Source organism: Salarias fasciatus, chromosome 1 (genome assembly GCF_902148845.1).
Source record: "Salarias fasciatus chromosome 1, fSalaFa1.1, whole genome shotgun sequence".
Classification (NCBI taxonomy): domain Eukaryota; kingdom Metazoa; phylum Chordata; class Actinopteri; order Blenniiformes; family Blenniidae; genus Salarias; species Salarias fasciatus.
This window is the reverse complement of record NC_043745.1, coordinates 22,665,862-22,737,950: the sequence shown is the minus strand read 5'-3', so window position 1 is coordinate 22,737,950 and position 72,089 is coordinate 22,665,862. Positions and strand designations below refer to the sequence as shown.

Sequence of the window (72,089 nt, the reverse complement as noted above, 5' to 3'; positions counted from 1 at the left end):
GCTGTGTGTGTCAAGAGGCAGGAAGGCTGCCATTCACACAGCATGTAATACAGTACTTCCCCTGGTCGGACAATCATGTTGCCCTAAATTCAAAGGACAAAGACACTTAGGGTGGCTTGTGCCTCTTCTTGTATTTCTATCTTTGTGAGAACCAGCGCTGCTTTCAGACCTTGACAGTCTGGAGAATCTGAGAAAGTGGAAATGTTTTGTCTGATTTTTACATTGAGAGGGTTTTCTGAGGACTGGGCCTTGTTATGCTGTGTTGCATCAATAACTGATCAAATTTCGGAGACAAATACAATTGTTTTTATTTCTGTGATGTTCAACGATAGCAGCTTTGAACCGACTCAATGTCGCAGTATGACAGTGCATCAGGTTCAGGTCTGATATCAACCAAGTTATTAGTCGGTATAATCAGCGTCAACAAATTCATTTGCAGTATTTAATTTGTGGACCATTTTCCTAATTTTCAATTAAAAAGGAACACTTGGAGATTTGGAGGCCTTTCCATAGTTTCCACCTTTACCTGTGGATGCATGGACTTCCTCTGGGTGCTCCAGTTTCCCTCCACACTTCAAAAACATGCATTTGAGGCTAATTGGTGACTCCAGAATTGCACTGGTGCCTGCGTTGTGTCTATTGTTGTGTTTGTGGGTGGCCACTGGACCACCTGGCTCTTCTAGCTCAGTTTTTCGCACGTCTGCTTGGTGCTTGCATACCTGCTTGCTCACCTGGCCGGGCTGCTGGGAACTGATGGATTCAACTGTGGAGAGATGAGCCATTCATCTCCATGATACCCATGGAGTCTATGGTCTCACTCTTATTCTTTTTTGGACAACTTTCTGTCAGTGGGCCCCAGACTTCTGGTGATTATTCTCATTTATTCATGTTCAGTGCCCCACGCCTCCTTCCTCTTGTCCGTAAGTGAACTGTGTGCCTGGAAGTCTCCTTTCACACCCTTGTGTTTGTTTGCTCCTCTACCCAACACTGCTCTGCCTTCCATCCTTCTGTCTTTGCACTATAGAGAGTTTTCATGTGGCTTCACACATCCGGGCTTCTGCCGACCTCCGCTGTTTTTTTGCACCCCCTACCTGGCCACCTCACCTGCCCTGGTCTTTGTGGGCAGACATCCACCCAGGAGAAGGAACCCGGCTGGTCCTGACAGTAGCATATTGACAAAGCCATGCAAATAAGCGCGCACGGCCGGTACAGTGAAACTGCAAATGGCTCATTTAGTCGGTTATGGCTCCTTTGATCACTTTACCGTTACTCGGACTGCTGTGGTAATCCTAGAGTTAAAACATCCAAACAAGCGCTGACCCGCCGGCCCCTGCTCTATTGTGACTGCCATGAATGGCACAGGTGTGCACCATTGTAGTAACTTAACCAGTGTTTAAAATGGCAGTTTTACAAAATCATTGACTCAGAACAACCTGATTGTAGTTTGTTTGACCCTCAAAATGTCTACCAGAGAGGTCATGACATCAGTGAAGACTATCTATTCCTCATACTTTTGAATTTAAAAAAGAAACCAAACATGAATTGAGGAAGATTAGAACACGTCAAGGACAGAAAAGAAATAAAAAAGATAGTGGTAGTGAAAGTGAACTGCAAGGAGCCAGCCTCAAGCTTGGAGTTGCTGTAAAATCTGTTGTAACAGAAATAAGCAGAGGAAAGAGATAGATAATGATTGATTGGTGCTGTCTGCAATTAATCGATATCTTGACATTGTCATTACAAAAGACAATAGCTCAGCAAAAGAAATCAGATCGAGAATCAGCAAATTAAAAGCTAAACAGATTAAAAGAAGCAGAGATGGGAGCTTCAAGAAGAAAGTCAGCGGTTTTCCTCCATCTATCGCCTCGAAAGCCAGACTGGATGCAGACTGTGAGTGAAAACTTGTTAAAGAAGTGTTAGTGAAGACTGGTGAGCTGCAGGGACGGTAGAACGAATGAATGTGCACAACAGGAAACAAACTACATGAACAGGGCAACAAGAACAGCTTCTAAGCACCATAGCGCTGAGAGCTGAGGTTTTACTGATTCCCACAACACTCCAAGCCTAGATCATTTGGTGAAGGACTCCCGGTGGGCGGTGGATCAGCCATGGAAAGATCCATGGAGCTCTGACTGTTGCCCCTATTCCACTCTCAGTTTTATAGATGTAAACCATGTGGGACAGCATAGGAGCATATGTGGTGCAGAAACGATACTGTCTTGAAAAGTGGTAGAAATTCTGAGGCTGTCTATGTAAGAGAACACTTGATGCATTAGATATATGATATTGAAATATTTACAGTTTTTCTAAGAATGGAGGGAAGAACTAAGCATGAGCAGCTATCAATGATCCACTGTTGATGTTATGTTGATTATAAATGATTCAAATAAAAACGATCGGTGCGATACAATGCAGAGTAATTTTCCACGCCACAATATGATGGATTACACTGGGAAACAAATCTCTATTCTCCCAAATAATTCCCTGGCATTTTTGCATATTTCATTTGTTGTTCGCTGCGGTCACACAGTTATCTTTTACTGTGTGCTCAGGGACATGCTGTCCATCTTCTGTTCTCTCTGTGGTTATTTCAGTGCAGCTAATAAATACTGAAACAGCTCAGGGGACGCAGAGCGTAATGTATACCTCCGTGTTGTGTTGTGCATTTAACAGTACATGGGTGGATTTATCAATGGTTGAAACTGGAGACGCACAGTGGTGCTTTAATCCCTGGTGCTACCACAGAACACATTTGCTCGCATGGAGACCACGTTCTCGCATGAATTCAACTATTTCTTTGGAACAATAGAATCTTTAGGTGATCTGCTGTGGTAGAATGAATGTAACCATAAATCTCTCAGTGAATACTCACACTGCCTCATCCTGTCACCTGATCCACATGAGGGATGGGACATAACTTCCCGCCTTTATATCTCTTTACATTCATGTAAAACTACAATGGTTGCAAAAATATTAATTGATATCAGGTCTACAGTGTTTTCTCTTATGCAGATGATCCAATCATCTATCAATCAATAATCATTTCCATCATTTCTTGTAGTGAAATGCTGATCTTTGTTCCTTTAATACTTCTTGCCCTCAATCACGATTCAAACCAGTATCACTCCAGACTGTCTTAAATACTGATGAATTTGTTCAGAAAATGTTTAAACATTGACACAGTCAGACTGACAGTCTCAGAAGAGTTTTCTTCTCATTTAAGTTAGTTTATATTCTATATTATTCCACGATCTTCCATATATTTCATGAAGGCTGCTCTCTATGAGATATAGAGTAGCATGTTTACCTTTTTGAATGAAGATCAGCTCAGCTGATGGCTGTAAAAAGAGCATTTGACTCTGGGATGTGGTGAACTGATAAACATCACCAGACTTAAATGTAGAAACAGATGTAACACACAGTCAACTTCTTGAAGAAGTGAAGAATAAAGGAAACAAAATGAGCATTTTCAATTTTTTACCTCTATAAGGAGTTATTCAACTTTAATGATATTTAACAGCCTGTAGTGCTGATTGTTTGCCTTTGATGAAGTCACTGCCCAAACCTTTCTTTTTCTAAGGAGGATGTGTGATGTTAAAATCACAAGTGGTGACTTAATACAAATCTGGGGGACAAAGTGTCTCATCCATGCCGTCCCTACCAAGGATCTACGAGAGAAAGTTAATTTCTGATCAACCAGTCGTGGACACCACACTTCCTGTTTAAGTGTTTGTTCTTCTGTCTTTACTTCAGATATCATCACGACTCCATGCGTCGCTGCAACAGGACGTGGTTTTATCACTTACTGTCTGGGTCATGGTGGGAGTTGACAGAAAGTCATTCAGCAGTTGCAGAAAAATCCCAAACACCTGACTTTGTTTTGACTGCGTCGCCCCGATGTCTCCAAGATGTTTAGTAGCTGGCAGTGATTATGGTCATCTGCTTCCACAAAGACATTTTACACTTCATCTCACTGACTCCTACCTTACCCAGCTTTGTCCTCTCCATTGGTTTATTTACTTTGTTTCATTGCAAAAAAGAAAAGAGAAGCACATCAACTTGAGTCCAGAATGTTTATTTGTTTTTTTTTTTTTAAACAACAGTTTTCTTGGTAACATTAACATTTATTATCAAAAAAGAAAATGTGGTTCTTGAACCACAGCCAGGTTATAAAAACAGACGTTACAGTCAGTTGCTCTGATGCTGGCTTACATTTAAAAAAAACAGTCATTTATGTGGAACTATTATTTTTTTCATGTTCATACGATCCCTGAGGCTGGAGAGGTTCATCTTCCTCCTACAAAAACAATCAACAGTCAGATCGTCACTCTCCTGCAAAGGAAGACATTTGAGACAGTCAACTCAAACATTTCCCCAGAGCAACGTCTGAGGAAGCAACAACAAAATACAAATAAAATATTGTTTTAGTGTATATAAAGATAGTCCCTGCTGCTATTATTATTGGTAGATCTAATAATATAATGATGAAGTGATTACATCTGAGTATCAGTCTCCTGCATCATTACGACACATCTGGATGATTTAGAGTTCAGATCTCCTGCTTATAGACACACAGCACATAGACTCTCATCTAAAATGGGATCATAAATGTATTTCCTGTGTTTAGCATAAGTATGAGAAATACTGAATGTATTCTTTATTGCTTCAATACAACCTCTGAAAAGTTCTCTACAGAAGCACCAAACTGAGGACACACACACACACACACACACACACACACACACACACACACACACACACACACACAGACAGAGGCAGGAGGACAGCGGCTCTAAACCAGTGACTCCCACACAGGCAGGCTGTCTGAGTCCTGGCTGTGCAGGGAGCTTAACCCAGTGTCTGAGTCGTCGTCGTTCGCACTGTGAGCTTTGGCCAGACCCCTGGCCTGCTCCATCCACTCGCTTTTCGCCTCCAGGGTGTTAATCACCCCCATCTGATCATCTGCACCGCGGGGACATCTCTGCTCGCTGCCCGTCCCGTCCTCTATGCCCAAAGTGTTGACTTCCTCCAGCAAATCCCTCATCTCCTTTTCTCTCGCCCCGCAAATCTGCTGGGTCAGCTCTAAATCGCTCCTAATAGCCTCTAAATCCGCGTTGAGGCGCAGACCGATGTACAAACTCGCATCCAGCTGCGTTTTGATCCTCTCCTCCTCCAAAAGCAGCTCGCCGCGCTCGGACTCGTTGCCCTGCAGCTCCTCGTCCCTCCGCTGCATCCAGCGGCGATTCAGTTCCTCCTGGATCTGCGCCGTGAGCAGGTCCGCCAGATCCTCCTGCTCCCTCAGCTCCTCCTGCAGTCCGGCCAGCTCCTCACACTGCAGGACATAGTCTTCAAACTTTACGCAGGACTCGGTGGAAGGCGGCGGGTCTCCCTCCTGGAGGGTCCCGGAAGCTGCGTCCACCAGATACGTGTCCTGCACATAATTAACCCCGTGTCTCTTGATTCTGTCAAAATGCACCTTTGCCTCGCACCTCTCGATCTCCGCGTCCAGCTCTGTAATCCTCTGCACCTGCTGCCGGATGGTGTGGTCCTGGGAAACCACGAGATGCACCAAAGTTTCCATCTTCTCCGCGCAGGACGGGTCTCTGTGCGCGGCGCGCGCCCTCTTTTTGTTCATCTTCTCCAACTTTCTGAAGGCTTTCCTCACGATCCGGCGCTGTTTCTCGGGTGGGATGTGACCCATGGGGGACCACGCGCTCTCTTTAGTCACGCAGGGGTTCTGTTTGCTGAGCACCACGCGCGCCTCGGCGCTGCGGGCTCCCGGCTTCGCCAGGGACGCCTCGCTCTTCACCAGGACAAACTTGACGTTCCTCTGCTCCTCTCCCCACGCCGCCCACAGCCGCAGGATCTTGGTTTTGTTCGGTAAAGTCCTCTCGAAGCCCCTCCATTTCTCCACGATGCAGTAGGCCTGTGCAGTGGAGAGGCCGTGCGGGGAGTTCTGGTCCTCCAGGAGCGCTTTGACAACATCCGCGCAGGATGTGCGCTTCGACAAGCCGAACACCAGTTTCTCCTCCCGACAGACCCACACTGACACCTGAGTGTCATCTGGCTCCATTTCGGCTTTCTGATCGACTCTACTGCTTTCACAGAAAATGCATTAATTAAAAAAAAAAATCATATCCGCACGTCTGGAATAAAGCGAGTCATTTTGGTGCGTGCGCGCGCCCAGCGTCCCAGGCGCATCTGGCTGAACTCTCCATGAGTGCTCTCGTGCGTTTCCTCCCGGCTGGGGCCCGGGTAGGGAAGCACTGCGTCCTGAGACGCCTTTGATCACGTGACCACCAGGACGGGCCCGCAGGAAAAAAAAAAAAAAAAAAGAAGTGTGTGTGTGTGTGTGTGTGTGTGTGTGTGTGTGTGTGTGTGTGTGTGTGTGTGTGTGTGTGTGTTCTCGTATTTCTATCCTTGTTGGGGCCAAATGTCCCCACAAGGATAGCAAAACGTGGAACGACGTGCCTTGTGGGGACCTTTTTCCGGTCCTAAGTAGGAGAAACAGTGTTTTCTTGACCATGTTGTTGTTACTGAAACAAGTAAAAGTGCAAAAACATTTCTTTAGGGTTAGGCTTTATTGTGGTGTGGGTTAGGGTTAGGGTAAGGGTCAGGGTTAGGGGCTAGACATGAATGGGAGTCAATGGAAGGTCCCCACAAGGATAGAAATACGAGACTGTGTGTGTGTGTGTGTGTGTGTGTGTGTGTGTGTGTGTGTGTGTGTGTGTGTGTGTGTGTGTGTGTGTTTGTGTGTTGATCACACAGTTGCTTAGAATTTCTGTGGCTATATATCAGGGGCGTCACTAGATTTTAAGTTCAGCCCCCAGAAGATGCACAGAATGTGAGCAAAGGTGGTGCAAAACTCCAAAAACAGCTAATGAAGACTGAGAAATGGATACAGTAAAACTACAAATATCAGAGTAACAGTGTTTTCGCAGCTGCACTTCTCAAACTTTATCCCCGGTAGTTAGTGAGCCAGAGTTTGAGCTCCATGAAAAAATGTCAAATAAACTGATAATCAGCATGCTGCCATGCTGTAACTGTTAAAAAGAGTGCATATGCACATGTAGGTAGCAATGCACCAAAAAACTAACTAACTCAAACTCCAACAGCTAGACACTGACATGATTGATACATATCACTAAATCTGTGATCATTACTTGCATCACACACAGCTCCTGCCTCTACTCAGAGTTTCAGTTCATGATGATGGAAACATTAAAATAAGCTTCTTCATCAAGTGGTGCTGAGTCTAAACCAGCAGAATGAGAAGATATCATGACCTTTATCTGGAGTTTGGGTTCAATGAGAACAGGGAGAGAAGAACAAAATGTGAGGAGAGTCCATGAAGCCACTGAGCGAAAGCAGCTCCTGATCACTAAGAACCAGAGTTCAGAGACTAAACAGATGAAAGTAATAACTTCAGAAAAAGCCCAGAGGGCTGATTTAGTGGTAGAGGAGGATCTTAGTCTGTTTGTCATCCATCCCTCCAGAATAGAGAAACTGTGTTCTGAGAAACAGATTCACCTTCTCACTAATTTAACCTGCTAGTGATGTGAGTGACTGTGTGATAAAACTATATATTTATTGAATGACTGTAACTGTTATGATCTATGTTTGTCAGTTTTCTGCCAATTTTTCAAAGTGGCAATAAGTGCTGGACCATTTCAGAAGGTTTTGAGCCGTTTGTTCATCAAACTAGGTTCATCAGGACTGAGTCAGTTTTCGTACTGTAACCTTAAGATGAAGGAAATTTCTGGTATGAAGCTTCAGAACTCCACACTTTAATAACAGCTGCTGCACAGAACATCTCACTTCTCACACTAAGTGGTTAATTCCTTAACTCCCTGCAGCCTGCTGTAACTCCAGGACCTCACTGGAACATGTGAGCTGACCTCTGACCTGCCTGACTAGAACACAACATCCACATCACAGCACCGCTCATGTTCTGAAAGCTGTAAAAGCTGTAAATCTAAAATTCCAAATGCTCTGAAGTGAAAATGTAGCTTCAATAAGATTTCGCCTGTTTAAAATTACAGAAATTTCATTGACATAACTCCAATTTAATTTAGTGAAGTTCATTTAATTAACATGAGGGTTATGAGTAGTCCTTGAAAAATGTTCTCCTCTTTAAGAGGCCAATGGATACTAAAACGTTGAGAACCCTAGTCTTTAACGTTAAAGCTAGGTTTTTACATGTCAGACAGGAAGCATTGTGTTTATTCATAACTTGGGACTTTTTGCTGTTAGCTGGAGCTAAATAACTGTTACTGCCAGCAGTGACTAATATTTACTTTCTTGAAAAACTTTCCTATATCCATCTTTCATCCATCAGTCCACATTCTTCTCCTCATCCTGTTTTTTCGGCTTTTAGTGTTTGAAAGTCTCTGCAGCCTGACTGACAGCAAGGTCACAGGAAAAACCCGGACTGGAGTTTCAGTGTAGTGGTCGTTCTCTATATGAACAAGTGGAATGGATTCACTGCAGGGCTCTCGAGTTGATGCCTCCTCCTCCTGGACGACCCTCCATGGCAGTAATTGGATTCTTGTAGAAAAGCAGAGGAAGAGTGGAGGTGGGGTGTCTAAGGCTAGCAGATTATTGACCACATTTAAAGGTGCTGTAGGCAGGATTTTGCTAGTCAATGCTAATTTTTCTGTGTTTTCTTTGGATTAAATGTTAGAGTATCCATTGATAATCCTTCAAGAGTGTAGCATAATTGCACTACCGCGAGGGCGCAGCGTTTCCATCTGTCTCTGTTCTGAGCTGAAAAGGAATCTCGACAGCTCCAGGTATCTTTGACCAATCAGAAGAGCCCCTGAGGCTCTAACCGTGATTGGTCGAGGGGCGTTCATCGCACGTTCTTGTGGGAGGAGCTTAACTTGCGTAAGGGCGTGATGTCAGAGAAAACAGGACAGGATTGGCTGTGCTGGGTTTCAAATCGCCCTCTTAGATGGGTCAAATCGCCATCTTGCTTAGATAAACCTAAGCAAGATGGCGGAGATGCGGAATCCTGCCTACAGCACCTTTAAGTAAATAATCAACGGTTATATGAATATTCATTTAAAATCATATTCCAACCGGTCTATGTAAAAAAATGAAATTGTTTAAAAAAAAAAAAAAACTTGAACAGGCCTAAATTATTTAGGGGATCTTAAGAAAGTTTTAGGGGGACTTCAGCCGTCTAAAATAGGCCTAAAGACACCATTGCTATATATAGAGAGCAAAATTAATTTCTTTTTTGATGAATTAAAATGTTACAATTGGTTTTAGTAAATATTTCCAGGTATACAGAGCTATGGGGCGTTTTTGTGGAGTTTGCATGTTCTCCCTGTGCATGGGTTTTCCTCCCACAGTCCAAAAAATACCCGTTGAAGCTAAATTCAGAGTAGTGTGAGTGTTTCTGGTTGTCTGATGGGGTGGTGACATGTCCTGGGTGTAATCTGCTCTCATCCCTAGTCAGCTGGAACTATCCTGCACTCAGTCTGTGTTGAATACTATGGTAGACAGATTCATTATTAATTGTAAATACCACTTAGGGAATGTCCTTTTATCACATTTAACCCATTCTAGTCATACTTAACCCTATCTGTAAATGCTAGAAACAGCGGGATTTCACTCAGGGAGTAGATTGGGGTCGAGGGTCTTGCTTAAAGACCTGCGGTAGCCTTCCCAGTGTGGGATTCATTTCAAACCTATAAACCATTTCAAACCATCTCAGGTCTGTGAAATGAAATGTGACAAAATATTTATGTCTGCAAGTGCAATTTTCTCTCTTATTAAATTTATATTTGAAAATTTCAAGCTTTGAATGTAATGAACTATAGATGCCAAGTTGTATTCAAGAAATGTAAATAGTTGAAGGATGTCAGATTCTCACAGATGCGTACAAACAAGCCCTCCAGTCATGTAAGAGGAGCGGCGGTGTCCTCCCTCCCTGATGAATCCCGCTGCAGTGATCTGAATACTCAGGGTCACTTTGCTTTTGTTGACATGAGTGTGCATGCAGATATGGTGCTTTACTTTATACCACCATTTGGGCCCTCTTAGCTATTAATTCATTGTGGTTATTTTACTGCGGATGCTTTCAGACTGCAGCCTTGGCGAATCTTGAACTCGGGAGCTTTGATCGCAAAAGGGAGAGAAAGGAAATAAAATGCTGTTAATGGACATGAACTCTGGCTTTGTTGGTTTGACCATGCTGTCGCACAATACGACTCCACAAAGAGACACTTTCATATCACCAGCTCTATTCATTAAAAAACTTAGTTTGAAAAGTGAATTCCATATTTTACTCTTTTCTCTGCATTTAGCATGTAGCAGCGCGCGCGCACACACACACACACACACACACACACACACACACACACACACACACACACACACACACACGTGACACTGTTAGAGCAGAAAGAGCAGCTGCGAAACTTTTATTTTAGCCACAATCTACAGATTCTTGTTCAAGTACTATAAATAATATATTTTGAATTAGACACTGACTCTGGATTGAATTACTAATATGTTCAAAATATGTATCTTTATGAGCAATTCCTCTAAAATTGGGAGGCAAGAATGAAAAATGAACTGTCAATCACTATTATCACGATAACACTTAAACACAAATATGTCAAAACATGAGATGTTTGAGTTAGTACTTTAAAAGTAACCTCATCATATTGACTGCAAGACACCGACGTTATTAATCTTGCTGGGTTTGTCAGGTGATCTGTTTTCATGACAGTCAGCAGAGCCCATTGAATTTAAATGAATATAGCAAAGATTCAGATTCTGTGTGAACGCAGTCATCTTCAGACTAGATTCTTCAATCATTTTGAGAATTCAGGGAAAAAAATAAGGTTAATACAAAGTTTTGGTTGATAGGTCTCTGCAGTCCAGATGAGTTGTTTCTACTAATTTTTTGATTTCAGTAAAAATGGCATAAATAAAGTGACTGCAGAAGAATGATAGGCGTCAGTGGAGGAGGAAGGAGATTATATAAAATTAGCCGTGTGGGATGATTTAAAAACATTCTGTTTAGCCGCAATGTCTCTATGAGACACATTCGCTTTTTTTTTTTTTTTTTTTTTTTTGAGAAACTAAGAATTTCAGTTCCATCCAGATCATCAAAGGATCTGTCTATCAATTTATCTGTTGTGTTTCTACCGCCCTCTGGTGGTGGGTTCTGTAACTACAAGGGTATACACAAAATCATGTGGGCTTACATGTGAAATGGGGACATGGACAGTTAAAAATAAAGCCACAGGCTCCACCTGCTGTTGGTCTGAAGTTGATGCAGACAAAAAGTTAATTCAGAGGAAAACCTCCCACAATCCTCCATTTAATGTGCCTGACAGTAAAACAGCAGCGACTGATTCAGCAAACAGTGACGACAACAACAACAACAACAAAAAAGTGGGAATAATTTTTTTTAAATTTATTTAACTTCAATATTGCATACATACAAAGTATCTAGAAAGCTACAAAATATCTACTGTCGTCAAGAAGGCATCATAATGTTACGGAGCAAAGACACGACCATATGCAGAAACACAAAAACGTAGCAGAGCTTCTTTTCTCTCCGTCGCTCCAACACTTTCACTGTCATGAATATGGAAAGATATCACACAACTGTACCAAGAAAAGCTAAGATATCATTTTATACAAAGCACCTTTTTACAAAATAAAGAAAAAGGAGGAGAAAAATACATTTGCACACAATAACTCATATGTGTGTATGACAGCTATATGTGAGCTATAAGAATCACTTTAAAGCCACCATCTGAGATGGTCATAAAACAGAAAGGTACCAGTACCTACTCTTTAAAAAAATACAATTAACAAGGGCTAAACTGCTGATATGTTTGCAGCATGATTCCTCAAATTAACCGTGTATGTGTGTGCGCGCGCGCGTGTGTGTGTCTATAATGTATTCAAAATGGTTCGCCAGACCTTGGTGCCATCTCAGGCAGCAGTCCTGCTGTTTTAGTGTTGAAATGTCAGAATTGTACCAGCAGTGCAGCAGTAACATCATCATCACCATCATCATCATCATCATCATCTCGTCGGGCTTGCAATACACAGACAATGTCATCACGAAACCAAGCACAACTGTATACACATACAAGAAGAAAACATCCCACTATGTAATCAATAAATGTGAACAGATACACAGGGTAAACAAAAGAAAAAGAGCCTATTCAAACTCCACGGCGTCCACAGGACTGTGGGAAAATACTGAGCGATTGAACGTTATCTGAATCCACCAGAGATGTCTTCCACCGTTAAGTAGAGCTTCTTTGATTAAAATACTCTGGATGATTGTAAGATTGTAAGATGTCTTCCTCACAGTGGAAGGATCAGCCTTGACGTCCTCGTCCACAACCGCAGTTGTGGGAGGGAAAAAAAAAAAAAGAAAGAAAAAATAGAGATTAGCTACACTTTAAGTTTCAGCCACATCCTAAAATTGGATTTTAGAGTTTGTACTGTAGTGTTAACTATTTTTCCAATGTTAAAGAAGCTTAATAAACGATAAAAAAAAAAAAAAAAAAAGAGTGTGTGTCTGCTGTGCCCTGTCGGCGCCACGGCATCATTCAAGGTGACATTGTGAAAGTCTGGTGATTATTGTGGTTTCTCAGCACGCTGGAGGCGCGCGGCTGTGAGAAAGAGAAAAAAACCCACAATGCTTCCCAAGAACCTCTTCTTTAAAACTCACTTGAACCTGCAAGTGTGCACGAAGCAGACAGCCTCGGCGTGTGTTCAGATTGACGTCCTGCATGCAGCCAGCGGCTGAACAATATCAGAAATAGGCTTTCAGTTTTTTCTCTTTTTTTTTTCTTCAAATACATAACTCGTGAATAGTATAATAAAATGAATATATTTCATTTATCTAACCAGTAACTCTTCTTCCCCTGCTGTCATGACAATCCTTTCAAAGGCAATGCGGTGATTGGTTTCACTCATAAGTCTTTTTTTTTGTGTGTGTGTGTGATTTTTGGTCTGACATTAAACTTCTTATTAAATTTCTGTTTCGTTGTTTTGAAGCTGGAAATCTTAAAACCAAAGGCACTTCCTTGCTACCATGCAGGACAAACAACTGACTGTATCTCTGTATTTTTGGTCTTCTGTGATAGGAAAGGCAGTCATTCAGTGTTACGAGTAGGTTCGTACAAAAAAAAAAAAAAGCAAATATTTGAGGAACATTATACAGTGTTAGAGGAAAAACAACCAGTTTCTGAGCTTAAATTTTGCAAATGTTTCTTAACATAAGTGTACTGCCTCTTAAAAAAAAAAAAAAAAAAAAAAAAAAACATCAACAAAAGTCAGATTTCCAGGAGTGTACCAATTTTAGAAAACTATTTGTAGGATACAACACACCAAGGAATACATGGGGAAGTGTCATTTTTGTCTCTTTCTTCCACAAAAACTGATTTAAATTCCAAAGAAAGCAGAGGGTAATGTCAGAGTATCTTCTAAGGCACTGTACACTTACGCTTTGGCAGACTGTATGATGATTTGTTCTCACACGATGCAAACACACGTAGAGATCACAGTTTTCGTGGCGTCTTTTGGAGCTCGCACACAGCTTTGACTTGTTTAAGGCTCGGGATCGGCGTAGGCCACAGAAACACGTGAGCACAGTGTGACCGTGAAGGCAGCAACACTCTGGCTTGGAGTCATCGCACCGTCGTCCCAGAGGGGAGGTGGAGGGGGGGTGGGGGTGAAACATACTGTCAGTTCTTTTGGAGGGGATATACTGAAGAAGGCAAGCCGCGTTAAGTCGTCCGTAGTGTCGCCATAATCTGAACTGTATTAAAACCACAGAACAAAAAAGTAAGCATCACTAAGGCAAGCACAGAAAAGGAGAACAAAGTGCTTTTTTTTTGGGACCAGACGGGAGTCCGATTAGAGTAAATTGTAGCAGTACTTTCACCAGTCTGAAACCTACAAATTGTCCCAATAATCGTCACGAAGGAAAAAAAAAAAAAAAAAAGACGCGCTGGCGGCGCAGAAATGCTGAGCAGGGCGGTGAAACTTCCTACACTCACGAAGCAGATGCGGGCGAGACGTTTGTGGCGTTTTCACAGTGCTTTCATTCTGTTCTTAGTGTCTAAGACTTGGAGTGCTTCTCACAATGATAAATATTCCACTGAAAGCCGAGTTGTTTGCTCATTTACTTCTCAGGAAATCCTGCAATAGTCACAACCACTCGCTTCCAGCTGCTGTGTCATCATATAGTGTTGTTACTTTTGTTTCTTTGGAAAGTCTATTGGCTGTGGGTGCATGTCCGTATATCTACAGTATGTATGGTCACAAATTATGAAGTACAGACGTACAAAACACCCTCGGAACATGTTACACACAGACCACATCAAGCCGCTGATAGAAAAGGCTCGCATCCTTTTTTTTTTCGTTAACAAAGCAGAAGACAACAAGTACATTTTCCATTTAGCAAATAAATCGAGTAAAATTCTTTAAGAACGGCCACATTTATACCCAACAGAGACCGACTCCAACGCATTAGAAAAGGAAAGAATCCTCATATTTAAACATAAAACAACTGTACCGCAATCCACAGCTGCAGTCAAACAACAAACACTTATATTAAAACAGATTCAGAACGACTCACTTCACCCGATATCTTGACCCAAAAAAAAAAAAAAAAAATCATTGTAGGTATGACTTGTCATGTAGAGGCACTGCCACTTGTTTCTGAGGTTGGTAAGTCTATGAAGAGGAGGAGAGAGGAGGGGGGAGGAAGGCGGGAGGGGGAGGAGGAGGGGGGTTTCTGGGACGTTCATTCCTTTACGAGTCTGTAGATGTGATGCTGGGCGCCGTGCTCGCTGTTCGAGACTTCAAACACACACGCCATACATAGCAACGTCTCCTGGGTGTCCCTGTTCGTCACCACCTGCAGGTCAAAACACACACACACACACACCTTTTAGTAAAGAAGCAGTTTTCCCACAGTGTGTGTCTGGAAGGAGAATTTACAGATGCATTGATTCTGAAATTGGGGCGTACGAACCACTCAAGGTGCTTTTTTTTATATATCCTTGGCTGTATATTGCTACCTATTCTCAGTATTTCCGAGCGGTTTACTGACAGAATGACATTTACCTTCACTATTCTAATGTGAATGCTCTTGTTTGAAATTTGGGATTTCTGATTCTGAGATTTTCTGTCAGTTTAACAGAAAGAAAAACAGCTTTGATTCTCGCTTGCATGAGAGATCAACAGAAGCCATGACGTGTAAGGATGTTTTTCTACGTTCATGTTTAATCTCTGCACCCTAATTTCAAATAACTATTCAGCTCAGAAGTAAGCTCTACCACCTGACAGCATCGATGTAAATATGTGACAGAAAGGCATACTTGACATAACTCAAAGTTCTAAAAAAAAAAAAAAAAGTTATTGCTCGATGGTTTAAGGTGCTTCATACAAGTTGGCTTTTAACTTATTCAACATAGCTGCTGGACAATGAAAACGAGCACAAAAGGCAAGAAAAATGCTTTCCTAGTCATATCATCAAGTGGAGGGGGATAAGCCTGTAGCGATATACCTGCCAGATAATGGAAATGCAACCTGCGGAATGTGTCACTTTGATTCAGAGAGGAGGAAAAAAGCGTCAGAGGTCATGAGCGACTGCTAATAGAAACCTGTCTGTGGTTCCTCCTGCGGGCTTTATGCTTCTTACATGCCTTTAATAAGTGGATGGGAAGCACTTCTTGATCTCTGGAAGCACAACAGTTCATAGATTTGGAAAACGCCTCATGAGTTTTGAGGACACATTTTACATGAGAACATGTAGAATGACTGGAGATGCTTCAGGGGCAAAAAAAGCTTTTGTGTGTGTGTGTGTGTGTGTGTGTGTGTGTGTGTGTGTGTGTGTGTGTGTGTGTACACGTATGAACATCCATACACCTCTCCTCACTCCTTCCCGCTCTCCCAGTAATGGCGAGCGTCCCTTTACGACCTCATAACGGGTCCCCGCTCACTCTTGCCCTCCCCTCTCCCCTGCAGATAATGAGGCTCCTCACACTGCGTCTCATCCCCCGAGGAATGGCAGGAATGTGAGAGCGGCCAGAGGAACTCATCTCGAAGCAGGAGGCAAAAACCCCGACAGCGGAAAGAGTCCCGGACAGGCCCGACGGGTCGCCCGGGTCACCGGGGTTATTACCAATAAGATGGTGAAGTTCTCCAGCACGCTGTTCATCATGTACTTCTCCGGCAGATGCTTTAGCTTGTGGATGAAGTTGATCATGTATTCGCACATGGGGGACCGACTTATCCGGTAGACGAACCGTCCGTTTTCAAACCGCGCGTATTCAGTCTGAGGAAGGAAAAAAAAAAAAAAAAAAAAAAGAAACGCATCCCACAATGAAATCATCAGAGTGTAGAGTGAAAATCAAACGTGTGGCTGTTTCTGAGGAGGAAAACTGGAGCCCATACCTCGACTTTCTCCACCACCTGCTTCCCGAAGGAGCAAACTTTAGTGGAGCATGTGATGGTCATGTTCTCCGAGCTCTCGTACTGACTGGTGACTCCGTAGAAAGATCCAGTGTCATCCTGGATGTTGCAGTTCAAGTCAGCCTGAACCAGAGAAGAAAACACACACACACACACAAACACACACAGTTTTTTTTTTTTTTTAAGAAACGGAGGTATTTTCAAAAAAAAAGAATCTCATTGAAAAGTTAATTTGCAGTTTATAATAAGCAGTTATTACTCAATAATTCAAGCATTTTAAAAGTTTTGATGGAGATAATTGTGACCTCCAGATAAAAACAGGCAAAGAATTTCATCTCATTACATTCTTTTCATATTTTGAGAAATGCAAAAGAAAATGCGTGTTTAGTTTTTTTTATTGAGGGACAAAAGGAGGGTTGATTAAGTTATAATGTGGACTTCAGAGCAGCACATTATTCCACAGGACGAGATGAAAGAAAAATTCAGAAAATATTTGTTGAGCTTTTCTGTCCAGAGATTGTCTTTCAAAATAATTACAGCCACCGCACATAAAAAAAAAAATCTAATTTTTCTACTTTGAATGTTTGTCAAGTGGAGAAGCTGTACGGCATTGGACTCGGGCTACTGCGGAAATGAAACCTTGAGTCGGACAGACATGATTTTCTCCCTCAAAGGAAAACATGAAAACGTTTTACAACATGGAAAAATGAAGCATTTCAAACCCGGAGCTCCTCGTATCAGAACCAACCTGCAATAAAACGCACACCTGTAGCTCTTTTCTCAAGTCACTTTCACTGAAGAGGACTTTTGAGAACGTTATGACCAAATGTGATGCAGGAGCTATAGCGCTTCGTTTCAGATGTGTTAAATTCGATAAGAGTTGCAGGGGAAGCTTCTGTTTTTTTAATTAAGTGCAACTGTCTATTTTATAAAATACAATGTTAATTTGTAAATGTTTAGCAATATGTTTTAAAAAGGTCTCGTCCCATAGGGAGGCCTCTCTGTGTGAAGTTTGCATGTTCTCCCTGTAGGTTCATGGGCTTTCTCTAATCTCTTTTCCTCCCACCGTCGAAAAACATGCATTTGAGATGAACTGGGTGACTCCAGACCGCCTCCAGACCAGCTGTGAAGGACCGATGGCCTGCGCTGGGTGTATCTCTCCGCCGCCCCTTGGCAGCGGGAACCAACTCCAGCAGCCTCCAATCCCAAGTTGGGTGAAGCAGTATAAAGATGTAGATGGATATCAGCTGCTGGATGGACGCTAAATAAAGCTCAGCTCCCTTGGAATGACGTACAGTAGTTTAGCGTGCCTGATTATTATCACTGCTTTTCTTTTCTTTTTCCTCCGTCAAACACAACTGACGTACTGCAATTCTGTTCTGTGGTGCAGCATGAATGAAAGCATGAGGACCGCGTGACCAGGACAGGGACACATTCAGGTCTATAGCAGTGAGAAAGCACAGCTATGGTCTGACCATCTCACTTTGTTTTCCCTTCATCACTCATAAAGCATTTACAATTAGAATAAATAAAATAACTGAGCTCATATTTGGCAGCTCTTTATGTTCTCTTACAAAAAAAAAAAGTAAAAAACAGAGCTCACACTCACCGCACGAGGAGAGGTCTTAGAATGTCCTATTGATTGTATTTTTTGTAAATACCACGTTGCATTGTGGGGCAGGCGCACTCAGTGATGTATAGGACTAAAGTTCAGTGCAGAATATGCAGCATAGATAGAAGTAGTGTAACTTTGTCAACACAAAGACAAAAAAATATCACTCCAGATGATAACAAGATCATTTGGACTTGTGACTTTTGGGTCACCTGCTGATTGCAATGTTCAGTGTTCCAGCTTTTTGTTTTTTGTCTTTTTTTTAATATTTGTTTTTCTTTTGTCTTTATCAATACAGATATGTTAAAATAGATTTTCACCAGGTATTTACAGATATCATCAAAGAGATGAGCTCCAGTTTTTGTTTTGGCTCCACAGTTCGAATCTTGAGGCAGCGTTTTATTGTTTCTTTCATGCTAATAAGATCGTCACAAAAAATATATGAGAATAATTGCCTCTTAAAAGTATAACTGGCCGTTGTCGTATTAGCATAAAAAGTGCAAAAACATGTTGAATATAATGGAAAAGTTTATTTTTCACCATCATTTACTTTCGTTTTCCAAGTCTTGTTGATTTCTGTCATTTAGCTCATATAAAGTGTCACACAAATAAAAATGTATTATTTTAAAATGTTACCTGGGATAAGATATTTTGCTAATAAATTAATTACAAACTGTAATAACCACAAAAGAATGAAAACAATGGTAAAACAATGAGATTTCTGCAGCTGTACTGCTGGAAGCAGCGTCTGGGACTTAACCAGGACTGGAATCTATGTGATCACAGGCCTATTGAGATGATCTGTGCATTACACGAAATGATCTCAGCCACATCTGAAAACGCATGTTAATGTGCTCGCGCTGGAAACAAGACTGGAAAGAGGATTAAATGAAGTTACGTTAAAAGACTGATTTACAAGGTTGAGCGGGTCTGCTCCTGGAGGGCAGCCTCTCCATGCCCTGAACATCCTGTTCATTACGGACACAAAAAGAGGAGACATGCTCCTGCAACATTCTCCTCCTTCATTAAGCAAAGCAGTTATACATTCATTATTGTGCAGATTCTGCCTTTCATTTGAAATTTAGATTTGTCGGTCACTTCAAAAGGAATTCGAGAGGACTTGGTCCAAGTGCATCGGGCCCTACTTTGTTGGCTGCCGCTAGTTAGCATTTTGCATCGGGGAGGAAATACATGTGATGTTTAAACAGCCATTAGGAGTGCAACCAGGTCACTCCATTGTTTAGAGATATTACACTGAATTAGCGAGTGCTTTGATCAAAGGCTCTCCTGCTATGCAAGTCCAAATATAGCAGAGTGCATTCTGCAAACATTAAGAGAGCAATCTTCTCCATGTGGACTGATTACGCCCAATCACTAAACACAAACCCGAGCACGCTGCGGCAAAACAGGATTCAGCCATCAAGCACAACGCAGCGAGCAAACCCTCACAACCAGATGAAGATTGATGTATAGAAAACATAATCAGGCCGCAACATGTGCAGATTTTATCTGACGCATGTCAGCATGGCTGATAAATGACACTCACCCAGAATTTTATAAGGAAGAAGGAATTTTGTGGCCCTTTCCCGTACAGCTCCTTCAGTCCTCCTTTCTTCTCTGGGAACTTGTCATAAATCTGGCGGATGTCCACCGACTCCAGTAGGGCGTCGCTGTAGGAGTGATTTGTCTGTCCGATGTGTACAAATAGGTGCTTGTTGTACTACAAGGAATGAGAAGAAAAATAGAATTAAATTGAGAAAAAAAAAAGTCAAATTCAAGACAGTCTAGGCTGATTTCAGCAGTGGCTTGCCTAAATGTAAATAGAAATCGTCTACATCAAATTTGCACTTCAATATCCAGTCAGTCATCATCACAGACAGGCTCACTGAAGGACAATAAGCCATCTCTGACAAATAACCATCACAGTCAACAAGTGGCAGCCTGCACTGAATTGGTAACAAAACAATAATGATGAAAAATTACCCTTTGCAACACTGCTTTTTATTAGTCTCCGAGTGGTTTTAAACAACTTTTCTACTTTAAGACGTGTAAATTAGGTATTAACATTCTGCTTCACTAAAGCCAAATACAAACTGATCTTCTCATTTGTATTAAATAAAGCTAGAAATACAAGAATGCCTCCCCGAAATTCAATAACCCTCAGGAGGCGCTGCAATGCATTTTGATGGAACCATTTAATAATCAACCAAAACAGTGTAAGTAGCAATACTCTATATTTTCAATTCCTCCAGTTAATGAACTGTTGGTAGTGTTTAAAATTAAATATCATTAAATATATAAAGAATCAAGAATGAAGTGTCAGTATGTAATATGTGTGACATTTGCATTTTAAGATTTCTCTTTTTTTTAATAAACCAATGAAATAAAAATGTACCAAACCTCAGATTGAATTAAAACAACATGCATATCACAAAAACAGTTAAAGTCCATCTTGAACATCATACAATGACATGATCTTTCATCTTTATGTTCCTGTAGTTGCAGCATGATGCATTGGTCTTAAAATGTTTTCTTTACCTTAAAGGAATACTCCGAAGATTTTGGACCCACGCCCTATCCCTATCATTTACAAAGTGAGATAAGCTCATAAGTACCTTTTTTGTGTCTGTGCGTCCAGTCGCTGGATCCCAGCTGTTAGCATCGTAGTTAGCTTAGCTCAACTGCTGGAGGTGAAGAGGAAACAGAGCCGGACTGATGAAAGTGGACAAAATACTGCTTCCAGTGGTCCAGGGGACGGCGTATTAGCATGTGAAGTAAATCCGAATGGTTATAAAACATTTTAAAAGACGTGTTTTCCGTTAAAATAACATTTTGATACACACAGATCTGCACCAGCATAGTGCGCCGCGGAAGGATATACCGGCGCACAGCGGCTGAGTCTACTGCTGTGCTCCGGTATATCCGTCCACGGAGCACTGCGCATGCGCAGGTCTGTGTGTATCAAAACATTATTTTAACAGATTGAAAAGAAAACACGTCTTTTAAAATGTTTTATAACCATTTGAATTTACTTCACGTGCTAATACGCCGTCCCCTGGACCCCTGGAAGGAGTATTTTGTCCACTTTCGTCAGTCCGGCTCTGTCTCCTCTTCACCTCCAGCAGTTGAGCTAAGCTAACTACGATGCTAACAGCTAGGATCTAGCCACTGGACGCACAGACACAAAAAAGGTATTTATGAGCTTATCTCACTTTGTAAATGATCGGGATAGGGCGTGGGTCCAAAATCTTCGGAGTATTCCTTTAACAAACAGACTCATGTGTTCAATTTGAAACAGGATTATTCATGTTTCAGCTCCATAATGTTTTCATCCTGACAATGGAGACACTTGTGTTCCTATTTGTATCAAAGTAAAACATTTTTTTTTTAATAAAGGTACATGGCATGTCTGTCTTGTATCTATATTATATGGATCTATTTAGCATTTTATTGAATAACCCAGAAAACACTGTATATCATACATCACATCACAATACATTGATCTGTATTTCTGCAACTTTAAAGCAAGAATATTTGGTCTTGGTTGTTCAAATACAGTAACGGTTACTTTGCTTTCAACCTGAAATCTTAGATACACGATCAAAATCTGGTAAGGGGAAGCAGCAAATTTGGAGAATAACATTTTCTCTTCAGAGGAGGGTTGTTGTTGTCCTTGCTGTGACCATATTAACCGATGTCATGTGGCGCTGCACTCTGGTTAAAAAGCTCACAGAGCAGCCAGGCTAGCATGCAGCCTTCAGGGCAAACGCAACAATTCCAAGCATTAAGCTGCATGTAAGATTAATGGCTGCTGTCATGCGATATCAATTCCGAAATTGCACCGGAAAATGTAGACAAACGTTTAATTGCTAAAGCAAACAGGAAATGCAAAGAGAGCTCACATTTTGTGAGGCTGTGCGTTGTCTTGCTGAGCTTCGGAGCATAAAAATAGATTTAGCATGCCTTTTAAGGAACTGATTAATCAATATCTCTGCAGGTTTCCATGTCATTCGTTGCTACAGGCCAGATACACTCCTCTCAGCTTGGTTTGGCCTCCTCTCAGCTGACTGCCTGCCTGGGAAAATGTCCCGGTGCATTCATCGAGGGAAGGACAGGATGATAAGAGGAGGGAATGAACAGTGATTTTTCATGTTTTGGTGTAACGCTCTGCTCACCGAGTCTTGGTCTCTCTGCTGCTCCAGGAAGGCAGAGAACTCCACCAGTCGGAGTTTGGATGTGCCGATGGAGCGGCCCTGCCATGCTGGTGCCGTGGGCGCAGGGGCTGCTGCGGGCTCGTAACCTGCAGGAGCAGATTCATCCTCTCAGTGGGTCGTTTTACAGCACGGCCTCAATGTGTTCACTTTGGAGCCAGAATCAAACCTTCATTACATCTGTCAAATGGTTTCAGAGCATGTGGGGACAACGTTCAGGTTTATTCATGTTGACCGGAATGTTGTTAACTGGCAACGGCATAACTACAAAAATGATTAAATTTGTTTTAAAAAAGGAGGAACACTGTGTCATTAGATGTATATGAAAATATATTGAAAACTTCACATATAAATTACTTTAATTTAGTAAAAAAAAAAAAAAAAAAAAAAATTGGATACCAAAATCGTCTGCAGTAGAATCAACTGTCCCTGCAGCTTTGTCCCTGTTTACTTCCAGCAGATTTCTTTCATTCGGCTTATTTGTGGCACAACTACTTCAAAGGCAACAAATAAACAACTGAGGAGGTTCTGAAATGTACTGAATGAATTGTGTGAAAGACGAGAGGCTCTGAGTTCCACCAGGGGCATGACAGCTTGTAATGTGTGCCACAATTAAGCACAACAACAATGAATCAATAAAATCCATTAAACATGGATTAGTGAAATTGTTGGAGGAAAATGTTTCAATGCGATCACTGAGAGTGCTGCAGTTTCTTTAAATTCTTATCTTGTCTATAAATTGCATTTCAAACATGGATACAGTTGTTTTTGTGCAATTGTGCAAAATCCTTCTTAGACAATACAAAGTGTGTCCAGATTCGTGGCCAGCGTAAGGATGAGGAGCTCCATTTCTCTCACTGCTAGTTTCTGAATTTTCCTGATATCATAAATGTTCTAGGTGTTGCGGTCAACGGTATATCAAATACAACCTGTAGTAGGATATGTTACATTAATGTTAGATGTTGGACAACAGTGGTGCCTTAATAGTCAAATTAAATACATGTCCATGTCTTTAAACCATCAATAAATAGCTTGTTCATTTGCACAAGCTACTTATTTGAAAGAATGTCTTTTAAAGGGACGTAATAAAAGGGACAAGTGGTCTACGAAAAAAAAATGTTGGCAGGGTCCTGACTATTGTGCAAGTTTTCAGGTTCAGATATACAGAAAAAAAAGGAAAGAGGGATTTAAATAGGAAAGGTTTGTTTTTATATGTCAACATCACAGTATTTTCAATCAGGCCGATTCTCACTTGAAATGGCTGTTGTGACGGCTGGCTGGATGGGATAGGGTTGCTGGGTGAAAGGCTTGATACTGGAGAAAGAAATGACAATTATTGTTACTATTACTCTAAAAATAATATGGAAAAAACATAACATTTTTGCTTTATAAGAGTCTCTTCTGATTCTAGATTCTTTTTTTTGCAGTCGATAGAATCCGACACTTACTCTTGTGAGGATCCCGGCTGACCAGTCGATATCATACCCTGCCATAACTAGAGAATGAGATTTATAAATAGACAACAAAGAACAAACAACAAAGAGCATCCAATTGTGAGCAGCTGTTAGTGACAAGATCAAAATGGCTCTTAGCTTCATGTTCAGTGGATGTAGTTATCTTGACTACCACTCCTTTTGATCATGTGCTTATCTGATAGGGGCAGTTGTGCAAAGCTGTGGTGTGTAATGTGATTTGGCCCGGGTGTCGGCGAGGTTGGCCCCGCTGCTGCCCTGGGTGAAGCTGGACAGGATGAATCAATAGCGGGGTGTCGGCGAGGCTCTTACCCCTGCTCCAGGGAAGGCTGGGCGAGGGATGCCTGGCAGGCCCAGCTTGTTGTGAATAGCCGTGGCGGAGACGATCTGAGCCGAGGACATGGAGGCCATGCTCTGGAGGGCTTTGTCCTTCACGGCTTGGTCCTTTAACAGCAGTCACAAAAGGCTTAACGCTCGCACAGAAGGGAGAGGAGGGGCACGTTGCAGGGAGAGGTAGCAACAACCAGGCTCTAAACAACACACTGAAAACACCACTGACCTCTCTCACAACAGTAAACAGCAAGCGGGTTAAAAGAAGCAGCATCAGCGTTGCTTTGCTAAGTGTAGGCTTTTTTTAAGGTATGTGCTCAACAATGAGAAGAGAATTCCAATAAACTGGAGCTACCGATGGTATGCACTGAAATCCAAGTTTGCTTGTTGACTAACGTACCACTAAAACTCTTTTCACAAAGTCATTCAGAAGCACTTTTTTCCCAAGGATACATTTCTATACATAACACATGTAAATAGAATTAACATTTTTCCAAGTAAAAATTGAAGGACACAACTAAGCTAAAGGTTTATCTCAACTGTTGCAACTTTATTTTGTTTCATCTTTGGACAAGAGGTTTTTTTTTTTTTTTTTTTTTTTTTTTTTAAATAATTTATAGTAAATGCTCTGGCTAAAATATGTTAAAACTAAATCCACAATAAACATTACATTTGGACTGTTCGGTAATGCTTATTGTTTCTTTCTTCCTTTTTTTTTGTTGTTGTTAAAGTACAAATAATGCAGCAAAGTGCGCACATGGGCAGCTCATCCACACTAGCAGACCCATGCAGTGTGACCGGTGGCAGAAGCTACAGGTAAGCATGCTGGCAGTACAGATGCTGCTGGAGCAGAGTCAAGCTACAGTACGCTCACAGGGCGACACACAGAGACCGAGGCATGAAGAACAAACACGGCAGCAGCTATTGTGCCACTACAACACAAAATGCTAAACTAGCAGCCGGGAGGACAAGGCAGGCCCCGAATTAAAGCACAGACGGCACCACAAACAGGAAGTCAGTACTTACCATACTTGTCACCTGAATGCAAACAAACAGGGATTTAGAGTAAAATTGTAATTCGGGCGCTGAGTACTGTACGGCAATTCACGTCTAAACAGGACATGTTAAAAATATCACTGTTGTACTTTCAGACATCAAGAAAAATCAACTTGTCACACAGTACAACATGCACAGATGTGTAATGAACATTTCATAACCAAGCATTATGAAACTTGTATTTACAAATTATCTTTGGTCTCTGTGGCGAAAGTCATGCTCTCTGTAATTTTCCCAATCTGATCAGTAGTCATCACTCAAGACAAAACAACAGAACAGTAATGTAGTGACTAATGACTGTAATTTTACTGAAATGCCACAGACGGGAGCAGAAACAGCAGGTTCTGATGCCCCCAAAATGAAGGGCACACTTGTATTCCTCTTTGCCACTGAACTCTAATTTGCTTTAAATGAGAAAAGACAGGGATTCATACAAAAGCTGTCTGTTTTTCTTCAGGCAGCCGCCTGTGCCCCTGAAAGACCAGGCATTCATGTGGCTAGCTGCCTGTTTGACTGTCTCTCAGCACACACGCACACACACAGATTAATGAGGGGTCATTAATTCCTCTTGAATACTGGGAGTGGAGCAAAGTGAGAAAGTCAAAATGTATAGTCGGCTCCCCAAGAAAAGAAGAAAATGGCACATTGTTGGAGTGTCCTTTGATATACAAGCATTACTTCAGAAAATACCTTAAATTACAGGTCAGTATTATTCAAGATTACTTCTTTCACAATGCTCCTCTCCCATTTTAATCTGCCACTCTGAAAAGCTTTCTTCAGTGATTTTAACAGATTTCACTATTTCTGAAATAACTAGTGAGTACGCTGTGAAATGACGACATCTGAACCAAGAGGAAGGAAAGCGACTGACAGCCATGGCATTGTGAGAGCCCGGAGTTATCAACAGATTGAGGACAGGACAAGAAAGCAGAGAGGGCATTTCAGAAACAGCCAGCTTCACGGCCATTCTCCGCTCTCGATGTGCGCCACTGAGCCTCTGACAGCGGGGAAAAGTTGGGTTACAATGTCAAATGAGCCGGACGTGTAGTGTCCTCCTCATTCTTTTTTTTTTAAACAGAGACCCGCTTGCTTGCCATGCCACCGTTTCTTTGTTTCATTATCATTATCATTACTATTTATTTATTTTTTTTAATATAAAATCTTCTTGGAAAGAGATGGAAGCAGAACAATTTCCTTGGACCTTCAGCTCTCAGCCACTCACCAACAGCCAACGCCAGCATGCTTCCTGACATGTGCGCACTTTGATTTTTGGGGTTTACCGAATCATTATATAAACAAAGAGCCTGATCGGCTTCTCGATAAATACATGAAGACTAATATCAGTTCAGACATCAGCCAGTAAGAACCAAGAAACTGCTCCTAAAGCACGGAAGTGCCACGAAAGGTGAGCAAATTCAAGTGCATCTTAAAAATTACAACCAGTAAAGCCTCCATATAATTTTGGAAAATTACACAAATACAAATATTTCAAGCTTTTTTTTTTTTTTTAATTCTTGATAATATTAGTTTTAGAATTCGTGAAAATAAAAAAATACAGTATCTCTAAATATGTTTCATGAGATCAGATGTTTTTCTTATTTTAACAGGAGGCCATAATGATCACAAGCAATTAAATAAACATTTCTTGTCTATATGTTAGAGTAAAACAAATTTACAAAACAATTAATTTTCTAATGATATTGCAATTTTTGAGATGCGCCTGTATAAAGACTCGTGCAATGGTAAGTTTCCCCCAAGCAGATGTGTTTTGGCATATTTAAACCATCCAACATTTAACTCATTTGGTCTCATAACAGAAGCGGTGCAGCCAAACAAACAGCTCGCACATTTGATTTTGTAAATGTTATTTTAATTTAGCTGAATCACCAAACTGAAAAAGTGAGTTATCAGGTAATACACACATTGGGACCTGGTTAGAAAGTGACAGGTGGGGCCTGTCTTAGAGAAATCTGACATTTAGGCTCAGCTTATCGCTCGGACATTCAGATGCCTTTGAGTCCAGTGAGGCATTTGGAAAGACTCCTCAAATGTTTCAACATAAATAACTCTACAGTGGAGGAAATTATCTGAGAGTGGTTTAGATTTCAAACAAGTGGCTGTTTGTTCATATCTCACCACGCAAGAGCAAACTATCTGATGCCAAACCCCACAAAATGTAACGCCTCACCTGAAGGTACACGTTCTTCTGGTAAGTAGTCAGTTCAAATTTACTTTCATCTTTCTGAAAGAGCCATTCACTTTGACCCTTCATATCCAACCCTCAATTGAACATATCTGTTTTACATTTTCTAGAAGACAATTTATTTTCCTTTTTTTAAAAATATAGATATCACAGTGAGTAAATCTGAACAATTTTGTGTGACTTGTTTGACAATGACATCTATATTAAGACGCACTTTTTCTGAGAAGACCCATTGTTTTTGAGGCCCATATTGGCATAAAATAAATAAATAAATTAATAAATAAATAAAATCTTGGGGGGCACTGACGGTTGCACATGCCTGTAGGTGAAGCCAAACCAACAAGACGGTGACAGCATGTCAGTATATGTGTGAGCGAAGACAGAGAAGATGAGGAGGGGTTAGAGAGGGCTGAACAGGGAGCAGTGAGGAGAGGGTCGGAGCAACAGGCATTCACTCCATCACCACAGGAAACAGGAAGTTCAGACGCACAGCAACCAACAAGCCCATAAGCAGAAAAGCGCATACCTTTAGCTTGGAATGAAACTCACGAGATTTCCTTCTGGCAAGAACCTGAATGTGACTAGACACCTGCGGGGTAGGGGAGGGGAGGAAAACAAAGGAAGAGCCTGTAACCATGGCAATGAAAAGCCCCCTGCAACTGGGCAAAGCCAGACGTACCTTAATGGCAGCTTGGATTTCTCGAACTTTCTTTCTTGCTAAGACCTGTATGTGACTAGACACCTCCATTCAAAACAGAGAAAAGGGAAAATAAAAAACAAGAAGAACCCAAAAAATAAAAGTACAAAATGGATTACACATGTCTTTGTTTGAAAACACTTCAGGGGGATAAGGTGCATAACAGAAGGATCTCCAAACCACACACCAAGCTAACAGCCAATAAAGCGTTATGCTGTGTGTTGTCGTCACTTAAGTGAACTGATTAAGGAGGATGCAGGCCCCTTTAGCACACATTAAGAGCACACAGATGTGATCTGCTGTGTGCTGAATGAAAATGGGCTAGTCTAGTATCCTTACGGGAGCCGGGCGAGGCATTTCACCGGCCAAGTTTACCACCGACCTTCACACACCGCTAAATTATTATCTATTCTCAGGTGAAGCACGGAGTAGCTTGAAAAACAGCAGTTTGAAAGAGAAGCAATGACTGCTGAAGACAGTTGTGAGAGGTAGATTAACGAGCTCATCTGGCAGTACCAACACAAATCACGCCCGAGATGAGGAGCAGAAAGAGCCGTCAAGTATTTCCAAGCTCAGTATTTACATAATTCTGTCTCAAATTCAACTTTGAGCATCACTTGAATGAAAAAAAAAGCAAGAATTAGTCGATAAAATATCTACATCTCCACTGACTCTTGCTTCAATCAATGGCAAATAAATGAATTGACTACATACCGTAAATGACTGTCACTTGAACCAACAACACAAGCAGAAAAACAGAACAAAAAGAAAAAAAAAGAAAAAGAAGAAGAAAGAAACTGTAGAGCACTTTCTGTCTCTGTCTGACTGTGCATGGAGGAGAAGTGTTGCAGAGAGACAAACCACATGGCCTCCCTGGTCCAGACTGATCAATTCACACACAGTGATCGAATGTCACTGCAGACACTGGCTTGTTTATCACTGCCATTCAAGTCAGTGATCATACAGGGAATTTGTTGTTAGAAGTTGAGATGAATCATCATGAAGCACCATCGGGTCTGTCTAACGTTACGTAGCTTACACACAAATATACCCAGTGTTTTATTTGATACTGATTATTACAACCTCTAAATGTTTGAGATACAAAAAAACAAGTGCAAGAACTGTAACGTCAACATTTATAGGATGTCATAAAACAGCAATGGCTGACCGATTTATTCGAGCTTCACTGAGAATTTTGAGGTCAACTGGTGCATCTGATCAGAGATGATCCATGTTAATGCATTTTTCAAGGTAGTCCAAGCACACCATTCCGAAGATTCAGTTAGGAGGAGGACCAACGTAAAGCTACTGCAGCAGATGACATTTCAAATGACAGTAATGCGCTTTTCTTTGTTGTGTGTGAACATACCAGTGCTATAAAATAAAAACTGGATTCAAGATAAAAGGCTGATGATATACACTGCCATTCAAAGGTTTCAACACAGCTTCTCATTCAATGTTCTTTTTTTCTTTACTTGACTATTCTCTTGACTATTTACACTGTAGATTTTCACTGAAGGCATCACAACTATGAATGAACACATATGAAAATATGCAGTAAAAAGTGTGAAATAACTCAAAACATGTTTTATAGTTTAGATTTCTCAAGCAGCCACTCTTTGCTTTGCTGACAGTGCAGCAGACCTTTTGCTTTCCCCCAATGAGCTTCACGAGGTCGTCACCTGAAATGCTTCCATCTTCACGGGTGTCCTTCGTAAGGGCTCACTTGTGAAATTTCTTGTCTTTCTAATGTATTTGGATTATTAATTGTGTTGTGCAGAAGGCAGGTTGACAACCTGACAAAAGCTGACAACCTTATTTGGCAGCTGTTAGAATTTATATTATTCCAAGAGTCAATCAGCAAAGTAAAGAGAAACAACAGTCCATCATGACTTGCAGCACTGAAGATCAGTCAGTCTGAAAAAAAGTTTGAATGTCCCAAAGTGCAGTGGCAAAAACTATCAGGCACTATGATGAAACTGGCTCAGATGATGACCGCCCCACGAAATGAAGGCCCAGAGTCACGTCTGCTCTGAGGATAAGTTAATCTGAGTGACCAGGCTCAGAAATCACAAGGTAACAGCACCTCAGATTAGAGCCCAGATTAATGCCACCCAGACCTCTAGTACCAGACACATCAACTAGTCAGAGGACAATCTGTGGATCAGGCCTTCACGAACAAATAGCTGCCAAGAAAACAACTGCTGAGGAAAAGCAACAAGCAGAGAAGATGTTTGGTCCAATAAACACAAGGAATGGACATTAGACCAGAGGAGGTCTGATGAGTCCAAATTCTAGATGTTTGGTTCCACCTGCCATGCCTTTGTGCGACGCAGAAAAGGTTCCCATCATGAAGCATGAAAAAGGAGGTGTGATGGTGCTTTACTGTTGGGGATTTATTCAAACACTGAACCAGCATGGCTTCCACAGCATCCTGCAGCGACACGTCATCCTATTTGATTTGGGTTTAGTTGGAGAATCATTTATTCTTAAACAAAATAATGACCCCAAACACACCTTCAGGCTGTGTGAGAGACATTTGACCAAGAAGGAGAGTGATGGAGCGCTGCACCAGATGACCTACGCCCATTTGAGATGGTTTATGATGAGATCGAAGGCAAAATGGTCAAGAAGGGCTCGCACCTCTGGGAACTCCTTCCAGACGGTCGGAAAATCATTTCAGGTGAAAACCTTATGAAGCTCATCCAGAGAATGTCAAGAGTGTAAAAAGCAGCAACAAAGCAAGGGGCGGCTATTTTAAAGAAGGTTAAAATTTTTTTTAAAACATTCTGAGTTATTTCACACTTGTTTGTTTATTAGATAACCGTGTTCATTCATAGTTTTTATGTCTCCAGTGAGAATCTAGAATGTGAATACTCAAGGAAATAGAGAAAAATCACTGAATAAGAAGCTGTGTCCAAACTGTTGACTGACTGGTAGTGTATGTTAAACCTTCAACTATTTCATGTGTACATGCAAGTGCACAGAGGAGTGACAAATTCTGGGAAAACCACACTTTAGGGATATTCAAGTCAGCAGCGACAGTGGACTTGTCAGCTTGTCAAGCCTCCTTGTCAGCTGAGCATTGTCTTATTCTGTCTTGCTTTGTTTCGCTTCTGCAGAAACAAAGGCGACCGTCTGCACACCGTCAGATCTGACAGGCTGCCGACACTCAGGCAACACAGACGTCTCTTCTCCTGTCTTACCTGCTTCCGGGTCCTCGTCTTTCCAGTCCGAAGCTTGATGTATCTGGCTATTAGCTCGTTGCGACCTTTAAGAGAATAACAGATGTATTTAGGACACATGCACGTGTGTGTGTGTGTGTGTGTGTGTGTGTGTGTGTGTGTGTGTGTGTGTGTGTGTGTGTGTGTGTGTGTTCTCGTATTTCTATCCTTGTTGGGGCCAAATGTCCCCACAAGGATAGCAAAACGTGGAACGACGTGCCTTGTGGGGACCTTTTTCCGGTCCTAAGTAGGAGAAACAGTGTTTTCTTGACCATGTTGTTGTTACTGAAAAAAGTAAAAGTGCAAAAACATTTCTTTAGGGTTAGGCTTTGTTGTGGTGTGGGTTAGGGTTAGGGTAAGGGTCAGGGTTAGGGGCTAGACATGAATGGGAGTCAATGGACGGTCCCCACAAGGATAGAAATACAAGACTGCGTGTGTGTGTGTGTGTGTGTGTGTGTGTGTGTGTGTGTGTGTGTGTGTGTTACTGAGTCTGCAAAAAAAGCACGGTACCAGTACTTTGGGTTTTTTTGTAATCTGAACACTTGATGACAGTTCAAGTGTTTTTGTAAGGAGTTATGAGATTCCAAAGAAATACAGTGGCACTTATTTAAATATATATTTCAGGTTGACTTTAAAGTTTGAAACATCAACTATATAAAAAGTGACCATGATTACATCACCTTTGATTAACATTATTTCGTCTTATGGTGAATTTTTTGTATCTCAAACAGCAAATTGTTGACTTTTATATGTGAAACATAACAAACCCAATGCCAGCCTTACTTCATCACACAGGACAACAACACACAAGTGAAACTGAGTACCTTAAAAAATGAAATTAAAAACCTGTTTTTGCATAAAAATGTTTTGCAAACCTCACCCAATCATGCATGTCCAAAGTTTAAAAGCATAAAAAAAACCCCACATATAAGAAATACATTTGTGGTAGCCTAGAGGGAAGTGAGATTGTATAAGGGGAAGCTCACTGGTTCGAGTCCCACTGCCACAGGTCTCGGGTCCCTGGGCAAAGCCCTTCACTGCTGTGTGAGTAAGGGCATCCAATGTAAAACTTGTGCCAAATTAAACAATCAGGTCATATGAACCGCTGTGAGAACCCTGGAAGGGAGCATAAACACACACAAACATACACACTGTTCACTAATGTATGTTTACACTGGTATTTAAGAAAGAACTCAGACTCTTTGGCTTGATTTAAAAAAAAAAAAAAAAAAAAATTAAAATATGTACTTTTATCTTTTCGACCACTGGTGAACAATAGCTTTTCACCTTCAGAAATATAAACTAGAAATGAAGAAAATGGAATTAGGAGGCCAATGATGTAAACCGTGAAACACGTGAGGAGTACATGCAAATCTGAACGCACGTCCATCTCCTAAACAGACCAGACCCAGTTTCTCCTGCGACAACACCGTGTTGCATTAGCATGAAAAACAAACCTCACAGTAGCAGCCAGCCTTTAAAATTAATCTAATTCAATCTCATTCTCTTCAAAGCCCAATGCTTTGAAAGGAAACAGACCTGGCTGTTCATACTATTACAGGAAATAATGGCAGCTGAATATATTGGGCTTAAAACAGCACAGTTCTGACTAAATTATAATTAAAGCATAGCTTTGTAGAGATTTCCAATTAACAACGGCCCCAAACATTCTTCTGCCCACAGCTCTGCTCTAATTGCTGCAGCAATGCACATGACCCCTGCTTAGCCCTTTCATATGGTAATAACATGCCGCCAACCAAAACTATTACACAAATTATAGGTAAGGAGGCACTCTAATTATGTGTCCAGCTGTAGCCAGCCAGTGCCATGGATCTGCTCTGCTCCTCTGTGAAATTCACCAAACTCTCATTAAAATGACACATTTTTCTACCTTTACTTCGTGAACAATTAAAGAACTCACTTTTGTTATGACACAATGGGACCACAAAGCGCCGCGCATGTGCTAATAAGCCGTATCTTAGGGAATCGGCGCGGAAGGCATTTTCCATCAATGGCAACACACCAGGGATCAAAGAATGTGAAGGCGTAAATGTATATACCACAGCGGACGTACGAGATAGATCCAGTGTCTGCACAACAGGGAGAGATGCTTTTCAATCCACCTGTTGTTTGTATAAAGAAAAAAAAAAGAGTGGTTCGACGCCAGCTTCATCTCGCGAGGCACTAATGCTTTGGAGCACTAAATGAATGTGACTCTTGGTCTCTGAAAAGCAGCGTGAATTACAGCGCCTCAGAGTTCGCCTGCTGTGAATGATTAAACAGTCGGTTACTCCTTCTTTTTTTTTTCCTCAGAATTTTTTAATCTTATAAAATGTAAGAAAGCCTTGAATTTGGTGATGATATATACATTTTTAAAAATCTTGTTTTCTTCTGCTTGCACTAAAAAATCTGACAGAATGAGTACAAAAATGCACTAATTTTTGCCACTTTTGTCTGAAAAAATGCTAGCAATTGAAACTATAAGCTATTTCTTTTAATTAGGATTGCCTTTTTATTATATTTCCAAACAAAAAATTTAATGAATTAAATACAATAATCTCATGTCCTTGATGCCATCATTTTTTTCCAGCTAAGTTATGAAAACTTGAAAATAAAAACCTGTATTTTACTTTTGAGGATTTATAATTATTGTTGTTACTATTAAAAATAGCAGCCATTCGACAGACACCAGCCTTCATTTCCCATCAGGCCCCTGAACTATATCCCGCAAACAGACATCAGCAACCAACCCAACATTCTTATAATAATTCCTTTCATGGGATGTATCAGTCGTAAGTCATTACTTGTTTATTTATTTTTTACCTTTATTCCTTTTTAAGGCACTCACTGAAATGCTTAAAAATTGAGAATTTCAAAACTTGGGTTTTGAAGAACACTACAAATATTTATAAAATAGAAATTAAATTAAAATATTCAAACTCAAACCATATTTCACAACTTATAATGAAATCTAATAATGTGCTAAACTTCTCAGATGATGTCTTCAAAAAGCTCTCAGTCTCATTGTCTCATCCTAATCACTACAAGGTACTAATGTCTTGAAAAAAAAACCCAAAGGATTTAAGGATTTTAACAGAAAAGCGGTGTAGGCTGTAATTGTTTAAAACTTATGGTGATTTTAAAGAAACAAGAAAGAGAAAATATATAATCAGTTACTCCATAAAGGGTTAAAAAAATAAACTCAAATTCAATAAGGTGAATAAAAAGTGATTTTTCTTTTTATGCTAATAACATATGTTTTTAAGTTCTTGATATTAGCAGCGATCTTAAACAAAGGTCTACGTTTTGGCTTTCATTAAAGTGCTGCATTCAAATACACACGCTGCATTCACTCCTGAGCAACTTGATCTATTGTCCCTGTGCAACACCTGGCTGCGCGCCACGCCTACACATTGTGTCGTACAGCAGCGGCGGGAGGGGTGGGCTTAACGCCGAGCTCCGGTTTGCTGGTTGACCCTGCGGCTCTTTTCACTCGGAACATTTTGGCAGCGACAGCCTGAGTGAAACCCGTCATGTGACCTGACAGTAGAAATAAACAACACCTGGGGATTTACTATTCCAGCCTGCCCGTCTAGTGGGCCTGCAGTGTAAACTTTACCAGGTGAAACGGGGACCTGCACTATTTTCAATAATTCACACACTGTGGAAACACAACATGACAATACAGGCATTCATGCAAACTCCTGATTCCTAGATCAAAGCACACAAATGGCCAGCTGAAAGCTTGCTTACTGTTGAATTATTCATTCTTTTCACCAGGCTGGAAAAAAAAAAAAAGGCTCAGTGGGTCCTGGCTAGCCTGTATTCTTCTTTTTTTCAGCCTGTGTTTGTGCTGCAAAACAACGACTGTGAAAAAAAAAAAAAAATGTCACTGTTCATATTAAGGACTGGATATGTCTGCCGTTCCCACCTGAAAATTTAAAAGGAGCTGAATTTCTCTAAAACAGCAAATAAATGATGAAATCTCCCAAAAGTATTTTCTGACAAACAACAAATCCGTCGTGTTTCAGCCACAAATGTGTGGATTTCATCATGTACAGTACAAACTTTGGATTTATCCTAAAGAGTTGAAAGCTCAGACATTAACAGTTAAAACAAACCTTGAAATAAACTGTACTGACTTTGGCTGCAGTGAATTTCAGGGCACAAACTGAGTTATACATTTGTAATGTAGATTTTTACCTGTATGTTGTTGATCCATCTGTAACGTGTGTGTTTAACAATTTCTCCTTTTATTAATCACTTAATTTATTCAATGTGAGCTTACAAACTGATCCTGTTAATCCTACTATGAATAATAACTAATAGGCAATACTCAGATTGTCAGTGACCTGTAGCTGTGAAGTTGTAAGCATAGTAAGTATTTGCAAGAAGCCTAAAAAGCATTCTTTTGTGACATTTATAAGACTTTAAAGAACAAAGACTGTAATATTTTTCAAACAGACTTGTACTACTGTACAACTGGAAACAAGGCTTAGAGATAAGGTCCATTCTGGATCATTTTGAACATTCTGAAGAAGTTGGAAGCAGCTGAAGAGAGCTGTGAAACTGTTATGACTATAGTTTCTTTTCTTTTCTTTTTTTTTTTTGATGGCATTTTCAATGAAGTCCTTTCTCTGTTTTGAGATGTTTTCTCATTATTACTTCTGAAAGTCTATCTCTGAGGGTTAAGTAAAGTCCTTGTAGCAAAGTCTGGAGAGGGGCTGAGAAAATTAACTCTTTATGGGGGGGTTCCTGTCACTCAAAGCAGCGGGGAGAGGATTAAATATTTATAGTGTTGCCCCAGAGCAGATTTGTTCTGTTCAGCAGCTGGCAGAGGAGCTCTCCACCTGGTCACAGCGAACTTGCTCTCTGAATCTCAATGACTCTGGAGGATCCCAGACATATGAATGGCACTCCAACGGCAGCCCCACCAAGAGACGGCGGCTCAACCTTCTCCAGATCATCTCCGAGTAGCTGACTCCTCATTCAATTAGAAATCCAATTTGTCCCTCAGCATCTTTTCCACAGGAAACACGGGGCCGGCTCCCTCTGGTGCGAATAACAATGGAGGGTCTTTTTCTTCCACGGTCATCTGTGGAGCAATTTTAGAGTCGCCACCTAACTTCCTCAGAAACCCTAACACAAACAGGGAAAACATGCAAACTCCACACAGCCCGCGGCCTGGTCGTTTGTACTGCTACCCATTCCACAAAAATCTCAAGGCTGCTTTCTGTCTTCTGCTTCATCAGTGTGTCAAATTCATTCAGTTTTTGGAACAACAGTCTAAGTATCAAACATGAGAAACATCTCTAACAGAAGACCCTCCATCAGCTGTTGCTGAGAGAACAGACATGTTTACACATGAAGAAAAGTGAAGTGGACACATATATATATATGACTGCACTGTGGTGGGTTAATGTTTATTTCTACTTAAGAAACAGATACAGACTGCATCCTGTGTGAGCAGATGATCATTAGCCCCGGCAAGTTCTGCTTGGCCTATAAAGATAATTATAAACAAATCAGTAATACATTACTTTATCAGCTGATATCTCTCTGTTTTGTCATACACAAAAAAAGTTATGTTATGATAAACGTAATTTTAAATTAAGCAGCTTTTAGATGGTTTCAAGTCTAGTTTTGAAGGGCATAAAAATCATTAAAAAACTCTGCAGGAAGTATTTTTTGAATACAATTCAATCTATTCGCTTGCTATATTATCAATACTACCATATACATAAATCCAATTACCACCTTACATTTGAATAACACCCTGACTACTGCTGAGCAAAAAAGGAATAAAGAAAAGCAACGATTTATCTGGTCAGTACATTTTTCTTTTATTACTAAACTAAGATGATCACAATGGCTCATTGTTATTTGATTAGCTAATAACCTAAAAAATTTTTTCTTTGCAAAGCACATTTGCAAAGTTTCTTAAAGCATGCAAAAATGTCTGAGGGACTGTGATTAGGTTTTCAGAAGATCACCAACGAAGTGGCCAGAGTAAGTTCAGAGTAAGTTTCACTTGAGCAAGATCACCAAAATTCAGGTTATAAACGACAGAGATTAAAACAAAGCAGCCAAGCAGGCATGTCGATGTGCAGCTTTTCACATAAATGTGCATGAGTGTTACTCATTAGTAAAGCAGCAGTGAATCTCTGAAAATAAACACGTCTTTCACTGAATTTAAGGTCTTTTGCCTTTCGGAGGAGTTAATTTAAGTAATGGTGTATTAAACTCTTGAACTGGCTTGGGTCTGTCATTTGAGACACAAGAACAACAGCTTACAGCCCTGCTTCTTCTATTTTTTTTTTTCCTTTTCTCTGTTTCAAAAGCATCCACTTCCTGTAACAGCACAGTATTTTTCCCCCCTCTAATGCAGGCACAACCACAGTAACATCTGGCCCAGCTCTCTGCCATGAGACAGCGCCGGGCCCGGCCTGGCTGGGAATCAGGCGGCAGATTGCCTGCATGTGTGTGGCTTCGACCGCGCCGCTTTTTCTCTGAGCGGGGCAGGACAGGATGTCCCCGCTCAACTGAGAGCTGCATCCTCCTGGTGTTCGGCACACCGCGAGGATCTGTCATGGACTCTCGGTTCAATTCTCCATCTTTTTTTTTATCCAGACATGTTACGGTTTTATCAAAGTGAGTTGAAACTGGGGACGGAATACTGATAATAATCCCACAGCTGGATGTTTACAACACGTTAGACCAACAGAGTCGCCTTTGAGGTTTTTCATTCGACACTAGTCGATGATATATTAACCTTAAACAATAGTCAAATATGATTGTTCATCACTGAACCCAGTTAAAAAAAAAAAAGATAACAATTTAAGGAGGATTCACTCTCAAATTCATGGCATGACTTTAGCTGCTTGAACGTGACAATTTTCACATATTTACTGCTCTCAGATGAACAAAGTGAATATTTTCCATCTGTTAGACACCACAAAGATGATATACTCGTGCTCTCTAAGAATTAGTACCATTAGCTGTGATCAAACAATTTTCTCTGAATCCTGTAACAATAATTATTCTGACAGTGAGAAACTATTACCAACTCATCTGTCAGAAAATTGAAGGAGTAAGAGGAAAAAAAAAATGACAACATTGTTAAAAATATGGAGATTCACTGGTTCTCCTTAACTTGAGAATTCTGAAGTATATTAATGCAATTGCTCACATCTATAGAGATTGGCAGAATTTTTTTTTTTTTTTTTTTTTTTTACACAACATTTTGTTATTTCGGCAAAAAAATAAGAACATATTCTCACATGAGGGTACTTTCTGCACCTTTCTGTATTATTTCCTTGTAAAGGGACTTTCTGTTAGGCTGTCAGATATTTGATTACATCCATGATTCTTGTTTGTGGTTTTTAATAATTTCCTTAAAAATGTTACAAAAGACACACAATGTTAAAAAAAACTTCAAAACCCTTAAAAGATGCCCCATACAGAAACTAGAAACATTAGTTAGTTTTTTTGCTTGTTTTTTTTTTTTTTTTTTAAGGCAAAATGTCCCTGTGTTAACTACCTAAATGTGCTTGTTTAGGGTGTGTGTGTGTGTGTGTGTGTGTGTGTGTGTGTGTGGGGCGCAGTGGACCAACACAAAGGCCCCAGCTTTCCTGTCATCCGTGATAGATGACTCAAGGGTCTCAGGCAGACATTAGCATCACAATAGACTAAACCAACAATATGAAGGCATTCGTCCCAGGTTTCGGGAACAGGAGGCAGGAGGCAGGAAGCCCTTTACTTGAAATATCAATGGGAAACCACAGCTTGCCAAGCAGAGGGGAGCCTGTGACTTGTGGCTTCAAAAGAAAAAAAACTGACAGTGGGCCTTTTTTGCTAGGAAGACAGCGTGCTATCAGTGTAGCATTATGTTAGCTCTGACTGGGGTCGAAAACTATGCTGACACACTCTGTGATGAATAATCTCACAGAAATACAACATGCACACCAGAAAAAGATGGAAACACAATACGTCAGCTACGTATGCTTAGCCGAGTAACAACTAAATCTAAAATGCTTTGCAGGTGGCCGGAGCCGGCAGGTGTTTCCAGACCGAGGCGTGGCGCGGTCTTTTCTGCATGTTGGGGAATAATCCAGGTCAGAGCTCCTCAGTGATCAAGCCCTCTTCAGTGGCAAAACCTCATGGGGATGTTAAAAGATTATCTGACTCCAGTCCACCACCTGCTTCTTGAAGTGCTGTTACTTGGTGTATTATTGAGTCGTTGCACTGAAAAATGTGGGTCCATAAGAAAGGCGTCAAGGCCAGATGTATGTGTGAGGCTGTGATGATCACCAACACTAACTCTATTCTTTGAGGCACAATAGAAAAAAAAAAAAAAAAAAACCTCTTCCTCCTACACACTCACGCACAACAAGCAATCCCAATGCCTGCGGGCTGAAATGGAAAGCTTTGCGCTTTGTGGTCACACAAACTGACTGCATGCATTTCTTTGAGTCAGCTGTTAATTCTATCTGAACAAAAAAGCAACAGGTGTACCATACTCCTGTACACGGATTTTCATTACTGTACTGAATGTGCAGCATTTACACTGCATTTGGCTTCTAACTTGTCAGAAATTAATGCTCTCCGGAGTCTGAGGAAGGCGATTATTATGGTAATCTTTTAACATTCTCCAATTTACACATGGCAGCCTTTTAATGTCTCATAAAATGTGAACAGGCTCTCAGTTTTGGCTCCACATGCATATGGGAGTTCCTCCCATATACACAGGAAACAACTCCATTCAGTCCACAGTTGGACAAGAAAAGCAGGGACGTTCAAAAAAAGAAAGGAAGAAAGAAGGCTTACAATTAAGAGCAGTTTTTCTCAACTTCAAAGCCCGAGAATTTATGAAGTAAAGGCAGATAGAGGGAAAACACTGAGTGGGTTTTCCACTTTGTGTGACTCTATCTTTGTACTTTTGATGATGACATTTGCTAGACTCTGGGATACAACTGAGGCCTTATTCTTTGTCATTTGTGCCTCAGAAAACTGGGGCTTTTGGTGGAATTAATAACAATATAGAGTTCACTTGGCTGTCGATATATAGCCATAGTTTTTACAGCAGATAAACTTCCTGCAGCAATCTGGAAATGAATCAGTGTTCAACAGTCAGGGCTTAGCACTATCATTATTATTATTATTACATTATTATCATCATAAGCCTATGAAAGCAAAGATATATTTTATGAACATTATATTTGCTCAGCAGTGTTTCAGTGTTAACAGCTAATTCATTCATAGAGAACTCTTCCCTCAGCTCGCTCCCGTTCAAATTGAGTGAATTTTTAATCTCTTTGGGGACAGTCAGGTCGAACACTTCATGCACTCAGTTTGTTTCCAGTGCATACAACTGCTCCTCCTCAGTCCAGAGTAATTTTATTTCAAGAATTGACATTCAGCTTTTCTTCCAAGTCCAAATTGAAGCTCCGCCAACAGATATTTCAGACATTCAGACATTAAAGCAAACTGATAACTCCAAGTATCACCCAGGTTTTTAAAATCCAGTCACGAAAATGAAGTTCTCCATATAATGCAGTGTGCAACTGTAATTAACAGCTTTTTAAAAATCCATTTTTCTCTGGACACCAAAAGAAATCAATACTTAACTTCAAATGACCTTATTGAGCCAGATAAAAGGCTTTATTGCTGGGGCTGGGTCGGGAGCGGTTGAGCTAATGTGTTAGCTGAGCAGTGGGGGATTAAAGGTGAGGTGTTCTCTCAAAATCTTACAAGACATCACAAAGCAGCAGGTCACTAACCTGAGCCTTCCTGGAGACACTGAGGGGATTACAGCAGCCAACCTCTGCTGAACTGTGCCTGTATTCAGACGTAAAGACGGCCTCTTTATCACTCAGCAGGTCCAGCCCATTCTATTTCCTCTCTTCCCGCTCGACGCGTCTCAAATAAGGCCAGACCAGAAACCCGCTAGTCCCAACTCTGTGCAATATACTCACAGGGGACCAATTTGCACAGCCAGCCCTTGTCTGAATCACTCTATCAATTAGGAGCCACTGTGTTCATCATCACATACATTATTGTAGAGGCTGGTCTGGTCATTGTGTTGAGGTCTGCCTCTCAGGAGAGGAAAAGGATGAAATAAATGACCAGGGAGTGAAGCCACAGTTGGACAGGCTGCTGTACTAATCTGAAAGGACGGCTGTAATTATGAGTCTCCCGAGGAACTGGCTGTGTGGCAAGTCCAATGTGTGAACATGGCGCTAACAGTCAGGAAGGTGCACTGCACCCCTTCTCCACAACAAAGTAAGACACTGAGTCAAATCAATATTTTCAATCTCTCGGGATCAATTCGGCATCTGAGCACAAAGGAAGACATGTTGCCTGCGACCAATACGTATAAATGAAAAGTCAAACTTTGCGGCCATAATGGGCTGCAGAGTATCACATTCTTTTGTAATCATGAGCACAGGCTGGGGGAGTCTTCAGAAAAAAAAAAAAACCTTATAATTGAATTCTACATCAGAGAGGGAGGCAAGGGATCAAAGAGTTAATGAAAATAACTCAGATACTCACAACATAATAAACAAAAGTCTTGACCTCAATGTTGGTTATATCTAGTATTAGGGTTGGAACGTAACATTACCATTAAGTATGCTAATAATTTCATCTATTTCTGTGGCTTCTCTTTGTTTTAAGCAATGCTGCTTAGTGCTGAGAGACCCATTCAACTAACAGCAAAAAAATAAAAAAATAAATAAATGACAGAGAGAGAAAGAAAGAAAGAGATGACAGTCTGTGTTAGCAATGGAGAGTAGTCCCTGTGCTTTGGATGAGAGTATAACAGTGGCATTCAGATGCCATTCATATGTTGATTACACGAAATGGTCCCATCAGTATGAGATGATCTCATCAGAATAAAAGTGTTTCATCAATGGGATGTGATGTAATCAGCATGAAACAGATGATTTTCTTTTTTTTTTTCTCTCTCTCCATGAAGAGAGCAAATAAAAAAAGTGACACTGCATCTTTAAGAAGCCCAGAGTCTCGCTGTGTTTTAGTCAAACAAAAGCAGCCAATTGGGAACATGCAACCTGAAACCAGAAGCCTGGCTCAGAGGGCCTCACACAGACCTCAGAGCAGGGACACACCCCGTGTACTCCTGATTCAAGCAGGCACAGAGCCACAGCCTGCTATCTAACCATTCACAGAGCAAACACTTCCACACAGCCAGTCAGGAAATCTCAAACACAACCTCACGGATCACTTGCTTTTACTGCTTTTTATTGCAGATCTGGAACTATATGTTGTAGAAACCATAAATCTAATGACCTTACAGCTATATACTAATAAATTAAGAGCAAAAAATACAATAGTAGGCAGACTCATTTCAGTAATTCTAATTTTCTATTATAAAATGCAGTATACTCTGCTGCTCTGAATGTCAGTATGAGTCCATAACCTGAGTTACCATAAACCTTTTTCAAATAAATCTGTAATTTCACTTGATGACGTGAAATATAAACATTTCAGATCCCATTTTATCGCTAAATACAATCTCTGCAGCATGAAAAGCTCGACTCTTTTGTACTATCAGCCCTCTCCCCTGCAACGCTGCATCCAGCTGCCGACACCTTGGTTTCCTCTATCAGCACTGCCTGTGCTAAGCAGTCCTATGAGGCATGAACCCAGCGACAACACCAGGCTGTGTGCAGGAGAGTGGAATCTCACACGAGTCACAACATGTTATGCTTGGTCACCACAACATGGACACGAGTTAGAGCTGAAATCTGCCCCTTGAACAGACTGCCATGAAATAACATGCACTTCAAAATCAATTCTGCTGCTCAGCAACAGGGCAGCTCTAAATGTAGATCCATTTTGGGGCTGAGTCCCATTAATTGCACATTCTCAGAGCCACAGAAACACAGGTGGACAATGTGCTAAAAATATGTTGAAAAGCAAAATGAAATAAACTTGATCTTGATTCATCTATTAGCTTGATGTTGATGTCAGCTGTTGTCGATGGGCATGGGCGTACATACAGGAGACATGTCTGCATCTTGTCCATAACTCCAAATAACATGTAGAAGAATCATCATGATGAAAGAAGAACAAACAAATATACAAGTCAGGTAACGACAATTACAAAATGGAAGACCTTCTCTGTAGCAAGCTTTCAAGCAGACATGCAGCGCAATCATATAAAATGTGCTTTCGGTGACTAATCTCTTTAAGCTTTTATATGAGTGTCTGTAAAAATCACCTCATTGACAAAAGTAAGCTGAGATTTAAATAGATTTCATTTGTCTCTTGAACTTTTTCCATCTTTATTCTCATTTTTCTCTTTGCAATTAAGTCAGGTACAGTATTACCAAATTAACATCAGTGCCTAAACACATTTCTCAACTATAATTGAAATAAAATCCTGTTGGTCTGCTCACATTTATTCTCATTTTTCAAGAAAACAGTCACAAAGCAGACACGGGTGTGCTTGTTGATGCACTGAAACAGTGGTTGGTTCATGCTATTTTCTGTTTTGGGGAGGCTAATAGAAGCACAAGACTCCATAGTGATCCATTATGAATACATAACCAGTCTGCTGCAACCCAGCCTCAAAATCTTGAATCTTCTTGCAACTCAAAATGACTCGTTCCTTTCCTCATCATACCTGTATCAATGCTATTTACACTTTCAACAGTTACTTCTTTTGAGGAAGACATAAAATAATTGGACTTTTTTCACTACCATGTATGTGAAAACACAGTCCTCCTGCACTGACAATGGCAGGGGAACAAATGAGGGATTATTCTGGAGGTGTGTGATGCCTCTCCTGCAATGAAGTTCCTCACACTCCATTCTGAGTGAATGCAGGTGACTCAGGGAGCCTGAGCTGATCCCAGAATTCCTCATTATCCGCCCAGCAGGGAGGATCAGGTCCGCTCGCTCTCTCTCAGAGCATGCTCGGCCCGATGAGACGAGCCCCAGAGGAGCACAGTGCTGGGCCATCGGGGGCAAGCCAGGTCTGCTCATTATATCTAACTCATCCTTGGCATCTCTGCAAACCAAGTGCCACTTAGTTCCCACAGGAGGGGTCTGGGCTGGATCACTGACGAGATGGCAGAGCAAACAGCAGAATGGTAATGGGAAAAGCTTTACATCAAAAGACACGTGCAGATTGAAGCACAGTGTCCAGCGGTCGATCTATAAAGGGAGTATTACCGAGTCTGGAGTCGCTGCATTTCTAGACTGTATTTATTATTTTTTGAATGAAAGTGTGAAATGAATAGTGTCATTGCTTCTACTGCGTATCAGGCGCAAATACGAAGGGATGAAATTCATACATCCGAGGTGGATGATTATGTCTCCGTCTAAACTACAAGCAAAGTCTTTTATAAATGGACATATACACGACAGGTGGTCTGGCCTCCTCGGAAAGAAAAAGCCTATATGCGTTCCGTGTATTCCACAAGTGGGGTATGTATTTGAATATTTATTTGTCAGTAGCTGGAGCAAAATTCAGTTTGTCCCTTTTTTTTTTTCCGGACCAGCAACGGGGGAAAAAAAATCCACCGATGTCATTTAGCTTGCTGGGTAGCGCAAATACATAGCTCAATGAATAAACATACAATTTGAGTGAAGCGTGTTGTTTCATTTATCAACTCCATTTCTGGGATAAATGAATGCAGCCTAGCACAGCAGGTGAATTATGCAAGTGTAAAGACTTAGGCCTTTGGCTCGGGGCCAACGTCCCTCATTTCCCTTTACTTTTTAGAATATGCTACTAAACTTTGAGGCCAACGTAAGAGCTGGACATGCAGCGTCTTCCAATGCAGCCATAGCTTGCCTCTAATAACGGGCACAGCGCCAGCCAACGCTGGTCTTGGCACATCTGAAACACTTCAGGTAAACACCACAATAAGCTAAGAAGCAGAAATTAGAAATTGTTTTGTACCGCAACACAGTTGCTATAGAGACTGTTGCTAATTAACTGCACTCTACCCCGGGATAACAAAGGGCTTAAGGGCACTCGGGGCGGCTCCTCTTGTGATGAGCTCTGTGTATGGAACAGTATGCCATCCCCAGGGTCTCTCAACTACAAAATACCTGTCTCCTTGTAGCCGGCTTTCATGTCAGATGCCATAAGAGGTTTTGTGCGGCGTCTGTTTCTGTTATAAACCCTATGGACTCGGTTAGCTTTGCCACATCAGCCTCGCCGTAGTTAGCAGAACCCGTCCCCCCTCCGAAAAAAAAAAAAAAAAAAAAAAAACAACAAACAAATCATTGGATGTTTGAGACACATCAATTCCTTGTAGAAGCACACAGGACCACTTTATTGGTGACTTATCATCTCTGATGGCATTTCTAAGGAGATGCAGCGTTAACAAGGAGAGTGCATTAAAAATCGCTCAGCCTCTAGTTCAGCCTGCAACCCGAGCTTTAGGGTTCAATCAGACAGTGGTACTAAACTGCACAAACAGCAAAGCTCCTTCTTTTTAATTCTGGAAGTCTGTAGGGAAAAGAGAGTGCTGAAAAAAGCTCATTTAAAAGACGAAAAAAATGTCAAACAGTTAAACTAAATATTGAAATTGCGAAAGTGTTTGACTTTATATAGTATGACAGATTTTGTGACATGGCAGAACAATAAAATGTTTATATTTACATTTGTTTTTAAAATGCTTAGTTATCTGTTTGTGTGCTGCGATGGGCGTATGAAGGTGAGTACCTGGGGATCAATATTTGTTATTAGTGTAAGGTTCCACGCAGTTCAGTTCAACTTTGATTTTGTGGCTGTTCACTTCCAACTTCGGTTTTCATAAAACTACAGTCAGCAGAGTCGGGCTGGCGGTGTGTTTCCCTTCATGTCATATTAGCTGTAAGGTTTTACAAGAAACTGATGGAGTGAAGGTAAATCTGATTTTTTTTTTTCACCATGATTTGTATATTTCGGAAGTGTATGTATATGATATACAGTATGCATGTAAATGAAAAATAAAGACAAAAAGAAATATTCATCCATCTCAGTTTATTTTAAGTTAATCCATATGAGGATAAAACATAAATAGAATGCTCTCCTTCTTTCCTCCTTATCAGAGGAGAAAATGAAAAATTGTGGAATCTGTAAGATATAGCTTAAAAAATAATTTCATGATTAAAACCATGGATTTATGAGTACACTTTGCTGTTACTCAAAAATATTGTTTTCTCGTGTATCAGAGGCGCTAGTGCAACATGTTACTGATGCACAATAAGTTGAATGTTAGTGGACTGCTCAAAGCTGCCAGGTTTTGCTGCTTTCCTCAAAGTTAATATGGTGCTTTTACAATGGTAATTCCAAGAACTATTACAACGAAGTGCGAAAAAAATGGTATATAGACAACAGACAGTGCTTCACATTGTCCGCGACACGGAGAGTAGCAACATCTGAATGTAACAAAAGAACACCAGTTTCAAGTGTTGCACTTGAAAAGTTTCTGACATAGCAATCAGTAGTTTATTCAAAGAGTTTAAAGTTCCATCTCTGAGTCTGATTATTTATTCAATGACCTTAACGACACACAACAACCACCCCATAGAATATGCCGCATACCTAACCATCGTTAAAAGGTTTGACCCAGAAAATAGCAAGGGGAAAAAAAAAAAAACTTAAGCTTTTGAACATTATTAACACAGCGCTGTCCTTCAGACGGAAGCCATGTAAAAACATTTGTTATGTCAGCATTTAAGAATTTGTGTCATTTTCTCACAAACAAGCAAGAAGAAAAGGAAGCAAATCAAAAGGTATGAAGCTTCACATTGAATGAACTGCTTGAGGACTTTGGATTTGAAAAGAAACTTCTAAATAGAAACAAAAACAGGAAGTTCTCTCAGTGACTCATAAGATTTATTTCAGTTGATTGGCAAAGTCAAGTCACCTAGGCTCCGTTTCCACCTGGCATTAAAATGCATCTCGGGTGATCCGAACATAGATGTCGATCCCTAAAGAAAGGTGGAAACAGGCACCAATACATATTCATGTGTCTTCACTCAAACCACTTCCGGAGGCGTTCTGGAAAGCATGTGCTCGCATACGTTTGGCAGTGGAAATAATACGTGTCTCGAACGGTCTGGACAGCGGCGTAGCCAGAAAATACGTTATATGGTGGTGGTAAATATCTTAGGTTGGGCAATTCATCTTTCTTCAGAAAGTGATAGATGGTATAAAATTTGACCCAAGCAGCAGCCATCAGACAGCGCTGTTTGGTTAAATTTTCTGTCATTCATTTATATTGTTAATCAGTTGAGTCGCGACTAAAACCTGTCCCCTCTCCAGGCGATTTTTCCGGCACTCCTTGCCCTTTATCTGCTCTGTCATTGCAGATTATATCTAGAAATTGAAGCACATACATTACTAGTTTATTATCATTTAGTATTAGATTTTACTTATTTATTTTTTTCTGTCTCTGCGTCGCGGGGGGCAACACCAAACACGATCATCGCTTGCTGCTCCGCTGTGCGCCAGGAAGTGACGTGAAGGGATTACTGGATCCAGATCTGAAGCGGCCGGCCCGGGACGCGTTATAAGGACAAGTGTTTGCATCTGGCTTTGCCACATGTGCTCGGATCACCCAGGACACATTTCAATGCCAGGTAGGAAATGGGGCCATAGATTTAAATTTACAAGGCTGTCCTGGTTGTTCATTTCAAGGTCATAGGATTCACAGTTCTGAGACTGTCATTTTGATCACGGAGATAATTAAAGCGGACACTCCCTCGTCACAAATGTGTGGGCTATAATTTAAGTTATCTGACTATGAAACATTTCTAACATCAGAGTGAATGCAGGCATCAGCATTGTGCTAGAAGATTGACCTGAAGCCTGCGTGTTAGCATTTCAGGTCCTGTACTGGATTTAAATACTTAGACAAATATATATTCTTTCAAGCTGATTTTCTACATAGTAGCCACTGTTTTAATACTAGACTGCCTCCATCTGTTTGAATAAAAACAAATATTCCTTTCTGTTTTTAACACAGACCCATGGCACCCACTTGGATTGGGGGAATTGTCACAGCTCATGGCATGATTGGATTGGCACTGAAATGCAGCAACAGTTGCAAGGTTGAACAAAAGGCACTGTCCCTAGAAAAAGCACCCATACATCAGACCACCAGCAATCTGCTGCACACACTCAACGGATTCTAATATGTTATTTAAAAGATTTTTGCATCTGCAATCAAAAACGGCAAATGTATATGTTCAGATACAGATATAGATATATGTGTAAATATATACACAGGCACTTAGCTTTCATTTCAGCCATAATCGTGATGCAGTACTCATCCCTGTGGAATTTTTTTCAAAAGTTTTTTCACATGAGGATGGATGAAAATCGTTCAACTATTTTTATTTAACAGCCCTCTTTCAGTAAGACAAAAGATGCAACCCAAGGACTCTGCAGACTGGTGAGACGTCTGTAACCAGATACGCGGCACATCTGGCAGGACGAACCTCTATTCAACCCCACAGTGGTCTCCTCAGCACTTTTTTGAGGTAGATTCAACACTACAAAGAAAGTATTTGGGTTTGTTACAGGGAGAGGGACAGAGGGCTTAAAAGGCAGCATTTTTCAGTTCAAGTATTCCTGAAAAGGGTAGATTTCAGTTTTGCACTTTCAGTTTAAGATTATATCAAATCCAAGGCTTTCCAAATAATTATTCAGTTTATTTTGGATTTGATTTTGAAGTGCATATATATAAAGGAACACATTAGGCCCTGACCGCGAGTAAATCAGCAAATATTACTTGTGCTGCAGTTGAAATAATAAAAAGAACCTTTCTGAACAAAGAGTCTTTAAAAGGCCGGCAATTTGTAACATAGTGAGATTGTCTGCCGAGTGGGAGAGAGGCAGGCGTTGCGGCGTTGCTCATTTACAACTGCAGAAAAACAAATTTTCATGCTTTAATCTACAGCAGAGGAGCAGCTTCCCTGGCAGCCGCGCTCTGTGTGGGTACGAGGAAATACGAGGAAGAGAAAGTGGGGAGGGTCCTGTTGTCTGAGCCCACTTCTTTGTAGTGGCAACTGAGGGGTTTCACAGCGACTCCTAGAATTTACATTTTGTTTGGCCGGAGGGGGGTCACATGACAGCTGCGAGCGAATGCTCTGAGGGGCTTTCTGCTTTCACTTGACACTGACAGGCTGTGAGACGGTCCAACACCACAGAGAGAAAATATTCTCTCTTTCCATGACATCACCCAGCCAGGAATGGGGGAGGAAGGGGAGGGAGAAGAGGGGGCACAGCTGGTGGCAGCCACAGTACCATCTGCTACCGGCTAATAGTTCATGCTGCTTTACTTATAAACTTGCACTTGTGTGAACCAGAGTAGCGGCTGTATGGTCACCATCGCAGTCTCATATCTGATTACTGAGCACAGCCATGTACCGATGCATATTTTCCTCATTTTTTCCAAAAGGATATTGAAAGTTAAACCATCCAGATGTTTGTATATTTATAACATTCTGCAACGTTTTGTGGGATATTTTACATGAAATTATAGAAAATGACCAAATTATAGCTTGGAGGTAAAAAAAAAAACTACAGTTACTTGATACTGAATATCAAGTTTCTGAAATCTTACATTTATAAGCTTTAAAACATGAACTCCAACAATACTGCAGGAAAGGTCATGGATTGCCATTGTAGCTTTCCAACAGGTCAGTGTGCGCGCAAGAGAACACAAAAGCTACATCTGCTATAAACACAGCATAACGCAACCTTCGAGACTGTTGTCTTTTGCTGTCAATGTCGAGGTGCTGACACGTTTTCTTCATGCTTTTTGCGGAGTAGATCTGGTCATGAGCAAAAATGAGAAAAAAAAAAAAAAAAACAAATAGCTTCCTCTGACTTACATTACCTGCTTGGACAAACGCTGCAGATTTTCACTGGGAGATATTTCAAAATTTTGTGTTGTCAGCTTATTGCACACTTCATATAAATGCTTTCAGAAGGTTCAGTTTCACTTCACTGGGCAGGAGTCAGTTATTTTAATGCATGATGTGTATGATAATCAGTGAAGGTCAGAGAGCCAGTGGATGTTTGTTACAGTTGGAAAGACTCAGGACGGTTGGGTCCCTCACGCTTCCAGCCCTTAAGGTTAGCTAATCAGCTGCTGAAGGGGAATCATACAGGAAGACTGTCACTTCACTTCACCCGATTTCAGAACAGCAAAGCATAACATTCCCCAAAATGTCAAACCGTCCCTTAGAAGCTTCTTATTTCTGACCGATGATCGAAAAGCTAAACGCTGCTTCAGTAAGGCTTAAAACTCGCAAAAACACATGCGCACGTCTGTACTCACCATACATCTTCCCCTCGTCAGAGAGAATGATCTTCCTGCGCCCACATGGAGGATAGATGGCCAGGGCCTCCTGGAAGCTCTGTTCAATGTCAGGGCTCCACACCCCCTCAGCATCATTGTCTACAGGCTTGTCTGCCGAGTCGCTCATCCTCTCCATGTCCTCGGCAGGGCTTTCGCTGCCGCTCCAGCTGCTGGGATCAATCGTGGCGGTTGGGCTCTCCAAGCTGACGCCTGGAGCAGACTAGGGAGAGACCTGGAATCCCCAAATAAACAAACACAACCCAGGCATTACTAGCCGGAACACAGTAGCAGAGATGTACGTCCAAATCACAGCATAGTACAAACTGTTAGTCGAGAGCACAATATGGAGAGAAAGCTGCCAAACAAGCTTGGACAACGCCAACGCTGTTTTTGAATTCATTCACAATGCATGTAATAGGTTTAGCACACTGAACATCTTGTACACAGCGACGTGGAAAATTTACTAAGGGATCAGATGATTGGTGCAGACTGTGTCAGAGATATTTCCCATTGTTCTAAAAAAAAATGAGCCCATTTAAAAAAAAAAAAAAGCTTTAAAATTCTATTTACAACAAAATTGAGCACTTTAGATGCAATACTATAACATGCACTTCACAGCTATGTATTTTTAGAAGCTGTAATCACCACCAGAGAGAAAATACCAGGAACAAAGTCTTTAGAGGCCACAAGTTTGCAGGCTGCTTCCAGGAGTAACTGTAGAGGACTGTGATTTTGAAGAACATTTCCTCAACAAAACATTCATTGTCAGCAAGTCTATACTGCCATCAATGAAAACAGAGAAAAAAAAAAACTACTAATCTGTAGCACTCGAATCACCACAGCCTTCAGCCGTCACACACTAAAGCAAGGAGCCAAACCGGAGTTGCTCACACAGGTGGAGAAAGCCTCATTTCACCAGTCGTCCCTGACAAAATCAACAAGCTCCTGGTGAATCTGCAGCTAATAAACTGCGGCCTGTGTCATTATGCGGAGACGGTGTCGGGCAACGTAAAAAGGAATCTACACCGTCTATCCCAAATATCACAGGAAATTACTAGAAGATCATAAATGCATACATGTCCCTAATAGTTGAACATGTGTGTCTTTAAAATGAGATGGAACCACGGTGCTGTGTGTGGACACTGTGTGGCTTCATGAATGGAAAACATTTTGCACGGGGCTATTCACAGCCAGAGTCAGACCACAGACTCGATAACACTCTGAAAGAGTTCAATAAGTTCACTGAGGGTGTGACAGTACTTAACCCTTGTGATCCTGAGGCAACAGTTACGTCTTTCCTTTTATGACTGTTTTCACCATTTGTGTAGTATTCCCTTTAGGGCTGAATGTGACAGGATTTCACCTTTTCTAATGCGTACTTCTGGAGGTTGAGAGTCAATTCATCAGCCACAGATATATAAAATGATAAGGTAGTCTGCTCTGGAAAAGGGACAAAGTTTGCAGAGGTTTTGGTTTCGTTTTCAGTATATTAAAAAAAATTGTATGGTAACAGTGTCAGGCAAGAATAGTGGGGAAATGATCATAATTTTACATGCAAAGGTTAACATTGTGCTTGTATGACAGAAATGGTGGGGCACAAGGCTTGAGATGGACATGATAGTCCAAAAAAATCTGTAAACATGTATGGAAATATTTATGTATCTTCAAATGAGAATATAAATAAAGATTTTCACATATGTTATCATTCTATCATTCTGCAGCTATTAAAAGGGAAGGCACAAATTTATTTCAGAACAGTTTGATAAATATAAACAGAAAGTTGATCCAAAGCTTGTCAGATAAAAACTGTCTTAATTATAGGTAGCTTGAACCACGGCCCAAGCTCAAAAACAAAGCAAAAAACAAAACAAAACAAAACACTCAATTCTAAAGACATCAGTTCTCTGATCTTCTCCTGGAGATGAATACTCAAGGTAACAAGTGTTAAGGAATCAATAAGTTGGTATAGTTCTCATACGACCAATCGGTAAGGAGGAATTACGCTGACAGGTTGTATAAAACAGCTGCATTTTCCAGATCAATGTAGCTGACTGTTGTCTAAGTGCTTCCGCTTCAGTCACACAATACAAACTGAAATGTTATTCTAGGGCTTCGTGTCTATTCTCCCGTTCTAAACATGGTAAGTAGAAGATTGCATGTTGGGCAGTGAGCTCAGTCAGGTGTTTATATGTACACGGCAGCGCAGCGGCTGAGCAAATCCCCCAATCCACTCCGGCTGCGTGACGGTATCACCAAACGTCTGCTGCGAAATCTGACGCCGTCCTTCGTGTTTCTGGAATCCCATCAAAAATGTCGTTCGTGATCAGGAGGATGTCTGCTGTATGTTATACTGACTTTTTACTTCTTGGGGACAGACTGGGTTTTCTTTAACAAGTAGAGATTTGAGAGTTTGTGTCAGCTGTGGAACTGCTACTGCCTTTACCCTCAAGTCACAATCCAAACTAACTTTCATGTTTTATTTCATTTACTAACAGTTCGTTGAGTTTCTGTCTGTTCTTAATCTCCCCGCTCTTTCCAGACAACTGCTTCCTCCCTGAGCAAGATCCTATTCAAGCAGCACAAGCTGTCAGGAAGCGGGAATAGTAGCATATGTTTCTTCCAGCATGTCAGTTCATGAGGGAGAAAGAGGGGGATGGGAGCAAGCTGTTGGGGGAAAAAAAAAAAACTCCCAGAGAGCAGAGCAGAGAGAGGTTTTAGTGAATTCCGTTTTTGTGTGCTGACTGCTGACGCTGCAGAACTAACTCACAAACTGATGAGGGAGGGGAAACATTCCCATTTCAACCACTAAACGGCCGAGACTCTTTCTAGATGTGCTCCTTTCATCCCAACCAAATGATGAGCTGCATTTACAACTAAAAACCAGCTCTCATTTAAAAAAAAAGAAGCAATACTAGAGAAAATACACAAAGTTCCTGACATTTGGAAAAAAAAACTTATACATCAATTATACAGTTCAGATATCCCCGGTGATGTAGTCTGATAAAAAACATTCACTCAGAATAAAATAGATACAATCTTCAGTAACTAATTCACACATCTGTTTAGAAGCCACCCAAGCAAAAAGAAACGTCGCAGCTGAGCTGAGTCCAGAGCAGAGCTCGTCCATCAACAGCTGACAAGCAGGTTTTGTACTTCTGCGCTTGTCTTGAAGGTCTAAGTTTTGTTTAAAGACTGAAGCTCTGTTCTGCTCGGCCGAGGGTGACAAAAGTGATTCTTTCAGTGGTCTTTCGTGACCTTTACCCATCAAAACAGGCAGTTTACCTCCTCTGTATTCACGCTCCAAACACTGCATTAGAGAAGAAAGGCTTCTGGAGAAATGAAACAAGATGAATGAAAATACTCTGAATACATCCACCAACAAACTATTTCAACAATTTCAGCTCAACTCGGTGTAATTTGACACTGAAATCAATGAAACGCCTGCCTGATCAGACATTTAACAGCAGTTTAACAAAAAGCCAAGAAAAGAAAACATAACAATTGAAAGAGAGAAAAATGTCCTGTTTCAACAGTACATGTGAAAAAGTGCTAAAAGAGCGACACGGCAAATGTACAAAAAACTTACCCCAAATGTTTAAATAGCAAAAACATGAGTACGTACTAATAAAGTTAATAAAACAATCCCACTTAAAATGGACTGACAAAGAGGATTGACAGTATTCCACAGGTACAGAATGAGCAAAACATTTTTAAATAAATCATCTCAAAAAATACTGGAGCCGCTAAAATTGAGGAAAAAATATCAGAATAAGCTCTCTCCATTCACAGTGTTTCTTCCCTCAGCTGCGTCTCCTGTGTGATGATCATTATGTGAGTGAAAGTGAAACAAATCAACCCACACAAATACTACAACAGAAAAAAAAAGCTGTCAACTTTCATATTTTTCACATCCTTTTATTCTCTTTACAGTTACAATTCACAAGTGAAGAAATGAACTTTATGACTGTAGAATGCAGAGAGAAGGTAAATTGATCTCTTTTCTTTATTTTAGCAGAGAACATCCCCGTTGGAGGGAGACATGTTTTGCCTTCTCACTTCGATAAAGCACTTTCAAAATTATGTTTACAGACTTCATGTGAATTTGCATCTGGGTGAATTTCCTGAAAGCTCTGGAAATCCTTGTTTGTTTTTCATAAAAACTCACCCTTGTTTGTTTTTTTACCTAGGCAGCACAAATGCAGTTGAAGCCTGAACTCTACTTTTGTCATACACCTAATTTCATCTTTTTTTCACCAGTTTCTTCGTCATGTAAAAAAAAAAAAAAAAAAAAATTGCTGTGAATTTGTTCAACTTCACAATTTAAAAATGACTCAAAAAAAAAGTTCTTACTAGACGGTTCAGAAAAATGAAAATGATTCCTCTATTTCATAGTTTAACACTGCTATTTCAACAAGTTTTGTTTGGCCGCCACTCAATTAAAAATTGTTGTAAATCATCTGGAAAAAATGTGAACATGGCTGATGATGGTGAACTGCCTGATCAACGGCTAATAATCATCATCATATTATCACTTATTAAGACTCCAACTTTATTTGGCAAATGCCAGACATTTAGAGAATGTGCAGACTAATAATTTATGTGAACGTGAATAAAACATGAGAGAAGGCTATGCTACAATTTAGTTTCAGTCAATAATTGATTTAAGGGATCCAAGGATTTCAGGTTAACAACAAACATCAAATGGATATAAATCCTTAGCATAAGTTGTAACAAAAGGTGGAGCTCAAATAAATGTCATAACTGTTACCATTAAAGTCACATTTTTTATAAGTACATATTGTTGGCAAAAGACTGGATTATCAGTTAATGTGACTTAAACTTAGAAATTTTGAATTTTGCAGGTGTATATAAAAACTTTGAGTGAATGAACTGAATTGTACCTGCTTATTAATTTCCTGAAGAAGCAGACTAAAGTGAAGCAATATAACAGCTTTAGAATTCCGTTACACTGCAGATGTGTGTGACAGCGAGTGTCTGAGGCAGCTTATTGTTGCGTTGCCTTCGGATGACTTGATATATAATGTCCATACAAAATGCAGGATGTGGCAAAAACAATTAAAGAAAGATTAAAGCTTAACATACATATGAGAGGACTGCATATTTCTTCTGTCACATACTTGTTTGAGCGATAAAAAAAGATATATATGCTTCTTTGATTGAAATCCACGTCATATTTATCTGTAAGATGAGGTTTGTTGACCTGTCCTCTGAACCCTGAAATAAGACTGGGTGAAAAGAAGAAGGAAAAAAAAAATGAAAGAAGGAAAAAAGAAAACACATCCCACCCAGGAGATTTGTTTCTTTGCCTCAACTGGGCGCTTCAGAAGTGTGAAACATGTGAATAACCTTGCAGTTGTCAATGAAGACAGTCTCTTAGTGCCTTAGAATCTGCAGACTAATTATGTCTGTCAAAAGGAGGTACGAATGTCACCCACAAAAAACACTTGTGGCCTACAGATAATTGCATACTTCTGTCTTTGCATGGCACACACCATAGAAATGGTCTTATTTGCGAGATGCGGTGTTGAAGCTGGGCCCGCACCGCAATAAGTGAATGCGGTAGCTAAGCAGAGTCGTAGGTGTGACACGGAATTATGGGAAATTACACTTACCGTGAGATTACATAAACCACTCACCAAGCTGGAATCCAGCTCCTTAAATTAAGAGAACCCATTTCACCCATCAGACAGAGCAAGGTAATGAAATAGCAGATGAGAGGTCTCAAATGTAATTTTCCGTGTGGAGTTCTTTTGTGCCGTTATCTCAGAGGGTGCAATAATGATTCTGTGAATGACTTTTGTGCACCCCATTATGGCCCCACAGTAGCTAAGGCCACAGTGTGTAAAACTATAATTACCATGTGATTTCAAAACTCAACATTTTTAGCGTGTTGCAAAGACAGATCCTGGCCTTTGCATAATTACCACAGCAATGTCAAAATTATTCCATTTTAAGCAACACGTAACCAACCATGAACATTTACAATGACAGGCGTTATTGAAATTCCACTTTTATGTTATTAAAAACAAATTAATTACCTGGAGAAAGCCATGTTTGTGGAATGAAGGCTCCAGCAGCAGGTCCTTAAGGACCTTGAGACGCAGAACGCACAAAAAAAAAAAAAAATGAAACTACATAAAAGTCTATGGAAATACTCTTAATTTATGGTGAAAGCTTAAAACCCAAAGTGAAGTCGACACATGCCAGCACTGTGTAAATCAATTAAACAGATGTGGGAACCAATGAGAGTTCAATCTTTTTATTAAAAAAAAAAAAAAAAAAAAAAAAAAAAAAGAACGTTTTGACACTCGCGCTGGTTTCTTTAATTTGTGGGCTAGAATGAAACTTTTTTAAAAAAATTTAAAAGAATATTATATGTCACTAAAAGTAGTTGGAATTTCAGGACGCATCATTTCACGTTGGACATATTTGATGAATAAAATCAGATTTAACGTACAAATAATTGTATAAATAGGGCTCACCTTACTGATTTCTAAAGGTCCTGCAGAGGATAGAAAGCTTACTTATGCTGCCTCCGTTATAGGCGAAGGCTTAGTGTTTATTTCATGCCTCTTTGAACCAGCAGGCTTCAGTGCTGTGAATCTGTCTGATATCATCTCTCTCAAATCTGAGGCCTACATCCCACTACCCAGTGACCATCAGGCCACCGAGGGATCAATCTTTGTTTGAGATTGATTTACAGGTTCTGTCAAAGCAGCCTTCTCTACCTGCCTCAGACTGAGAAACAGGTAACAACAGCAACGTGATCTGGGCAACATCAGATATGTCGGCGGAGCAGAAAAGAGGCATAGCTAAAGGTCCTCCGCTTGGAACAACAGAGAAAATGGACTGTAAATCTGAGAGACAAAAATCTCTCGTTGTGAGGATTCGTCCCCCGTTCCGCCAGTAAGACTCAAATATATAAAAAGAAACACAATTTACCATTCAAACATGAGATGTAATGAAAGCTCGGAGGATATTTGCCTATCAAAAATTTGCAGTGCATTCCAGGCTGCATACAGCCATGACACAGCGGTGCGGAGTGCGAGCGGAACACATAAAGCTCAGGAAATTAAAGCTGTAAATAAAGGTCCGTCAGATAAAGGATCTCCTGACAGTTATGAGAGCGGAGCAGGCCGAGCGCTGGCTGCTGGCTCATCCAGGACGCGTGCGGACGGGCATGAAAAAACAAATCACGATGATGAGCATGAAGGCCACCATTTGCATTTGGCGCTGCCAATTCACACCGACTTTCATCTCTTTTCTTCTGCTTCTCTAACCATCATTCATCCCCGTATGGACTTTTTTTCCCCCTTCTTGTTTTTTTGCTGCTACCTAGTATTCATCCCTCTACTTACTTGTCAAAAGAAAATCCAGCACAGTTCACTGGATTACTGTGTCGGAAAAATAATAATCTGAAGAGATGCTGAAACGCCATGTGAGAATAACAAAATCAGTGGCAAATTCCATTTTATTATATGGTGGATCTTAAACTGAAAATGATTCACAGTGAATTAAAGACCAACTTTATTTTTTACATAATATTGTTAATTATAAGAAAAGAAAAGTTGATTAGTTATCCAACGTTTCACTGCCGCACCACACATTTTTGCCTCAATGGCGTCTCGCTTTAAATTTTGCTCTTAGGTAACCTCTCAATTATTATACAGCAGCCAAAAGTAATGAGGCCACCCACAAATGCCATACGTCTTTCGAAAGGAGCTGCATAATCTTTTCAATATTTAAAAGTAATTGTATAGAAGCTTATTTGTAATAAAGCAGCCCCGTTCATCTGTCAGACAGACACTCTTCCTGGGCTCGACTTAATTAAAACTATTTTGTCAAATTCCTCTTCGTTTGTTTCAAGAACATAAGAGACACAAGCTCCACAAAGAGGAGAAAACAAAGGTCCTGCAACAGCAGCAACAACATAATAAAAGCTTCTTTATACAAAACTAAATTCGGATTGGCTTACCTTGAAAGCAAACAAAAAAAAGTAAAAGTGTTGTGTAGCTTACTGTAATTGGAATTGTTTTGAACATTACTGGGCAATAGCGGATCAGGAATCAAGAGCAGGCTACTTTGAAAAGTCAGTCATCTTTATTTTATTTGAAAAAAAAAACCGAGCCTGATAAAATTTCATTGTGGTATCAGAAACACATCAATGAGCTGCACCATCATATTAGGTGATGTGCTCTTTATTTCCACGTCCTTTATCAGAGCTCTGACAGGTTTTTAAAGCCGCTTCTTCTGCAGGAATGAATAAATGAGAGCGGAACTGAGAAACGGTAAGCCGCAGAATGACACAGCCCGGTTTTGTTCCGTTATTTTATTTATTTTATTTATTTTTTTTTTTGTGCATGCTCATATTATGGATTCTTACCCGTTTACTTCTTTAAAACCTCCATATGCGCTAACGGGATAATGAAAGCCGCATTGTTTCCCGACAAAACAGCTAACCCCTTGTTGTCGCTGTAATTATAAACTAACAGCTTCTTGTTGAAAATGTTCACTATTCAACAAACTAAACAGAGAGAGAGAGAGAGCAACAACACAAAAAAGTTTGGACAGCACAGCTCTCCACTGCAGCGTCCTGGCTCGGATTCCAAACTAATTTACTGGGCACAGCCTGCATATTAATGTTGGGGGGCTCACCCTCTCCGGTCTATCTGTAGCTCTGCTGAATCCAGGGCACCTTCGGGGCACAGAGTCTGCCTGATCTGTGTCAGCCATGATAACAATACAGCGGCCATTGATGAAAGGCCTTGTGGGAATTTATTACAAGCAGTGACGGGGGGATACAGTGCCAGAGAGACCAAACAACACACATTTGAATACGAGCCACAGATTATACACAGTTTCAGTAAATAAAGTGGCTGTGAGCTTTAGCATCAAGGATTTTCTTTCACGAGCGAGAAGCCGAACGCCACCGCTGCCGCTACGGTCGGCACAGAGAGGGGAAGTTGTTGAAGCCGAGATTTCCTGCTTTCATTGCGGTTAGGAGCTGAAAATGTTTATAGTGGTTTCAGAAACTGACTCATCAAATGATTCATGGAGTATAGGCGACTTTTAGTGGGTATGTGACCAGGAGACAGTTCAGCTATTCTTTTTTTCGTGTAACATTACGAGGAAAGGTCCATGTCCTGTCATCTGAACAGCGTCTGAGGCGCTACGCATCAATAATGAGTGGTTGCTGGTTAAATGCCTCCTTTCCCTACTAGATGGTTACGACTGCCATATGGCGAACATTAAAAGGCTGTAATATTAAAGTGGTGAGACTTCAGCAAGCCAGAGCCACTCTGTGCTTTTTTTAAAACTCACAAAAGGTCAGAAAATTCCTTGAATCAGTTGAATAAGCAGGCAACGTCGCCTTCTGCTTCAGCGAAAAGGAAGTAGACTTAAACACAGCCCGCCGTAAGTATGCACAAGCAGAGAAAACAGTGTTGCACTAACTAAGGTGGTTGACGGGGCCAAAGTGCATTCAGTAGCTGGCAGTCATTTTATGGCTGCAGTACTGAAGCAGATTTACTTAGATGACGTCAGTGGCTTTGAGCCAGCTTTTCCTTTTTGGTGGCACTCTCCACTGGCCTCAGTGGGCCCTGCTCAAACTGCTGAGCAGCAGCGCATACTCTAAAATTCCCTTTCTAGACCAGGGTTTACCTCAGGGCACACACAGTCTGGAGGCCTGCAGGAGCGTCCTCCTTCTAAAGCATGCTCCGACCACGGAGGACACTAATGTTTTGATGTGATTCATCCTCTGCTACACATCACTAGTAATTACACAATTAATGACTCTGTGTCCAGATTCAATTACATATCACAGATCTTTTCTGAGCACAAAATTTTCATAACAAAAAAAAAAAAAAAAAAAAAAACAATACAGTGTATCATCACTTTGATTAAAAATGTGTGGCATTCCCAGGAGGAATTACACGGACCCATCCAACAGAGAAGACACTACGTTACATTTGTGCGTTAATATCCTGTTGCTACAAATTCAATGACGATTTCTGTGTGAAGGCAATGAAGAAGTGCAGAGCCGGCTATATTTCCTAACTACTGACACCAACAAATATAATCCTAAACATAAAGACAGACTTTATAAACTGATCCATAACAGAGATTCATTTCATTCTTTTTAATATATTTAACGTGACTGTTCATAACACACACATCAGAACAAACTACTAACAGCTAAATTCACAGTTCGTACAGACAGATGATCAACATCACACAACATCAAACCCACTGATTTATTAACTTTTACCAGGATTGTAGCTTCAATTTTGCAACTTCAATATATTTTACATAAAGTAGTCATTTCAATACAATTTAAAGCTTCTGTTTAAATTCCGGTGGGTTGACAGAAGAGGAGTTTCACTTCGCTCCAAGAAGTAATGCAATCTGCTCTCTGCTGCACCGGCGCCCATTATTCTGTCCACACTTCACAACAGACAGACCGCACTCTGAAGCCCTGCTCTCTGACCTCAACAAGGCGGCGTGAGGGACCAAAACCTGAACAATGTGGCCACATATGCACGGCAACATGAGTATTTCTCATTAGGGTGTTTATCTGCATCGGCTATCACCTCCTGCACATCATGTGGGGCATTTCCTATGAGTACAATTTCAATAGCCATTCATTTTGAAGTAATAACAGCTCATGACTAATTATAACAGCTACACTAATCACTGTCATATTTTTCAGTGTTGAAGTCTCTTGGTGTTCGGCCGTATGCTCTAAAGCCGACAGAGTTTGAAAACTCAGGAGGTGAAGTCTCTATTCGGTCAAACAAGCACATCTTGCTCAAATGTTATGCAGGCTTTCGTCCAACAGGTCCACCAGTTGCATAAGCTGAAAACAAAGCATCTATTTCTAACCCTGATTTTTTTTCCCCTTCAATGCAAGCAGATTTACACTGTGACAAGTCTGAGGTTACGCCTGACTGCATTCAAGCCGTTTTCTACAAAACTGTAGCAACCCTTTCACAGCACCTTTCTTCAGTTGTGTTTTGTCTTTATTTTCTGTGAAGTTGCACTAAATGTTTAACACTGGTTGACTGCCACAAAAAGTGTGTTTTACTATGTGAAAGCAGACATCTGCAGAGAGGCGCACATGCCTTAACCAACTGCTTTGACAATAAACACTAAAAGACTTGGGAGGCTGTAAGCGCTGCAGCCAAAAACTTTAGCAGTAGTCGCAGAGATGGAGTGTGTATTCTGGTCAGGAGTTCAATTTTCAAAGCTCTTGCAGTTATGTTTACGCATTTCAAGAACTTGTGGGACTCTTTCTTGCTCTAATACAAGCCAACAACTTTCCAAATAATTGATTTTTCACACAGTGCTGAAGCCATGCAATGTCAAGATCAGTGTGGCTGTTTAAAAGCACACTCACGATAAAACTAAAGCAGATTATTTGATAACTTTTGTTTGGATTCACCAGAGGAACAATAAATCACATTCAAATATGAGACTATGAGCAGTAAAGTTCCACAATGAAAATATTTTAACTTTGATACAAAGTAGATTTCACATCTACCTTTTTTTTTTTAAAGTGAACTTCACTGTAGCGAATAAAATCTTTTGTCCTCAGCTGCCTTCTTTGTCTCACAGCCATGGTTGTTTCTACTTCAGAGTTCACGTAAAGTTGTGTGGAGGAAATCAGTTTAAGGAGTAAAACGTTGTGACACACAGCTGGCCTGAAGGTGAGGAGGGGGGATTTCGAGTTTTAGCTGAGCAGGCATTTCCCAAAGTGGAGGAAGGAAAATGAAAACAATGAAGAAAAGTCCACGTAAACGCCACAAAGCAGCCGCAAACGCATAGGAACCATGAAATAATCGCTTTCATGTACATTTACCGCGGGCGATCTGTTCTTAAAAGAGTGGATGTTACATTTTATGATCACGGTAGCTCGATCTTATAGCATAAACTGGTATTTGTACGATAAAAGTTATTGATGAGCTTTAATGCTCCTCCTAATAAAAGGAGTTAGTAGTGATCCTTCCCTCCGGTTCAGGAACAACATGGAGAGAGCAGCACGGGCACTGCTGCCCAGAGAGGACACACGCAAACACGCCACACTCTTTAAAAAAAATACCAATAATAATAACAGATTACTCACGCGAAACTTGGATGACGATGTAAAAAGGCGCCGTTGAAGCAACAAGTCTCCCTGCAGCGTTTCCGTCGAGGTGGTCCGAAAATGCTCCGGCGAAATCTCCAACAACAACTCCCGGCTGAGCCAACTACGGAGAGGAAAACAGCACCGCTTTCAACCGTCATCTTGTCCAAAAAACTGTTATTCGTGCAGTGTTTTTCTACTTCATCCTCAGTCCCTCCGCCTGTTCCCCACTATCTGAGTCGGGGCAGACGCCATCTGAGGCTTTTTATAGGGGCGTACGATCGGGCTTCTTTGCAAAAAATGTGAAAAATGTCAAAGATTTTCGCTGCTGTGTCAAAGCCACGGGCTACAACAGAGAGTGTTCAAAGTGAGCACCCTGTTGCAACAGCGGCCATCTATCTCCGCGAAGGAAACAAACGACCTAACCTCACTTCACGGCCATGGGAGAAAATATACAAACAGATAAATAAGACAACGTTTTAATACAATGTGCGGTATTTCCAAAGCGAAAACTAACCCCCCATGAACAGAAGTCCACAACCAGTTTGAATACCTGCAACTACCATTGAAACTTACCTCGTTATTGATATCTCATTTAAAAATGCCCCTTTCTTTAGGTAGTGTGATGTTACTGGGTATTGGGAATACTATGTCAAGTTATTCTGGTGTTTTCTGGGCCAGCCAGCAAAGGTGTAGGTGAATCGCTTCGCGCACTGACAGAGATGCGAAGAATGCTCGGAATGAGAAGAGGAATGAAATGAACGCAGGGAGCGAGTTTGCGCCGGGGCGGAGCGAGAGGTGGCGTCATCCCGAGCGGAGCGGCCAGCAGGCGGCCTGGCTGGGCAGCAGGCAGCGGCGGGGACAGGGAGGGCATGGACATCCCGGGAGCCGCCGCCTTCAGGGACAGCCGGCGAGCTCCGAAATTACAGCTCCGCGGCCCGCAGGTACCTGAACGCATCCAGCCGTCCAGGAGGCACGGCGGGAATTAGAAACCGAGTCCAAATACTGCAGGCTGCTTCTTTATGAAAAGTAATGAAGCTTCTCGTGAATTAGGGAAAATTAGTACCTGATTACAGTCACTGGTTACTTCTTTTAAAAAGTGTGGAGGTTACAGGCAAGTTTTAGAAAACTGATACTTGATTATTTGTGGTTACCTTTCTTAGATAGTAAAGGGGTTACCAATTGTTACTAATAACTAAGGCTTGATTATAACTACTGTTTACATTTCTTTAAAACATTGGAAATACAAAGAAAAAATTACAGATAATTAGGACTTAACTTCATGAGTTATTTTACAATTAGGATTGAGAAATATTTGATATTTGTTGTTGCTAACATTTTGATTTGTATTTGTTAACACACCAATAAAAATATTAAAAATAGGATTGAGAAATATGGATCATCACTTCTTCAAACAAGTACATTATTCTGGAAATTAATACTTTGTTGCATTTACCAGTGCCTCCTTTGTCATGTTCTATGCCTTAGATTAGTTCCATGTAAAGCCAAGTGTCATGCACCTCCTTGTACTTATTTTTTCCCCTCTCATTTCCAATCTCCCTTCTCCCTATATGACTGTCTTTGGTTTCAGTTGTTCTCCCCTACCCCAGAAATTTTGTTCTGTCCAAGTCTGTGTCGTCACTTACCAGGTTTCCATATTTTTCCAAGTTTGTGATAGTTTCTTATTCCATGCATGTATTTTTTGATCTTCCTTGTGAGTGCTTTTCGTTGTTGGTATTTTTTGAACTTTGAGCATAGTAAAGACTTTAAGATAAACTACTCCAATTTCTGAGTTGAGCATTTGAGTCCGTCTGTTTTGTGTGTGAGGTCTTAACATCCTTTTAAAACGTGTAGTAGTTAGAAATTACTTACTGAAAATTAGAGGCTGATTATAATTACCAGTTACATTTTCTATTAAAACAAAAAACAGTTGTTAATAAGCACTTGTTACTTATTTGAAACAATAATGGAGTTATAAACACTGATCCTCCCGTCCATTTTCGATGTTTTTATCTTGGGCAGGGTCGCAGGCTGTGGGCCTGATCCCAGCTAATGATGGATGAAGGCAGGGTCCAACCAAGACCAGTTGCCAGATCAGGTAACGAGTAAGCACACTCATTTACACCAACAAGTCACAAATTAACTTCATATGCATATTTTTGGAACGGTGGGGGGGCTGTATCTGTTGAAAACATTCAAAGAGAGAATGTTTAAAGCATGGATAAGAATCTAAAACCTTCTCACTGAAGGGGAAGACTATCCGACACCCAACATTACCCCGACTACAAACAAGTAACTGAAAATAAAACATAACAGCTGCTTTCTTGGAAATGTGACATGACTTTTAGCTGTATCTCTCACATAGATTTATTTGTGTTGGTGTGTCACGTTAGCAGAGCTGTCTGCACTGTGTGTGCCAGTCTAATGACTGATTGACTCATTAAATGTGGCTCACTGTTGAGAATAATGCATTATAAAGTAACATGGTACTGTGATGCTGTGCTTGACAGGAACACAATGGCAGTGGTTTGCAACCTATTCGACCAAGCAAGCCTTTTTTGCCCTTTAACAAACAAACGTATCCATTCTGGAGCCACACGCCCTGTTTAGCATTCAAAAGAAGTGAAAACTTTGATGATAAACATGCATATGTAGTTGGCGGCGGTCCTCCGGTTGCCAACTTCCGGGTCATGTGACTGCAATACAGTGTGTTTTGCACTGATTTTCTTAGAGAAAATGAAATAAGAAAAGGTTTATATATATTATGAAAGGTGCCAGGAAGGTGACTTTAAATCCAAAGGAGGCCAATTATATCAATGTATGTTTTTCATTCAAGATTACACAATGTTTACTGAAAGTTTCCTAATGGTTTTAATATATGAAAATTACGCCTTTTTCAATGGATAGGCAAATTCAGTTTTATTACAGGACAATATTGACTTTTCAAAGACAAAAACACACAGCCAGCCTTACTATGAATCATTTTGTTTAGTATATAACGAATCAGTCATTTCATGATCCATGCTACAAGTAAAACTTAAAAATCTCTGGAATGAATTAATGACAGGATAGGCCTCAAATTTATCATGGAAAAAAAAAAATCCCTTTTCAAGCCTTACTTCTATAAATGAGGGAAAAAATGTTGTCAATAGCTCCTCTGTCTTAGAAAATCTAGTTTGAAGCACATATCTCCAACTATTTCTTCAATGCAATCATGTGAACAATGAAATTGTTGCTTCATAAAAATCTAAGTTGAACAAACAAAATATCTTCATTCGATAAATGAAGACTTTTCTCCTTTCAGAGTCGCAGCACCCGTGCTTTGGTTTAGAAGGAATGCTGCTCAGGGCTCAGATGTCTGCTCTCTCTGTTTGGCCGCTTGGGGAATTGCTTCAAACATAATTATGGTAGTGTTCTGTGCAAAGTGCCAGGAAATTTAAATAAAAGCTTAATAAATTGATGCATGTTCTCCGAAGTGTATGTTTGGTCACCCTGAGAGATGCTCTGGACACTGATTGTTACTGTTACTATAAAATAAATAATGCAGCTACAATTCCTGCAGAAACCTGTAGAGCTGCTGTCTCTCTGTCTCTCTCTCTCTCTCTCTCTCTCTCTCTCTCTCTCTCTCTCTCTCTCTCTCTCTCTCTCTCTCTCTCTCTCTCTCTCACTCTGTCCTGCTCCTTCAGGCAGCTGTTAGCTTTGATGTGAGCCGATAGGCTGCCTCCACACTGCCTGAGATATATTCACATCCCCTAAATAAACATCAGCATCTTGTTATAGGAACGGTCTGCTGCTACATGTTGTTAGTCAGCTGCTTTCATTTCTGCTTTGTCATTCGTTAATTTATCCCCCAAGTGCAGATGTTATCCCGAGTTCAACATCAGTCCTGAGCATTTCATCCCTGATGCTGTCTGTGCTGTTAAAAACAACCATCCAATAATCAAGCAGACCACGAAAAAAAAAAAAAACAATTGACTTGCAGTTATTTAATGAGTGAATCAGTCATTAACAAGTTACTGGTGTGAGCAGCATTTTGTAACTCCATTTCTTCTGAGAAACAAAGTAATAACTGTATTAGAGTACTCATTTTGGGTGGTGCACACATGTTGTTTGATCTGTTTGACTGTTAAAATTATAAAGATCTACTGTTTTCAACTGCAAGCACTGCAGTACTTTAAGTGCTGATCCTCCCAGTAATCTAACTACTGTCACTAACCAATAGGAGTATTGCTGAAAGAGGCACAAACGATGCAAATTACAAGAATATCTGAAATTTCAGTAGTTATTGATTTTACTATCCGTATATTTTGATTTGTTTTTACCTCACTTGTTTTTTGTGATGACTTTAGAGGCATCCTTGCCAAAAAACAAACAAAACAAAAAAAACTCAAACTTTAATTACATCTCTTATGTCTGTGGATATATTTCTTGCCAGCTGATGGTACCAATGGTTAAGCTGTTAACTTTAGGCACTCACATTCACTTTCACTCACATTCATTGCTGTATAGACATGCTCATGTTTGCAATTATCTTATTTTAAACTGTTACAGCTGCTTAAGTTGACACATATGCATGCCAGTAATAATGAAAAATACATTTTAAAAAAGCCATCATTGATATTTTGTTTTCAGTTGACAGTAAATGTGCATAAACCTGGTCTTCGTGGTTGGTGCGTGCATGATGTTTGTCGCTTGTTTGACTCTGACGGCAGCACAGCAGCAGAATTGCCTGAGGCAACGATGTTGATTATTGTCATGTTATTGTCATGTGAACACGGTAAAGTGGAAAACTGACCTCTCCTGCTGGTAAGCATGCCAGTTCCCGGCTGCATGAACGTAGGATTCATTATTATGTTATATTCAACCTCAGGGTCTGTTACAACTAACACAGACATGGGGACACTTGTAGCAATTCACTCTATATGACTCCTGCAACATACGTTTCTGATGCAGTGATAGCAGATCCGATATTCGGCAGGAGACACATTAAACTAAATTGTATAAAACGTTGAAGGCATTACGTCACATTGAGTTTGAGATGTTGACAGAAATGTCAAAAGGATCCTGAGTCTATAAATATGTTTATCTCTCACTCATATCATAAAATGTCTTAATCTGTGTCACATTATTATTTTCTTACTTCAAAGTGGAACATTAGGACAAAGCTCACTGTATTTTGAATATTTTAAACAGTTTTTAATAGAAATTTATAGGTATAAAAATACAACACCATCAAATGGTTAAAAAATGTATTCCCTCTAACAGTAATAAATACTACTTCATTGACAAATCATATTAAAGGTGCTGTAGGCAGGATTCCGCATCTCCGCCATCTTGCTTAGGGTTACCTAAGCAAGATGGCGCAAGATGGCGATTTGAAACCCAGCACAGCCAATCCTGTCCTGTTTTCTCTGACATCACGCCCTTATGCAGGTTAAGCCCCTCCCACAAGGATGTGCGAGGAACGCCCCTTGACCAATCACGGTTAGAGCCTCAGGGGCTCTTCTGATTGGTCAAAGATACCTGGAGCTGTCGAGATTCCTTTTCAGCTCAGAACAGAGACAGATGGAAACGCTGCGCCCTCGCGGTAGTGCAATTATGCTACACTCCTAAAGGATTATCAATGGATACTCTAACATTTAATCCAAAGAAAACACAGAAAAATTAGCATTAACTAGCAAAATCCTGCCTACAACACCTTTAGTCTGTGTCACATTGTTATTTTCTTACTTCAAAGTGGAACATTAGGACAAAGCTCACTGTATTTTGAATATTTTAAACTGTTTTTAAATAGAAATTTATAGGTATAAAAAATACAACACCATCAAACGGTTAAAAAAATGTATTCCCTCTAACAGTAAAAAATACTACTTCAATAAGAAATTATGTTAAGAAACACACACAAAAAAAACACATGATTCTAAAATATAAGTAGCTGCAACTTGAGGGGAGTGGGTAGTTGAAACAATCGTAAGGTCAGAAATGATGTAGTGATCCTTTTTCCAACGTCCTGGATTCATGTACAGTTTGTCAAAATACGACAACACAAAGGCTCAGTTTCACCAAAAAACTACCGCTAGAAAAGCAGATGATGGTTGTTGGTTGGTGGTGGTTGTTTTTTTTTTTGGTTGTTTTTTTTTTTACAGACATGAGAGGTTGTTTTTGATTAACCTTTGGGACGCTGTGTACCAGAAAGAATGCATCAGGATTAGTGCAACAACACAAAGGATTGTCTAGAGTCCAACAGGAGTGAGGATGAACAGAGATTCAACAACTGATGAAATTATTTCCAAAAATTGCCAATGTACAATATAATGAAAAATTATATGAAAGTGTATATTTAAGTTTGCTTTCTTTGAATGGTGGACTGACTACGGCACTCGTATTTGTTTGCTCTACCGTACAGCTCTACAGTGAGATCAATACCTGCACTGCTTATTGGTTATGCACGTCTATCTATATACCTGTTGTTTTTGTGTATGCACAGTACTGTATAAATGTTGCCTCTCATAACCATAAATCCCTGTATGTTAAAGAACCACTGAAAGTTTACTCTGTCTGCAGCCCAGACCCATCACTGAAATTCAGAAAAAAATATGAGTCAAAATATAAAATGCAAAAATCTACAGCCAGATAGATAATATTTCTAATGTTTTGCAATTTCGTGAAGCAGACTTTAAAAATTGTGGAAAATCTTAGTGCAGTTCGAAAAATATGGTAGTCTATATGTACACTAACTGTGTGATTTACTGCATCTCCATGTTTTATTTGATCGTTACCTTTAGTTCTGAACTGCAGTATTTCCTCCATAAGCAGCAGCTTCCTGGCCTCATGAAGCAGGGGTCAGGAGGAGGGAAACTTTGTAAACTTCATTACAGTTAAAACAAAAACAGGGACTTCCAACCTGATACCACAGTAAAAGTTGCAGATAAAGGCATTTAATGTGATATTATTGGAAGTATTTCCCCACGATGGGAGACATTTATTTCAACAGATTTTATTGCTACAATGTTATTTAGGTGTACTGAAATCCTCCGGATTCTGAGACACCCACAAAAAAATATCTTTTCATATTTTCAGTCAGTGGCTGTTGCAACATTATAAATCCACAGTATTTGCTCCAACCACCTCTGTCGGGTGTGATACATGTATTTCTAACACTATTTCCAGAACAGCTTTACCCTAAAAATATAAACACTTTCAACACATTCTAATAAAGGTAGACTTGCTCGGATTTGCGCGTGTGACTTCACACCCTTGCAGTCGGAAAACATAAGCAAAGACGACTGTGGTCGTGCCCGAACAAGTCATCCATTAGGAGCCATGTGTTTTGACACCAATCTTTCAAAAGAAAGAGATCTATGAAGATGGACGACGGCTCCTCTGAGGACATCCATCAACACCTTTTAACATCTGTCTGTGCACGTTTAGCTCAGAGAGAGAGAGAGAGAAGCACAGGAAAATGTGTGTTTTTTTTTTTCAAAAAAGCTTTTTAGAGCACCATCTTGTAATGTATTTTTACAGTCTTTTTTACTTTTACTTCAATTCTATAATCTTTTCAGCTTCGTCCACCCCTCCAAAGATTTGAGTAGTAAGTCCAATTAAAGTAGTATCACCTCCAACAACAACCTCAATCAAAGTTTTAATGATCAGAAGTCATCTGAGCCTCCGGCGTGTCCAGGATTTCAGATGAGCGGCTACTGCTTGGTGCATCCTGGGAGTTCTCATAGCATGCGTCACAGTTCATAGGAAGTCTTTGGTGTCCGCGCTTCCAGCTGAGACAATATTTTGTAGGTTACTGAACCAAATGATTACAGCTAAATTATGGATATGTGAATTCCTCTTGTTTCTTTCCTCCCCTCATTCTTTACTGTGAAGTTCTTGCATTTCATCATCCCTGCATGAGGTGAAGCAGAAAAACCAGGCTTTGTTTACTCCTGACAGAATACCTCATCCACCAGGCCCACTGTTGTGTAACAGGGTGTGGTCACATGAGCTGGCTGTATAGGTGCCAAATAAGACAAACACGGGAAATGAACTACATGTGTTCTACTTTAAACTCTTCATCAGGTTTGCTTACAAATGGAAAACACTGATTCCTGCTGTTGCAGTAACTGTTTGACTTCTGTGACTTGCTGTCGCTTAACGCTCTATGAATTTGATTATGACATTACTTATGAGACAAACATTATTGTTCATATCCTTGATCCAGTGTGTCCTGTTCAGGTGTTAAAGTCCACAAACTTTTGTCTTAAATAATTTTTGAACAACATAATATTGAACTAATGTCATTTTACGAAACAAACACAATCTGGTTCTTGAACTGTCGAGGTCAGTTGAATCATAACATCAGTATTTATCCAATGATCCTCTCACTATGCCTCTAATGTACTTTGCTTATCGGACCCAGGGTCACCACAGGCTTCATATGGCTATGAATAATAAGGTGGGAAAAGATAAAATAATGATGATAATGACATGTATTTGATATAAATACATCTAATTCCAAGTGTCAATTAAATTAACTAAATTTACTTATCCAGCTGACTGACAAGGCACAAACATGTTTAGCATTAACAACAATGCACTAAATAGTAACACAGTGTTGTAACAGCAGTACATTTAGCAGCAACAAGTTTGTAACTGATCGGCATTATGAAATCAGTTGCGTCAGAGTTTCCCAAAAACAGTCAAAACAGGCAGAAAACAGGTCATAAACTCTTCAGGTTTTTATAATCACAGTTTGTGTAACTGTAAAATCTGTCACTCAAAACTCCATTCAGCTCTCTCCACATCCCTGCTATTTTCTGCTGAGATAAAATATGTCAGAGGGCCTTCATTCATAAGCCAATTTAGGAACTCTGGGTCGCCATAGATAATAACAAATTAATCAATAAATGCATGCTTCAGAGAACACCAATCAGCTGTTCTGAACCAGTGAAGCTATAGTTTCTTCCTCACAGTCCTGGGGCTTGATAAGGTTGGTCTGTGCTACGGCATTGCTCTGATTTGAACTCGCTCCCTCTAAAGGGAGGCCACGGGTGCAATAGAATTAGCCTGGTTTAGTTCATTTTCCAGCAGACCTGCCCTGCCGCTGCCTCTGCCCTGGCCTGGTCTGGTTCAGCCTGGCCTGCAACCCCCTCTAATCAGATCGCTGCGTAAGGCCAGGTGCCTTCCTGGCCCTCAGCTCCGACTGCTCAGCCAGCCACGCTGATTCACTTTATTCAGAGATAAGAGGAGGAGTAGTGAGGGCCACTTACTGGATAAATGAATAGGAGTGTGTGAGCCCACATCTCAACCAACATAGCTTCTGATTATTACATACACCATACTTGTGCTTCAGT

The 72,089-nt window shown here is 40.5% G+C and overlaps 2 protein-coding genes across 7 annotated transcripts; both read right to left on the bottom strand.

Moving 5' to 3' along the window:
- Positions 1-4,787: 4,787 nt before the first annotated feature.
- Positions 4,788-6,070, bottom strand: rassf10b (Ras association domain family member 10b). Its single transcript, XM_030092670.1, has one exon. It carries the CDS (start codon positions 6,068-6,070, stop codon positions 4,790-4,792), a length of 1,281 nt encoding a protein of 426 aa, XP_029948530.1. The 3' UTR covers positions 4,788-4,789.
- A 5,358-nt stretch (positions 6,071-11,428) lies between these two features.
- tead1b (TEA domain family member 1b) lies at positions 11,429-63,543 on the bottom strand. Of its 6 annotated transcripts, XM_030084131.1 has the most exons (15): positions 63,322-63,541; positions 62,746-62,869; positions 50,583-50,835; positions 31,252-31,316; positions 28,028-28,090; positions 27,875-27,937; positions 25,116-25,127; positions 24,072-24,203; positions 23,736-23,782; positions 23,540-23,601; positions 22,252-22,376; positions 19,623-19,796; positions 16,447-16,587; positions 16,175-16,327; positions 11,429-14,905 (listed from the first exon to the last, which is right to left on the bottom strand). In XM_030084131.1, exons 3-15 carry the CDS (start codon positions 50,737-50,739, stop codon positions 14,792-14,794), a joined length of 1,308 nt encoding a protein of 435 aa, XP_029939991.1. In that variant the 5' UTR covers positions 50,740-50,835; positions 62,746-62,869; positions 63,322-63,541; the 3' UTR covers positions 11,429-14,791. The 6 variants fall into 6 exon arrangements, with proteins under 6 accessions (XP_029939991.1, XP_029939862.1, XP_029940144.1 ...); XM_030084002.1 differs by having other exon boundaries at positions 27,875-28,090; positions 63,322-63,542; XM_030084284.1 differs by lacking the exon at positions 27,875-27,937.
- Between the last annotated feature and the right edge of the window lie 8,546 nt (positions 63,544-72,089).

Bases quoted from the DNA above. Each gene is read 5' to 3' on its own strand.
- rassf10b (XM_030092670.1), bottom strand. From the start codon at position 6,070: ATGGAGCCAGATGACACTCAGGTGTCAGTGTGGGTCTGTCGGGAGGAG.
- tead1b (XM_030084002.1), bottom strand. From the start codon at position 50,739: ATGGAGAGGATGAGCGACTCGGCAGACAAGCCTGTAGACAATGATGCT. The intron at 22,377-23,539 runs GTGAGAATCGGC...CTGCTCCTGCAG, and splicing joins CGTCACAACAGCCATTTCAA to GTTACGAGCCCGCAGCAGCC. The intron at 19,797-22,251 runs GTGAGCAGAGCG...CATTCCTTGTAG, and splicing joins AGCAGAGAGACCAAGACTCG to TACAACAAGCACCTATTTGT.